The following is a 72,089-nucleotide window of genomic DNA, read 5'->3' as shown; positions in this document are numbered from 1 at the left end:
TCTAAATTTGAAAAGCATGCTTTAATAAAGTCTGGGTGCTCTTCACCCAGATTTCTGAAGTATACAGAATATCATTCACAGATGTATTTCAGGGGTAAATCTAATGGGCTAGGAAATGGTTTTACTGTGTAGAGAATTTATTAGAGGTCCTCTCTAAACTATGACTCAATAGAGGCTATTTTTCAAAAACCGATTAAACTCTCTGCACTTAAACTAGAAGATGGATTTGAAAACCCATGAATGAAAAAGCTCTACATGGTTGTAACTGAGGTGTGGCTTTTTGGAGGGGTTTTTTGGGGGTTTCTTTGCTGTTTATAAGAGATCCACACATCATCCACTAGAGGTCAGCATGTGATGACATTTACCTCCCTTCAGTCACGTTCTGGATCTGCAGAGTTGGAACAACAACTCAGTACCTGACCAGGATTTATTTAAATTAATTTATAAATTAAGAAAAAAAAGTTGTATACTACTTTGTGTCGTGTGTGTTTTGTAACCATGTTCGCTCTCTGTATTGTAAACCTCATGAACAGCAAGGCTGTTTTCAGCTTTGTGATTGTGAATCGTAACGGACCCATTTTCTGTCTCATACAACAGTCTGAACAAAGGGGTGAGGCAGGGGCGACGTCTCTGAAGGAGGTGGGCTCAACATGGCCACACGGGCTATAAGAGGGATCAAACCTGTGACCCTGTGACAGTGGGACAATCTGTAACTGCCAGCCCACCCTGCCACTTCAAAAAAACACTGCAAACAGTGGAGGAGCCCGGCATTGAACTTCACAGGGGTTATTTCCAAATCTGTGACCTTAACAACTGTATTTATAGGACACTTGGAAAAGAGTGCCTCTTTGGGGGGAAAAAAGATAAGATAAAAAAAAAAGGGTAGAACTTTTTTTTCTTTTTTTTTTAAAGAGGGAAAAAAGGGATTTCAAACAGACTATTATCGAAACTGTGGATTAAAGCAGAGTAACTCAAGCTGCACTTTTCAGTCTGCGTGTGTGGCCACAGAACAGATGCGCATTTTCATAGAGGAGTGTACAAAGGGGAAAAGGAGAAAAGGGAAAAAAAAACTGTTCCCAACAGCCGGTTAAAGCAACAGGACCCAAAAGTCTCAAAAAACTACACCTCCAAATGTAGAAGTTTGGGTTTGTTTTTTTCTCTAAATAGTTTTTAAAGTTTTGGGATGCTTTTGTAGGGCAGAACATGCATTTTTAATATCTGCAGGAGGGCTGCAGATGGCACTTTACGTTACAACAATGGTGATTAAAAAAAAAACTTTAACAACAGTGCTGCGGCTGATCAAACCTTCAATCAGTGCTCATCACTGGTGTGTTGTTTTGGTATTGTTTTATCTAAATAGAAAAGTTAGAGACTAGAATAACGATGGCACTGAATAAATGCTAAATCAGAATTATGTGATTTATTTTTACATCCATCCTGTTTAGTCAGAACAGCTCATGGATCAACTGTTTTAGATTTTTTTCTGCAGGAAAAAAAGTGCTGACAGATACAGCTGCTATCGTTCCTGTAGCAAACCCTCGTATTAATCACTTCAGTGAATCAACTTTCTCCTCAAAGTGTCCTGCTGTCTTTTCAACACACAGCAGACACTCGCAATAGAAATGCATACCTAAAGATTCTCGCTGAACTCATCTCGGTCTTTTACAGCACAAACATTAAGCAGACAGCAAGTAACATGAACGACTGTGCTCATATGCGCTACCCACTGTTTGATTTGCTGCTACAAAGCAGCGGCTTCTGTGGAAGCAGAATAATATCTATTGAAGCAGCCGGTAGAGTCTCGGGTCACGAATTGTGATTTTCCTGGCAGGAAAGCAGTTTGTGATCACTCGTGGCATAAAAAGCACAACATTTATTTTTAGCTTGTTTTTTTGATGGTGATATGAATAACTCTAAAAAGCTGCTGCCTTTTGTATAAAATCACAAATGTGTGAATGTCTTCTCAGGAGAGTTACTATGTTATAGAGAAGCTGGATTTTAGTCTGGATATTGTTATATTATGTACAGCAGACTACAGACTGACTACAGAGTGTAATAATGTAAATATAGTTTAACTGCATGTATTACCATTTTGTTTTTTGGGCTTTTTTTTTTTAATTACTTTGACTAGAAGATGAGCCCTTAATGTGCATTATTGCAATACATTGGTTGTGGTAAATTTAGCCGGTTATGCAGGCAACATCAGTTTAGATTTTAAGCTCCACCTGATCAACAAAGTCCAATATTCTTTTTTTAAAATCTTTGGTCTACTCTTTACGTCTTTGTGTTTCTACCATTTAGTCTTCAGTAAGTACTCGTGCTTTGTGGTGAGTTTTTGTCCATCAATGGCTAAGAGCAGCATCTGGAATCAATGCAGAAAGCAGTGAGGTTGAACTGAAAGAGCAAAGTTGCCATTTGGGAAACCAAAACAATGCGCTGAAAGAGACTAAAAATCCCAGAGTTCAGGAGAACTGACAGACATCATACCAACCTCATCGATCTTTAAGCTGTTAAATATATAGAAAGTCACTATGCAGGATCATTGTAGCTGTTTGCTTTGTACCAACCACAAACTCACTCACAAAATAAATATATGAAAATATGCTGTGATTTACCATAAATATTTCACTCATAAAAATGAAACCGGCAACATCATAGAGAAAAAGAGCATCTCCCAGTGTGTTTTGATATTTTTCCCTACACGTGAAAATTCAAATTTGGCACTTTCGCCCAACCACACGATTGTTTTCATGTGTTTTGATGGAGCTCAGCTCAGTCGGACATTGGGTAAAGATGGATGCTACATTAGCTCAACAAACACGCCCAGCAAACATTTTGATAGTGAATGTCACTGTTCTCTTAGTCAAAATATAGAAATGAAAGTGGTAAATTGGCTGTTTTGTTATAAAATGCTTTTCTACTCTATGGGAGCCCTCGGAGAGCTTTATACAACATGCCTCATTCATACAAAAAATAAATACAAATATTTCCCTACACATAATTGCTTTCAATCTCCCATTTACACACATTCATACTCTGATGAATGCATCAGAGAGCAACTTGGGGTTCAGTATCTTGCCCAAGGATACTCTGGCATGAAGACTGGAGCAGGAAAGGATTGAACCACCAAGCTTCGATTTAGGGGATGACCTGCTCTACCCCCCCGAGCTTAAGCCATCCTTGAGCTTCACGGACTTTCAATCAAGTTTACAAGAATTGTTTAAAAATCCTCCTTTCATCAAATGTGAAAAGATAAAATTCTCACTTGAGCGAAGAGCAAATGTGTGCAAAGCAAATACCATCGCAATGGAGATTTAAACTGATGACCTCTCACTTCTTAGCCAACTTAGCGAGCCAACACACACCACACCACAGATTTATAATGTTGACGTGGAGCAGAGAGATGGCTCAAGCAGCCAATGAGACAGAATGTCCATGTAAATATATGTAAATGCAAAAAAACACGAGAGTCTGACTGGGATGTTACTGTACATGAAAACAACATCAGCGTCTGTCAGTCTGTTTACGAAGTCATGCTGTGACCACGTTTGAATCTCTGCTCGGCGATTTACTAAATAAAACATACAACAAAATCAGATGTAAAAATACAATAAAATCTGCAAATCCTTGACCTTTTTTTGAGTGAAGGCGGAGACCGCTTCCAGGCGCAATAAATAAAACTAAGGAGGGATGTCAGTGAAGCAGTGGGGACACGCCCACACAGCTCTGAGCAGGGGTCTAATCAGTGAAAGTGAAAACACCTGTGTAACTGTACCGTGTTCGCGCTTTTAAATCTACATAAACCTGCAATGATCTAAAGGGGACTAATTTCTGGTGTGCAAAAGGAGGCTGCAGGAGGCTATTTAACAGTAGGAGTAGGAACTACATGTGATGCTTAAAAAAAAAGACTACAATTACTGCTTTGTGGTTGTGCACCTTTGTAAACCCATCAAGCTGCAGACTCATAATATCGTAGGAGTCTGAAAGGTGGGCACAAGGATTACTGTAACCAATTTAATATCTAAAATATGCTCCCAATCTGCCTTTTTATGTCGATATCACATCGTATCAATCGCATCGTTTGTGTGACTTTTTTCTTTTCTTTTCTTTTTTTTTGACTTATGAGACCACAGTGACCTCGGAACACAATTCTAATAAGTTCATTTTCAAGTCAAAGGAAAAGTTTGTGCCAAATTTGAAAAAAATTCCCTCAAGCTGTTAAAGACAAGCTATGTTCAGGAGACTGGGGCAGACGTAAGGACAGAAAATGCACAAAACATATAAATATGGTGTTACTTGTGCGTTGTTTAGCTTACACAAAAAAATAAAAGGTAATTTGATAAAAAATGATGCCATTATGTTTATGTATGTCTGCCTGTGCAGGTGTAGCTCATGAGAATCTTCAGCTCCAGGATGCCTGAGTAAGAATGTAGTAGTCAAGGGTCATTTTCATTGGGTTATTATGACAGAGTTTCATACAAATGTCTAACAGAATAACATATTGAAATGATAACTGAAGGTCAACTTTGCTGTTACATCATATTTTTCTGCGAATAATACACTTTCCTGGCCATCGTTCAGCTCCATAACTCAGCAGCAGAAGGATACGTAACGAACATATTTCACATTTTGCAGGTTACGGAGTTAACTTGGAGGCTGAATGAGATTAAAAGGTACAGTATCTCTAATATCTCTTTATGAAGGATAAATATGGTGTGAATAATAAAAGTAATAGTATCTGAGTTTCTATGAAGCTCCTTTGATTTCAGGATGCCGGTATAGTGCGTGCACCGTCATGGTTCAGGTGTATTATAGCAGCTAAGGTCAAGGGTGGACTACTGCAACAAGAAACATGCAGAAGAAGAAAGAATTACTGATTTCTAATTCAAATTTATGAAAAGTTATTTATTATTTATTTTGCATTTCAGTTACTACAAAATGTAAGTAAGTATTTATTTCACTCTGAAAAAGCTGTTGTTGTGTTAAGGTTAAGCACGTCTTGGAGTTAAATGTGCCTACCGTGAATAAAAAAACTGTAGGTTATTCATCCAACAAAAACAGCATCAAGATTTTTTTTAAAGTACAGAGAATTTAAACTTACTGACCCTGTCATTGAAAAGAAAAAAGTATTTTGTTCCACCTGTCAGGTAAAAAAAACCACACACACACACACAAGCTATTTCCCGACAGATTTGTTTTGAGATGCACGTCATATTAACAACTGTACAGTGTGTTCCCAATTCGTAACACCCGTCTTTTGAGGAGCATCTGACTGCCGAAACAGAGTTAAGTTTTTCACTTCTGCTCCTCCTTTGTGCTGCATTCTCATGATAATCACGCACAGGTGAGGAACCCTATTTCCAGTCTAGTCTGTTTTCAGTTAATTCATTAGTACAGTGAGTGTGCTGTGTATGTGTGCGTGTGAACACTATTCAGAATCAAGAGCATCCTTTGACCTCAGAGCACTGCGTATGATTTGTCAGCCTGGCAGTTCCCTGGCATGCGTGTTCTGTAGACTTGCACACAAAAAGCAAATACCCGTACACTAAACCCCTGCTGCAGTGTTTTCAATACATCCAGCCTGATTCACGTTAACCCATAAAACATGTCTGACATATTAATCAGGTCTGCATGTGGGGGTAGCTCTACTATTGCGCTGCTGCTCAGGGCAGGGCTCTCATTGGGCCATCTTACGCATCCTAGCGGCCAATAAGAGAAGGCTGATTCTCTCCTCTCCTAGCAACAAGACTCCTTCTCTGCGAGCGAAGCAATCAGCAAACTGACACCTATAATTTTACAATATGAATAATTGCAACTTTACAGTGTTGCAGAAGAAGCAGAGAAGCACGAGTCTGTCCCTTTCCACATCGAGGGAACATCTTTGTTTTCTTCCTTCCTGCCTTTTCCTCCCTCTCCCTCCTCTTCTCCATCTTGGCTGCAGCCATGCCTCTGAGTGAATTCAGGCAGCTCCCATCTTACCATCTTAAAGGAACAGCCCTGAATATTTAGTTTTTTTGTTTTTTTCTTTCTGTTCAAGGGCATTGTGGGTAATGGTCTGTACTTGTTGACCTCACAGCGCTGAATGGCGGGGCCTCTCTCAGGAGGGAAGGAATACCTTGGCACAGAGCTATCATTTCCCCGAGACACTACCAACCTCTCAGCTATGAGCTTCTCTTTCTGTGCAGATGTTCCGGCTACAGCTTGGCTTGTTTAAAGAGTCTCAACAGAAAACAGAATAATAAAGGCAGCTGAATATGTTCATATGCAGTATTACTACAGAACAGATAAAAGACAGGAGCAAATTCTGTCATGTCAGATGAAACCGAAGAAAATGTTTGGCCTAATTGAAGGATTGCTGTACTCTTTAATGACTTGGCTGCGGTTCTCGCACAGCACCTGTTGCCAGGCTACAGCAGTGCACGTGTCCGACCCCTGACCCCAAATGCATTCCTGTCCTTGCCCCTCTGGGAGTTAGGGAGAGCAGAGCACATGTTACATGTCTGCACAGCAGCCTGAAACAACCAGAAACGACTTGAATTTTTCGGCTATCGTATGACTTGTTATGGGCCGCAGTTTGCTGTGCTAGAGATAAAAAGCTGTCTTTTTTTCCCCCATGCCTGCTAACTCAGTCTGTGTATTCAAATTAGGCTTGAAAGCTGCAGGGCTGAATACCTGAAGAGAAATGCCCGCACTCAAAAGTGTCATGGCTGTGTGAAATTTGACATGTGGCAATTATAGCAACAGTCCGACCTTACACTTGCTAGACTTCTCAAATTTAGCAGAACAATATCTCATGGTCATTATAGGTCAATTGGGGTGGGATGCGGAAAGTGTCTGGCGCGTCGAGATGAAGATAATTAAGTACCCATTTGACCTCGTGTCCTTTTCAGCATCTTCGGTCGAGTATCTAAATTGTCCAACAGCAGGGAAAAAATCCCCCACGAAGCTCGTTTTGCCCAGTTTCAATGAAGACGGACAAGAAGACAGCACTCGCTCTTTGAAGTGCGTTCCCTCCATCTTGCTTCGGCCCCACCTTCTGTCCAGTGGAGCAAACCATTGGAGTAGGAGTTGCTCTAACAGACAACCGGAGTTTAACCTTAGGTGACCCTTGCTCTCGTCAGACCCGCCCTCTTCTGGAGGAATGCTGCTGATGGGAGTTTTTAATATTCCCCGGCCCTGTGTGTCCTCAAATGTGGCGGTGCGGCATTAACACAAGCTGACACCACAGATTAGCCACAGACATCAGGAATGCTGCGGCCTTTTTGTGCCACGTGGATTTTGGCCAAAAGAGCCTTTGGTTGCAATGGCCACAAAGACCTGCGAAAAACAAGTCCATGACAGAAACACGGAGACTCCTCGGCGGGGCTGTCTCATGGTTCGCTAGCCATCAAGGTACAAACCTGTGGTCGGTTTCTGTGCAAAGGTAAGACTGCACAAGCGCCAAATCGAACATGCACTTCTGACAGTCAGGGTCACAGTGGGTTTTTAAGACTTTATTTAACATGCAGAGCAGATGACCACTGGTAAACACACACAGCTAAAATAGCATTAAGATAAAATGACATTAAATCTTCGTTTCATAAGACAACTTTATTTAAATAAATGAAACAACAATTCAGTTCTAACTATCAGTAGTTTTTATTATTGGCCTGTTCATCATCAGTCTCCTCAGCAACGTTAACATCTGTTTATGGCTGAGGAAAAAACAGAAGGGCTATTGTTCCTACGACTTCAACCTGTTATTTAATCTCTTCATTTCAATGTATTTCATGTGCGTCGCATTCAGTTTACATGTAGTTCGGCTAATTTTGGTTCACTTGAAATGATTTGCTTCTGTTTCTATTTAAACGTAAACATCGGAAGCTTCTGAACATCTGGATACAATGTGGAATCCATTCATCACCTGTAATTTCTGTATGCATAAACTGCTATTACTTTAATTCATATTGCTCATGCTGGTATCCCACCTTTCCTCTCAGCAGTCTTACCCTCTGCACGGATAATTCCTTTATCCTCATCCTCAGCAGGGGATTGGATTATTTGATGCTCAGAGATAGTATTTCATAACGGAGGTATTTTACTGAACGCGGGTCGTGCTTCAAAAGTTCTCGAAGGATCACATTTATACTTTTTCATCTTCACATACCATTTGAGCTAAGTTCTGCGTGACATGGGGCCATAAAACCTTTCTCCCTGTTATTGTAGGATCCTTACTTTACAATATAAATCATCTTCAGACAACTGTTGGTGTGATTTGACACTATATAAATAAAACTGTATTGAACTGAAAAATAACAGAGTTTAGGTCAAACTGTTTGCTTGTTGAGCTGTTGGAAAAGCATGTGTGAAAAAATGTCTTACAAGCTGGTTTTAGCAATTTGGAAAAGTTTCCTCAGGTGGTAGCGTGCATCCTACTTGCCATCCAGAGACTGTTTGTCACAGCTGTGAAGCATGTGGCCTTTAACACCAACACAACAGTTAAGCAGGCCACAGAGAAAGCTCCTAAAGTCTGACTAGCTACTCCGACACAGAGTCAGAGCAATGGGTAATCTGTTTGTATTGCTATAAATCTGACCTGGGTGTATGAATAATATTACAACCAATAGCCTGAAAAATCATAAAAATGATTTGAGAAATATACACCAAACCCCTGAGATCTGAGCCATTTCTTTGAGCCTTCAGTAAATAAAACAACATTTCAAAGGTTACACTGCTTCTGTGTTAAACTCTAGTCCCCTCGCTCTGTGCTTGCATCTTCTCTATTGTAAATGCTAGATGAATGAAAGATGCCTCTTGGAGTGAGAGTTTGTTCTGTGCGACATTCACCAACGCACTTCTTTTAATTTCAGATTGCACACAACTAAATTCCTTGATTTTATTCAGTGGCCTGCAAATAAAAGCAGACCGAGTTTAAAAAATGGGTTACATTATCAAAATGATGAACCAGGTTTTTATCCTGGCAGATATTTCAACCTTGGTTACGTTTGAATTGGATGCTTATATCAGGCTCTCATTCTGCTCAGCGAGACCTACAGTTACCTTTTTAAAGGGAGAAACAGATATATTGTGTGAGGGAGAGGCAAGTTGTTTTCAGACATCTTACTTTATCATAGCTTTTATTTTACACATTTATATGGCAATGTTGAGGTTGTAGTCATGCACACAGCTTTCTCTTTACTGCTGTTTTTAACTAGGACTTTATATATAAGATAGATGTAGCCACAGTGGCATCACTGCTAACTAGCAGCTTCGTTAATTAGCTTAAGTTTTAGTGCAAAACACAGATGCAGATATCTAATGATTTGTATCAAATACAAATTAAAAAAGGAGAAATACACTCACCAAACCTCATGTACAAATTTCTTCAATTGCTGCACTGCACAGCAAACTGCATTAACTGTCATAATTCTGTTAAAAAAATTCCAGAGCAACACAAATTTGTGTTTATTTATCTTATAAGCGAGGGACTATATCTCTACTCTCATATTCTCAGTGCAAACAGCCATCCCTCTAATTTTAAGCTAACAAATCCTGAAGTGTGAGTTGTAAAAATAAATAAATGAATAAATAAAAATAAAATAACCCACTGTACAGTGATTATGAAGGGGAAAATTAGCTATAGTGAAAGCATTTTTGTATCATCTTTTCTATTAGTTTTCGGTACTTTTAGCTTGCTTTGTATATCTTGGCAGCAGATGTACTATAATTTAACAAGAAGTTTTTGCAGTTGTTTTATAAAAATTGATTTCAAGCTGTTCAGTAAGGTTAAAAATTAAATTAAAAAACCCTGTTTAGAGGCGTTTTGAAAGAAAAATGAGACAACTAAATGTTCATTAAACAATTTTGAGACCACTTGTCTGTGGGTTTTGTTTGGCTATTTTAAGTTTTCTGTTGAGATTTTTTTGTTTATAGTTTTAAAGTTTATTTCTGTAATTATAGGAAGGATTTTTTTTAACGGTTGTGCTTATTGTCTCTAGTTTCTGCTTAATCTCTTGACTCCATTTAATTTTACTTCTTGTTTCTTTTGTAATCAGTTTTTTAGTGTTAGTTTGGTCTAGCCTCCATGGTGTCATCCTGAGCCTTGTTGTCAAGTCTTTCTCTGTATTACATGCTTCACCTTTTAGTTAGCTGCTGATTTATTCTGTTAGTCCTCTGTCTCTTGTGCCTCGCCATTAATGTTTCATCGCTTGTTGTTGTCTTAATTAGTTTCAGCTGTGTCTCATTACTCTGGTGTTTCCAATCTCGTGATTACCTACTGTAAGTTCTTTGATGAGTCATACTATGTTCTTCTCTGCCGTCTCGTGTTTGTGTGCTGAGGAATTTGTTATTTATTTTATTTGTTGCTGCTTTTTGGATTACCTGCATCACCTCAATAAAGCTTTCTTTTTGTTTATGAAGTCTGCTTCAGAAGCTTGAATTGGTCTACAACCTACAACCCTTGATGCCAGTGGTCACCAGTAAAACTGACGTTTATTCAGTGAGTAAACAGAATTCGTGGCTGCAGAGAGGGACATTTCACCATGGAATGAGACAACTGCAGTAGTTAAATGGTTTACTTTTTCCCATTTTGTTTGTATTTGAATAAAATAAATGTTTGCATAGCTCACTAAATGGCTTTTAGAACAGCTAGACTAGTACTGAACAACCAAACAGAGAAATGAAAAATCAAAAATGAAAAAGGCGCTGGCAGCACACCAAACGTTAAACATACCGTTGGAAACACTGCAGGGCAGAGGGGAGTAAAGGGGAATGTGAACCAGGAAGAACCAATATCCACTTGAGATTGTTTTTCCCCTGTCAACATTAAATATGAAGATGCGAAAGGAGAATAATTCACTAGTTGAAACAAACAGAATAGTAAACTGGCAACAGATTTGACTGTCATGATTGCATTGTTTAAACTCTTGGTTTGAGGCTGACGAAAGTGAAAGAAGAAACATTTACAATTCAGTGTTGACCAGTGTTTATTAATATTATAAATTATTATGAATTAATCTTTATTTATAATCTACTTTTGGTTTTACAAAGTATTGGAGATATATTTTTTATATACTGATATTAAATGATGCTTATAAATGCGCCTGAAGTGAATGTTTTCTGAACTTAGAAATAAATCATCTGGTTTTTGCCAGGTCCTAAAATTCAGTAAATACATCTCAGACCCAAAAAAATAAATGAATAAAAATGCAAAAGCAGTGTAAAAAACTAAGCAGACCTAATGAGTCAACAGCTTGTATAACCACCTTTAGCAGCAATAATTTGAAGTAATCATTTTCTATGAGTTTATCCCTCTCACCTTGTGGTAGAGACATTTTGTCCCACTCTCCTTTACAGCATTACTTCAGTTCATTGCGGCCAGTTCATTTATGCACAGCACTCTCAAGGGCTCGCCACACCATTTCAATTTGGTTGACATCTGGACTTTGGGCTGCAACACCTGATTCTTTTCTGTTTCAGCCATTCTTTTGTAGATTTGCTGGTGTTGGGATCTGTATGCATCCGTATGGGACTGGGATCATTGTCTTGTTGCATGACCCAGTTTTGGCCAAGCTGTAGCTGTCGGACAGATGGCCTCACATTGCTTTGATATACAGAGGAGTTCATGGGCGACTTAATGTGTGCAAGGTGCTCAGGTTCTGTGGCTCGTAAGGAAGACCAAATCACCATCCCTCTACTATGGTTGAGTCGATATGAGGTCTTTGTGCATTATGCCCAAACATCTCAACTTCGGAGAAATACACTGTTGCAAATTAAAGCTGTACTGCAATGTTCTTTTCAAAGAGAAGAATCTTTCTTCTGACAACATTTCCAAACAAGCCATACTTTTCAGTCTTTTTCTGATTGTAATGTCATGAACTTTAACATTTAATATGCTAACTAATGCCTGGAGAGTCTGAGATGGAGCTCTGAAGGTTTTTTGCAATTTCTCAGAGCATTGCACAATCTGACCTTTGGCTAAATTTGCATGCACATCCACTTCCCCTTCATTTTGTTCAAAATGTGCTTTTTACATTTTCTTGTATTCACATTATATGTATCCATAATCATATTAGGCCTAGCGAATAGTGTGTATAGAAATGTTACCCTGTCCAAGAAATAAATGTACAAGCAAAATTATCACTGGATTTACAAAATGTGTTCACTGGTAAAGTTTGTTCTTACCACCACGCATATGTTGGTCAGTCAGAATCAATCTAAATCAACGGGTAATCTAAGGAGCTTGGAAAGAAAAGCCACTGGACTTCTCTAAGTTTCTTGAAGACGTTTTACCAATCCAAGAAGCTTCTTCAATTCTAGGACCAAATGGTGGACAGTCCCAGGTATTTAAGCCCTAGTTGTTCCTTAAGAGAGTAGTTGACCCGCTATTGATCATGTTCCTCATCACATGAGCCAAGATGTGAAAAAGGGTGTGGGTCATTATCAGCAGAGGTTTCATGTGAAACCATTGTGAGGCCTTGTCTCATCCTATCACGTGACCTATAGAGATCAACTGACGCAAGATGTGAGTGGGCGTTACAGCGTCAGAGAAGGGATCTCAAAACTGGATTGTAGGTGGCAGACAGTCGGTGTCGTAACCGACCGTCTCTGTTCAAAGATGGCCGTTCACAGCGGACATAGATGGCTTCTTTCCATTTGTCTTCTCTGTCCAAAATGTAGACACTGGCATCCTCAAAAGAGTGATCTTTGACCTTTAGATGGAAATGTACAGCTGAGTGTTGTCCTGTCGAGGTGGCTCTTCTATGTTGTGCCATGCGTTTATCAAGTGGCTGTTTGGTTTCTCCAGTGTCTGAGCACTCCTCTCTGCATAAACTTGCTAAATAAGGGATGACAATGTTGTTCCGTTTGTCGTTCTGTTTCTCCCCAGCTGGTGTCTGAGCTTCTTTTTTGTGCATCTTTGCTGATTTGATGAAAGCCCAATTAGGATAACCACATGTTTTAAGAGCTTTCTTTGCATGTGTGTGTTCCCTCTTTTTCTTTTCTGGCTTAGAGGGAACGTTTTCTGCCCGGTGTTGTAGGGTCCTGATTACTCCAGGTTTTTGTTCCAGAAGGTGGTGGGAGTCAAAGAGTAGGTACTGGTCCGTGTGTGGGGGGGGCTTCCGGTAAACCTTACACCGCACAGTCCAGAAATGGCAAACTCTTATCCTTTGTATCTTCCCTGACAAACTTTGTTTCTATCCACAAAGTTGATGTGAACAGTGAAGGATTCTACTTCTTGGGTTTTCTATTTTGACCCAGGTGTCATCCACATATCTGTACCAGTGACTTTGAAGAAGCATAAATGAGTCCAGTGGCTTTTCTTTCCAAGCTCCTTTGATTACCATGACCTGTATGACTGAGAACCTACACAGACTAAATCAACAGGGTTGTGACAATCTGGATAATTTCCATTCGTCTATATAATGAAACATGTTTACTTAAGTTAAGTGGAAAAAACCATAAAGTTGTTGTATGAGCAGGAAGTAGGAGAAAGTCTGGCTAAAGAAAATAAAATAGTGTCTGAGAACAAAGCCAGAAAAATCACATTGCAGCTAATGACAGTGAGATCAGGCTAATTTTGAAGTTGCATTGCCACAGATCAGCTTCATTTATGTGGGATAAAACTATCCAGACTGTTTAAGGTGCAAGCAATGAGTGAAAAACACTGTTGGATCTTGAAGGAATGTGTTCTATTGCTTGCATGACTTACATTAACTTAACAAATCAGATCAGATTGGCCCAGCAGCAGAAAGGAGGTAAAATGTCAAGCTGACTGTAAAGATGGGCTTAGGAAGAGTTTGCCTCAGAGTCCTCAGTCCTCACTCCAAAATAAGGAAAAAAAAGAAGGGGGGGGGAATCACATGCAGGCCCCAGTCTCATTTCTATGGCAACCTGAATGCTATTATAGCACCTTGCCATTCATTATGAAAGGACTAGAGTTGGGGAGCAAGATGGGGTGGGGAGCGGGACAGATAGTGCAATGCTGCATTTTCCTTGCTCACAGCCAGAAAACAGGAGGAAAAGTAATGAACTTGTAAAAGCAAAAACTGCAACACACAGCATAGAGCTGAAAAGTTTACCAATAACGACAAAACATGATTATTAATGCAAAACGGCCTGTAAATGAATGGGTGCTAAAAATTCCACCATGACTTGAATTGATATTTGGGTTGCAAACTGGGTTTAAAACCAGTAACTAAATAGTCTGAAAAGAAGCATCTCAAACCTAAAATAGGTCATAACAGCACAGACAGTAATTGTCATGGAGGATGCTGTTAGCGGCTTCAGGTGTGCGAAAAATATCTGAGTTTTAGAAAAGAAAGTGGAGAGTTTGGCAATGTTCTCCAATTTGCCAGCCTCGTTATCTTTTCATCTTTTTTCTTCCGCTTCCAGAAGGGTCTGCAGCATGTTGAAATTTGAAAAATGTTTTAACATATTAAAATTATTTTATTTATGTATATTTTAACTAAAATTACAATGTCAGCTTTTTGATAAAGCTTACAGTTAAGGCTGGTTTAGGTGACCCTGAATCCTCTCGTAACAAATAAGTGAACATGAAAGCAAACCACAAGTGAAAGTTGTCTCAGATAAGAGTCAAACTCTGCTTTCCTGGTCAAAGGTGAGGTGGATTTGTTTTTTTAGCACTACTCCTATATGTTGCTTCAGGAATGCCTACATGGGTTGTGTCAGATTTTAAAAAGACACAATATAATCGGTTTGTCAGAGGACTTGTTCAGTAGTCAAGACCCTAGGAAGCAAACCGTGCTTTTCTAAAGCGCTGACGCATGTTGATGCACGTCGACACCTGAAATCAAGGCAGCAATGTCAATGATCCACAGTCTGCTCACTGCGTGAGACAGCTTGAAAAGTAGTGAGTAACAGGATCCTGATCATAGTTTAGATTTTTAAAGTACTAAACCAGCATTATCAAAGGAAAACACTGCTCACGAAATAAAAAGTCTTATCTAGTAACTATAAAATATATTTAATCCATGATAATATAATACATAGTTTATATAGTAAAACCTTAAATATCCTTTGACTGTAACTGCATGACTGATTCTAGACAAAGTTGAATCTCTGTGATCCACAGGACACAAGCACATGGACACAATAACCACAGCCAATATACAACATGAAGTAAATGTTATCATTTTAGTTTTCATTTTTAATGCTCTTAAAGCAAAAATAGTATTATTTTGTTAATTATCTAAATGAAAAAAATAGTTACTCCTCACACCAGTTTGGCTTGGTAAGCGGGGAACATTTCCTTCCACTCAGCTGACCACAGTTCAAGTAGCAGGATTTCACTGAACCACAAGCAAAAATACGTCCTTTAGCCAAAGTTAGCAAAAACTGATACCGAGCCCAAACTCTTCAAAGATAATTTGACTTGTTTAAACTCTGCATGTAACTGAATACCGTATGCTTGTGTAGGTCGTTAGTATAATCCATTAAGCCTACCTCAGTGTGGGGGAGCAAACTGCCCCTGATGAGTCCACATAAATAAAGTGCTAATGAAAGTGAAATAAGTCTAACTGCACTCAACAAATAGCCCACCTGCCATATCTCTGTTTGCAGACACAGAAAGGTGGGCAAATGAGGCAGTTATTTGTGAAAGGACAATCTAAAGTAAGTCTTTACGATTCAGTAGGTTGCGAGTCTAGTTAAATACGTTTCAGTTCTGGGAGAAGCGCTGCTGTTGCTAACTGTGAGAATACTTAGTGGGGTTAGTGTGACAGTGCATTAGCAGCCCGAGTCCATTCTCTGCGTCCCCAGAGAGACCAGAGCGGGCATATTAACATTCTCCTCAGAAGGGCCACAGGATCTGCCTTCAATGCCGTCTGACTCCAAACAAAAGACGGTGTGTGTGTGTGTGTGTGTGTGTGTGTGCGTGTTTGAGTGTGAGACGCAGACAGGCTGGGAGTGTGCATGTGTAACTGTGTGCAAGACAAGGAGACAAAAAGGAGGGAGAAAGAACAAGAGAAAACCGACTATAGGAGGAGGAGATAAGTTTCAGTATATATTTACTGTTGCTGGGTGTCTATAGATGAATAATGTAACCACACTGCGTGCTGCAAATCAATGTGTATGGAATATTTTCTGGTAAACGAGTCCTCTTTTAAACTTGTTTCTTTTCTCCGAGTTTAAAAAGATCAATTTCCGTAACATCTACAAATGAAGGACAAAATTGAAGATATCGATATAATGACCTGACTTATATTTATGTTTTATTTATTTTTGACCAATCATTAAATCCACAGCATTCACAACAATCTTTCAGACTCTCTTAAGGTTTTTTTTATTTTTTACTTTTGAGCAAAACTTTATATATACATAAAAAAAAACTGAATTAGTTGCTATGCAAACTGTAACCAGGTGAATCATAAGCAACACCTCTTACTCATATACCGTTTCTATTTTTATTTAGGCACTTGTGTTTATGTAATGTTTTTTGATGTCTGTTTTTTTCAAACCTGGAACATGTATTGCTTTTCTATACAAGCTGTAATATGTGAGTGGGCTTCCTTAAATTTAATTACATGGTATATACCGGCGATGGTTTCTGGCATCATCGTTTCATACAGTACCCGGTAGCAACTGTAGACCACTGACTTCCTATGCATAACTCAAACATCTGGCCTTCATCACTCAGTGCCTGAAATCTTTCTGCATTCCATGTGCAAACTGCACCATGTCATGCAATCTATGTCTACTCTGCTGCTGTGAAGATAATTCACTGCAGTCTACCAGGAAAGGCTAGTCTCTTCTCTTATTCATGACTGCAATATGTAAGTAATGCAGCAAATCACTAGCTTTGCAGTTGTTTAATCGCAAGCCAAAATACTGGAACACTGGACACTTCAAAAAAAAAAATGCAGACAGGTACACTGAAGGATATGAATATCGGCACAAACTTTAATGGAAATCCATCCAGTATTTGGTGACTTATGAATTTTAAAACCACATACACCCCTACATCACTGTGCTGGTAGCACTAGAGGAGAAAGTTAGGGATTGCCTGCAGATGCATCTTCTGGGAGAACAATGAATGTCAAAACCTTTTGGTTTTTGGTTGGTTCCTCACTGAAAATGAGGAAAAATTTTATTCTGGGAGAAACAAAATCTCAAGTATGGATCCTCTGGGTGAGGAATTGGCACTTGTTAGCAGATTATCCTGTTTTCCAAAGATTTTGCATTTATTTCTGAAAGAGCAATTAAATATGAACACCTGACAAAGGAAGTTTGTGATTTTTACTTTATTTACTTTTGACAGCTGTGCATTACATATGTAACAAGAAGGCGAGCCCAGATACACCTGTAACTCTTTATAAGAAGCCATGCTTTGACTGCATCGGCAGTCAGAAAAAGAGGAAGAATGAATAGTTCACATGCACAAACCTTGGGATTCTACACCCATTCACAGCAGCTGGGATTTACATACTTTGAGGACTGTAATTCTGGGAAATGGTGGAATGGATTCCAGGACAGTTGATATGGAATAATAAAGAATGCAACATCTTTGCATTCGACAGTCAGTAAGTATGCTCCACAAACTCTCCACTGAAGGCTGAACTGCTTCTATTTATACCACAAATGGGAAAAAAAAGAACAAACGAGGCGCTCATTGTTGACCCTGAATGATCAACGTCCTCCGCTCTTGTCCAAAAGAAATTCTTCCAATCGTTAACTGCTTACGTCATTTCTCAAGCCGGAGAGTTGAGGGCTTTATTTCTGTTAACTGGATCATAAAAACATAGCAGGACAACTCCCAGGCTGACTGAAGGCTCACTTTGGATTATAATGAATTATTTCATTGGACAAGCTCTACGAACTTGTATTGTGATGTTCCAGTATGGAGCTTACCTTCCAGTAAGAAATTCATAATTGCTCTTATATGCTTTCTGCATAAATTGGACTTTTTGACAGTGAATAATTCCTCTAAATGGGATCTAATTGTGCAGCCATTCTTAGCTGATGGACTGCAAGTGTTCTGTATTAGCCGTGTGATAGACTGGTAATGAGTCCACGGTATATCCTGCATTTTGCCCAAAGATGACTTGGATGGACGGATTTAAAAATGGATTTAAAATGCAGCAATATTGCTTCGGTATTGTTTCTGAAGTCTCTGAAATTCCAACTGAATTTGAAATTTTAAACTAGATTAATAACATTCATAAAAACTATCAGTTGACTATTGTTTGCTTTTAATCATTAATTCAAAGTTAACTCTGCGTGAGACCTGGTAGCTCGATAAACTACGAATTCTTTGCTCTGTACGTAATACACTGTTACTTGGTGTTTCTAATGATTCCATCCTTACACAATGAGGACAAGCAATGTCTGCATTGATTATAGTCAACCACAATGCAGACAATTTAACTTTCTCGGCCAATCTCAGTCTGACTGAGTATGAATTTCACTCCCTGATGACAAGACGGGTAAACAAACAACTGCAGAAACGCAGAAGCATTAATATCAGAAGGTTTCAGAAATCAGACTGCCTGCAAATGATTCCTGACAAAGTATTAAAAGTACAGATTTTAGACGATCGGCATTTATAGGCCACACGTGTTCAGACAGCTCATCTGCCATCGAGAGCAACTAGGGGTTCAGTGTCTTGCCCAAACCTGCTCCACCACCTGCTCCACCACCTGAGCTCTCTGAATAGGCCAGAACTGCTGGTTCTGTAACTGAAACCACCCCCAACTTATAATGAGCGTTCGTTCGACTGCATTTAAGCACCTAAAGATGGCGGACTGTGTATAAAAGTGGCCAAAATTATTCAACGTCATATTTCTGTCCAATATTTAAAGTATGAACGTTAATTGCATCTTGATCTTTTCTATCTAATTCTAATTGTACCCTGTATTTCATAGTGATTTAAATTCTTTTTCTTTTTAAAATTTTCTTCCTTGTTACACATAATAAATATTACTGTGACATGCATACCTCTTGTAACCCGCTGTCCCACTCAGCTGGTGGGGCAAAGGGTCATCTTCACTGACCTGATGAAGGTATCATAAGATAAAGGCTGAGAGCATTTTAACCCTGAAGCAAAGCAGCCTTTGACCTTATAAATACAGTATCACTGCGAAGCTACAGCACATGTATACCCAGACACAAGTAAAGTAAAACTGGCAACCTCCGATGCATGGATGTATTCTCCAGGGACAGCTTGTTTTCTTCACCGTCTTTATGATTTCATTAGCATGGTGTCTTCTTGGCATATAGTCTTAGAGGATTGAAGACCTTCTGAACTCACTGCTGTATCACTCTGGCCTCCACCTACACACTTCCACTTGTTTTTCACCAAAGCACAGTTAAATACAGCAATAAGATTTCCATAAGCTGGAATATACTTGCTGTGTTTGTATCCCGCTCTCCTTCTAATGCCCATGTTTTAACCTCATACTGTTGGTCCAACAAAAATAATTAAAGGTAGAGTGCACACTTTTTAAATTATTTATGACTTCATTGTAACTTATTTATATTTGCTGGAAAATTATCTATTAGTTAATCTAATTGCGTTGAGACATGTGAAAGTCGTGTCCTCTGAGTCATTCTGAGCATGTGCAAAGCCTGCTCTCTGCACATATGGTTAAACAGCACAGTTTCTGCCAAACAGAATTAGGAAGACTTTCTTACCGACGCTTGATTCCTCCCTCTTTCTCTTTCTCTCTCACTCCCCTCCTTTCTCTTTCCCACTCTCTCTTTACAGCACACACGCTCACAAAGATAGCATATACATTATATGTGCTCAGGCATATGGGCTCTGGAGAAAAATATATACACAGAATAAGGGACAGATTGTGGTTATTGATTTTCTTCGACAGGAGCAATTTTCTTAAATCCTGCAAAGAAGACATGCCACTTTGAATCATTTGTAAATTTGTAAAATAACATTTCACTTATTTTTACTTGTTTTAATGGTGTACGGCATGTCAAGTCCTTAGCTAAATCTACATCGGGCATAGTGTGTATTACAATGGTACAGATCTTACTGATGGTTTGAGAGATGCTGACAACACCGTCTGCAGCATCCAATCTGTGGCAGCTATTAAAGAAACACCCAGATAAAAGTTCCAGGTGTGTCTGCTTCTGTGCAGCAACGACATGTGTCCGGTAGCTGGGGCGCAGCACTGTGTTGTGACAAAGCTGCGCACAAACAGGAGTGGCATGGAAACAACCGCAGGCTGAGTTTGATGATTTGGTTTGAGTGCAGCAAAGGCAGGCAGACCAGTAGCACAGGCAGTAACAAGATGGCGGCGGTGTGCAGCAGCGAGTGTAGCAAGCTCTGTCCAGGGAGAGAAGAGACAGAAAGACATAAGCGTAACCTACTCAGGGCACGTAAGTGAAAAGTATAACAGTGATTTGGAGCCAGCCTGTTCCACAGGGTGGGGTGGGGCGGGCAGAGCGGCACCAGCACCTACAGGAGCACTCATAGGTAGAGGGGGGTGCGAGAACAATGGAATGGCTGCCTCCCAGACAGAGCTGCCGTACTGCAGTGATGAAGGAACAGGAAGAGGTGGGGGGGAGGAATGGCACAGGAGGTAGACACACCTGCTCCTGCTGCTGTTGGAGCAGCTAGTGTAACAACCAGCAGACAAAGAGTAAGCTGAATTCAAGTCCTGCCTCTCATCTAGCGATCAGAGGGCATCTCAGGACTCAGAGTGCAGCAGTGAGGTCACAGCGCAAGGGGGGAGAGCAGGAAATGGCTGGTGAAGAAAGATATAGAGCTGATACGTCTGCAGTTCCCAACATATACTAATAACTCACATTAGACACGTTTATTCACATATTTAGAGATAATAAAAAGTTTTAAAAAACCCCTCTAAATTGATCAGATTTAAAGGGTTTTACAGTACAGTAAGTGTACAGTGTATGGTTTTGTAACTTACAGTATCAGCTCTTCATTCAGCACCTTTAAATTATACATAAACCTCAGGGAACTGTTACCTGCTGCTTCACTAAATCACTTAACGTCACTAAACCTGTTTTGTAAAGGTGGACGGATCAATCCAAATATCAATAGTATTGATACCAGCGCTGGTATCGGTATCAGATTGATACCGATACCAGCGATATAGCATCGATACTTGTTTCTATCCTCTAAGTTCAGTACGTAGCCCGCTAATTGTGTTAAATAAATAATTTTTTTAGAAATAAAAATATATACCTCAAACATGCACTATGAAAAATGTTGGAACCTTTTTTTGTTGACTGTCATATCTATTTTATTTAGAGCCTAAAGCACATTTAAACAACAGAGGTTGACGCTTTAGAGACAGTCAAATTTGCATTCAGGGTCTTCAAAAATTTCAAAATGCATGAAAAGCTGAAAATGTGTGTTTTACTGCGTTAGATAATTATTGTGGAAAGTAAGAATCTGAGTTATTTAGTTATTTAAAATGCATTCAGAATTATCAAATTGAGGATTCTTCTCATAAATGATGACACACTGCTCTCCCCTCTACAATCTGCCTTCACAGATTAAAAGTACTGGTACTGGTATCGGCAGTATGTGGCCTGGATTTATTTGGCATTGGATAAGTACCAACATTTTCAGCATCACACAGCACTACTGCTTTGATTAAATTATAATTATGCATAGAGGACTGGTTAAAAAACATGGTGTGCCTACAACTGTGAGTGAATGACACCAATCAGATACAGTACATACAGTGTTCAGCTTTAAGTTTAATGTAAAAAAAAATTTCTTTTTTTGTTAATTACTGTCAGTCAGCCTCTCATATATATATATATATATATATATATAAATGCATATATGGCAGAAAACACTCAAACATGAGTCGTGTCTGCGATCACTCTACAACTAGTCATCTTTCTTCCTTCCTTCTCGCCGCCTGTCTAAAGTAATCTTCCTTTCCATGTTTGTGCTGAACAAGGTAAACACTGACACCATACCCTACTGCTGCAAATGCACCGATCCATGCAGGAATCCCCACAAAACTGAGAAAAAATCACATTACTACATTTACATTTAAAAAACAAAACCAGAAGAATAAACAGACTCCTTACCCACCCAGGAAAAAAACTTAAAAAGTTCATGTTTGCAGGGTTCGAAGAAACATCGAGATGTGATTGAAAAGTGAAAGGTGAAAGGTAACCAACCCTAAGACACATCCCTTTGAAAATTTGATCCTATTTCCAACTAGGAATTGATCTCCAAAGACTCAGACTGATAGACAAATAAACTCAACCGCACCTTTCAAATTCAAATTCAAGACTTGAGCTCACCAGCAGAGTTGAGCAGGAATAGAAACAAGTGTCAATATGTAACACGCACACCTGAAATCTACTGAATGTGCTAAAATAGTTTGCTGATTGCAGAGCTACAGTCAAGGATAGATGTAGCACCAAACATTATTATATAACATATTTTCACCAAAGCACTGTTAAATGTGTATTTACAGTGGAAAAAAAGGGAGTCATTTAATAACTGGTTTAAAGGTGAACCACATTTAGCTTCTACATGCTATACAGGCATATACATAACATTTCCAAGTTGCTATAGCCCAAAGTAGGGGTCACAGCACACCTAGGACATGTATATATGTGTGTCTTATTGCAACTATACAATCTAGTCATCTACAGCACTTTCACTATTCAACTAGATTTTAAATGATGAAATCCTAGCTGTGTACTATTTAAATGTCTTTTAGACTTGTAAAGAACAGAAAATTACTCGGTAGGTCTATATGCATAGAAATATCTTTTCAATGGCCTGAAAAGACATCTTTTCATCATTCTCTTTTCAACTAAGTTTGCATGTAAAGGAACGTTTTTCTAAGTGTCTTTTCTTTCCCTCTGACCTAAAGAAGCTACTCTTACCTTTCATGTTTTAAAGTTGTTGAGACGTCTGGCAAAGTTGTTCTTTCTGACCCTTTCCAATCAGTTTGTGCGGGGTGAGGTGTGATCATATTTGTACAGTTATATTTAGTCCAATGGACGCCCATCTAGGAATTAATTTGGATCAAATAGATGGACTAGATGCTCAATTATTATCTATTCATTGATTGTTTTGGGGCTAAATGAAGGCCATGACTGACTGACCAGATCAGCTCAGAAAACAACGTCCATGTGCATCCAGTGTGTGGCGGGCATATTCTGTAGACACATGGGAAATCACAGTGTTGGGATAATACTGAGAATAAAAGTGTTTTCTCATCCTAAACAAACAATTACAGCGAAAACTCCTCAATATGATTACATGGAGCTGTCTGCAGCAGTGGCAAGCTCACATGGATTCAAGTTAACAAAAGATAAAACATCTTCAAGAAATCAGCAAGTCAGATTTGACTCTACAGGGTAGTTAATTATTTATCAGCATGCTCTGCTTCTTTACCCTCATAGAAACTTGGCAAACTTGCATCACATGCTGCTTGCATCCTTACTTCCAGCTTCATCCTCACACAGTAAACTGAAACCAGGCAGAGGACAAAAGCTCTCAATAAGATATGAAGTGCGTGACAATGCAAATGAGTTGCACATTTACAGAAGTCATTGCTCATTAAGAGTGTTTGACCGCATAGTAAAAATGCCCGATTTAATGAATCTCGAAATTCCTCAAGGATGCTGTATGGACCAAAAAGGGAAAAAAAGCTGCTAGAGTCAGAAATGGTGAAACATAGCTTCAAATTAACGTTCAGAAAAAGAATCGGAGCTCAAAGCTACCTGTCCTTCAAGCACATAATCACATCCCATCCACGCTAATGAAAGAATGAGGACAAAACATCAAACGGTATCCCGGTTCAAATGCTGCTGAAGCTCCCTGGAAAACTTGCAGCAACTTCACAGCGGGTGAGGAGGAGGAGGAAGGAGATATGCAAAAGGGGGACATCCAAGTATGGATAAAAGGAGAGGAAGAACGAAGCCGTTACTGCGTTCGCCGATCGACAACGCAAACAGACGCACGGTTGTGCATATTTTGCCACAAAGGATGTTAGTTATAGAAAACATATAACATAAGAGGACTATATGTTAGCAGTTTAACACCTGAAGTTGTCATGCATGCGTCAAACAGGGAGCAGTTCTGCCACACTCATCCTACTCTCCAATGACGCCCATTAAAACACAGAACAAACTATATAAAAGCCTTTTAATGCACCTGAGAGCTGCTACAATTGTACTTTCATCCATAGCTGATGAGGGGGTCACCTTATGACATGCACGCCAAGGTGTCTTACAATTCCCACTCGACTGTGTAATACTGTTTTGCACCATTATCTTCACACTCGCTTGTAAGAAGAAGAGAAAAAAACAGCGGGCCGAATGCACGTAAGGGTAGGTATAGATGATATAATAGAAAAAGGAAGACGATTATTTTCATGAGGTCAAACACAAGTGTACTGAGCTTTCAGAGTCACGCTCTCACTAGTACTTTGTGCTGCTCTCAAGATAAGGCACGAAAAGCCTGTGGATTGAGTAGTGGAAATAAAATACCCTAAAGCACTGACTTTCATTCTATTGAAAGGGCATTTTGCACTGTGTGTTCAAGTTATGCTGTTTATATTATAATTTTCCTCCCCGCTGCGTATAAATTACATTTATTTTGTCAGCATCATGTTTCTTTAAATGTATGACTATACGGTTTATGACGCAGGGTTTAACAGCAAGGTGCGGTTCTTGTGCGGTTTGTCTGTGCTAGCATGTGCAACATTAGTCACTGAGGGTGTAACCTAACTCACAAATTCCTCATTCATTCATTGTACCAAGGATTTTGTAAATGTGGGTGTTTTCACCATGTCACCCCACCTCATCTGGACGTCCCTCCATCTCAGTCACATGTCCCTTATACCCACATTCCTCTATCTATCCCACTCCCCCGCCCTCTCCCCCACCCAGTGCCCTGCACACTGTGCCTGCCTCTGGCTCTCAGACTCTCAATATCCTGAAAGAAACCCAATGTTCGTACTTTTCATTCCCTTCGCGCTTTATTTTTGCACTATTCGTGGATCGAATGAACCTTATGTCAGCGTGTGTACCTTTAAAAAAAACAAGCAAATAAAAAGGCGAAACTGTTCCTTCTTCATCGTGCTTTGTGTCTTTCCGCCATGTTAAGCCTTTTCCTTTTTTTGTTCTGAGTTAGAGATGTGTGAGTGCCCCTCGCAGCTCCCAAGAACCCAACCCGTGCACATCACAGCAAAACGTCACAAGTTAGGGTCTCAGGGAATGAGAGAGGTACAGATTGCTCTTTTTTTTTGGTCTGGCCTTTTCTGTGCAGCGTACAGTAGATCATCTGCTGCACGAGCACTGTGGCTGAGACTGAAACAGCTCCCTCTATCCCTCGATTTGTGCGACGCTCTACCTTAAGTCTCAGTTTTGCCCCTTAAGTCGAGTCTGGTCTCGGTAAAATGCACAACCCCACCATGCTTTAGCATTTAGCTCATCCATGATCACATTTACAAACAAAATCTTTATACGAGTCAAAAGATCGATATGCATCAGTAAGAACACACTGAAAATGTAACATAAAACCTAACCATATATAATCTTATGATAACTGAACAGACTCATGCTGTGCACACTGTACTCTAGCCATACACACCCAATCAGAAAGCACTTTACCATCACTAATCATAAGGATAGCTCTGCCTCCCTGTCACAACCTGACCAAACCTAGAATAATAATCTGTGTAAAACATCTTTGATTTTTCCCCAAACCCCGCACTGTGAACGCATACAGCAGCAGCAGCAGCAGCAGCAGCAGCCAGACGACTACAGCAGCAGAGACTAAAAATTGACGCCAGTGTCTCACGCTGATAAAAATACACCCTTAACACTAAAAAAGTCCAAGCTCCTTACCACTTACTCCCTCTATGCCAGTGAGATCTCGTGACATGCCAGGCTTGTCAGTCCTCTGAGACCGCACCTGTCAATCATGCCGCTTTGACTTTATGGAGGGAAAGCTCATTTGTCAGGTCGCAGAATAAAATCTGACTACCCACAAGATGAAGAGGAGGAGGAGGAGGAGGAATAAGAGGCTGGGAGGAGCGGTAAGATGAGATGCAAGGAAGGAGAAAAGAAAAAAGAAGAAAAAACTCACCCAGCTGACCGAGGTGGCGGAGGCTGCCGCAGTCTTCTCTGTACGCCTGTGCCGGTCAGCCTAGCAAAGGGAGAGAGGATGTAGCCGGGCACAAATCGGAGAGAGAGAGGGGAGAAAAAAATGAATGCTGGAGAGAAGAATAGAGGAAGATTTTAGTGCTGCTAGCTCAGGCTTTGTTGAATGGATCATTTGGACTAGCACATGAGCCTGCTCTAGCAGATTGCTGCCGTCTAGCCGTCTGCTGCTCAGACATGCAAGACTGTACCATGTGCAGCCGGAGAGAGAGAAAGAGAAGGAGACAGAGACATGAAGGGAGAGATGGAAGGGAGGGCAGGTGTTGGGTTAAAGGTTTAATGTAGGTGAACATGAGGAAAAAAAGAGAATAGAACAGAAAAGCAGCGAGGGTGACTGAGACAACAATACATTTAGTATTACAGGGGAGGGAAAAATGCACAATAATAAATCAAAAACAATCCATGAAAAAGAAACCAGCATAAGAATTGAAAAAATATTCTGTTTAGCTTGGGTCCAACAGTAAAAATCACAAAAATAAACAGCAAAACCACGGCCCAGTAATGTTACACACATATGCTGACTAATACAAGAGAATAAGAGCAAATGACAGGAAGCCATACAGAAAGAGAAAAACAGGATTTTAGAGAGTGATAAAGTAATATTTTAACCCCCCAGATGTCTGATTTTTAACTAAAAAGAGCTCCACTGTACTAAAGCACGCATTCATCGCCCCACACATTCAATAATGTACAATCTCAGCTTTCCCCAAAGCTTCCCCCACATGAGTCACAGCTTTACATGAGAAATCAAAAACAAGAAGGATGTTCAGGTTACCGTCAGAATTTGGCAGATCTGGTTAGTAGCTGTGAAAAAAAAAAAAAGACTGAGACACAGTGTGCCAAAACAGCGACAGCAGTGAATAATAGGAAAAAATGTGTAACGCCTGTTGCTGTAGTTCCTCTGCCTACTGCTGCTCAGCCCTTTCTCCATGTGACACTACTACCCATCTTTTTCTTCCTCTGTCTGTCTGTCTGTCCGTCTCTTGGCTCCATCTGTCTCACATTTTCTTTCTGCTCTTGATTGGTGCTTTAGTCTCGCTGTATCACACCTCTCGGTCTGTGCCTGTGCCTCTGTATTTTCTTTCCCTCCTTTGCCTTCCATGCTTCATAGATTGCAGGCTCAAGTCCCCAGGGCTGAAAAACTGAAGAGCCTCTGCTTGCCCCTTTTTTTTTCCTGTTTGTTACATATAGCATCAAAACGGCAGTAGCAGGGTGGGAAAGGAAATAAATATCACCCATTCATTTCCCTCCCCACAGCTGAAATTACACAGACAAAAGGCCTAGTATATGGAGAAAGAGAGATAAGGGAAGGTAGAGAAATGAGGGAGAGAGACGTGAAGAGAACAAAAGCATACAGTAGCACAACGAGAAGGCAAAGACAGTCAAATAGGAAGTTACAGTTTTATCTTACAATGTCTCTTTCAAGCTCCTTTTTCATTTAAGGCAAACAAAAAAAAAATCCTGCTCCAGTAGCATGTCCAGTATTCTGTTCCTGTGTCTCTCGCCCTCTGTGTCTGTGAGTGACTGGGTATTACAGCGTGCGTTTCATGGAGAAAAGGAGGGTGGGAACAAGAGAAAAGGAGGGAGCAAGAGAGAGTGAACGCACCAGTTCAGGGAGCTTCAAAGGAAATGTAACTGGAAGCCTGGTGGTGCGGTGGTCTTATATTTTATCAGTATTAGTCACTGTAAAGCAGTGGAAAAGGCTTGTAAAAAAAAAGAGGGGGGGGGAAAGACACGAGACAAGATGGTAGGAAAGCGAGACAAATGGGGAGCAGAGGGAATTACCAGGGTTCTTCTGACGGACAGCGCACAATAGGCTGAGATCAGTGACAGCAGAAAAATGGCCTGTGTGGTCCCAACGTTATCGCCCCCCACCCCTTTCCCCCTGCTGGTTTAAATAGGTCTCTCTTTTATTCTGAAGTCAATTTAAAAATAATAAATCAGGCAGACAGTTCTCACTTCTTCAGCTCTCATTTACATTTTGCTGTTTTTCTCCCTGTATCACCAGAGCCTCGTTCTTTTCTTTCTTCTTCTTCGTTGTTTTTTTTAAAATCGAAAATTCACTTTTAAGGCATCTCTCCTTGCTCGCGGACATCACATGTCACGATGTCTGAAAGGCATCACGTGCACTTCAGTGCGGCAAAGGGTCCCTTCATTTATGCTCAGTTTTACTTCCACCTTGTCTCCGCACACTAACACGACAAGAGTCAACCGGGACTATTTATAGAAATTTCCAAAGAAGACAAAAAACCTGCACAGATTCCACAGCGAGGGTGGGCCGTGTGTGCTGGGTGGGGGGTCAGTCAGGGAGAGCTCCTTTATGCCTCCTGCTGTATAATGTAATGCACTACCACATGGCAACAACAAACCACCAAGCACAGAAAGAAGTGTGAATACGCTTTTCTAGAACAAGGGCGAGGGGGGAAAAAAAGTAAGCAAGGATAATTAGGCACAGTGAAAAACCCAACAGTCGATTCACGTTGTATCTACTGTAACTGAATGCTTGCGCTCTTGCAAAAGCTGCCCCGTACCAAGGGCCCCTTCTTCATTCTGGCCCAAAGAGCTCCTTACCCCACCTCTATCGAACCCGGTGGCCTTGGGACAGAGAGCATAGAGTTTAAGTGGAAACAGTCTTTCATCACCATGACACTCCCTGCACTACACATCTGCACACAGCAGCATACCGCACTACAGGAGTAGGATACCATCTCTAACCTAGCAGCGCTATATCCAGTGTCTAATGTATATTTACAGTTCAGGCTTAAAAGAAAACGTGCAAGTTAAATACTTTTATGGCAGGACAACTAAAAAATTTTTGTACTCATAAAGATCCATATTTCTTAGACACCCACCAAACAGTTGAAACAAATTAAATAACAACACTTTCTTTACATTAATTTCTTGTGTATGCATATTTGGCAGTGTCTATTTCAACACCTTAAAGTGGGAGTTTAAAAAAATGTAGTATCCAACAGAGTTCAAAAGTATGCAACGAAAATATGCCTGAAGAGCAGATAAAGGTCACACGGTCTGAGACGAAGCCCGAGAAATTGAACACAGCCAAAATTAAGAAGTAATTCAGCGCATTTCTAAATTGCAGTCAGGAACCTAGATAATTTCAGGGGCCTGTGGTTTTCTTGGTTTGAAGCAGTGAAAGTTGTTACTGGCTGTTTTGATCACAGCAGTGTCTTTACCACATAGCTGCGCAGAGGAAGTATATCGTTTTGGTTAAGTGAAAGTGAACTTTGTGCATAATTGGCCACCAAGACCTTGTTCTTCCCCTGCGGCTGTATGGTGTGTTTCCCTTCAGTGGCATCTCCTTCATTAGAGCGTCCCGCAAACATCACTGCAGCAGCATGCTAGTGCTTTTCCTCATATTTTGAAATGATTTCTCTTTGCCCCCCCTCCCTAATCTGTGCTGTCATTGTTTCAACTTTGTTTTCCAAGTGTCAAACGAGATGCAGTGTTTGCCATGTTCATGCAGGTCTTTAGCAAAATATCTTTATCTCTTCCCATATCTGCTTAAAAGAGAAAACAAAAACCCCCAAAACAACACTTTGAATTAAACAGAAGAAATTTCAGAGTATTAAGAAACAGACACAAAACCACCTGACAGAGAAGCTGTGTTTACAACCAGGCGATAAAACTCTCATACACAAATATTGCACAGATCTTGGCGTTTATGAAATAATCCATCAGTGTACAGAGCGTGTGGTGTTTCCTCAGGGAAAGCTAGGAGGCTGTACAGTTATCTCCTGTGGTGTCACTCTGAACTATACAACCTACTACCTCAACCTGCGGAACACTGGAGGAAGCTGCAGCATGGCTGCCTTGCAGGGCCGGGCAGCCAGTTCAAAACTACCACAGGCAATGTCATTTTATTTTACCAGAAACTGAAGAAAAATTTCACCAATAAGTTGTCCTCCTTACTTAACTGCAACACTGACCTAGAGGCCAAAGATAGTCTGTCATGTACAATGTTCTGACACATCGTCATTTAGCCCAACCCACAAATTTGGGTGGGGTCACTGCATCGAGGCGGCACACGTGGGATAAGTTTGGTAGAGAATATCCTGCATCCTAGGATACAGGGTCACACAGGGTCAGTGCTGTTTAATTGTGGGAATCAAGGAATAAGAAATGCCACTCTTTATGGTTATCCAGTCAAAACCTGCTTCCAAAATAATTCCAGTGATCTAGTCGCCTTTCTTAAAAGCACTGGGAAGATGCTGTTTTTACCAGGAAGACACATACCTATAGATACGAGCTTGTGCAGCCAGTCACCACAAGTTCGGATCTACGGGTTCGTGGCAGCTGGCATTAACACTTTAAGAGCGGATAAGAAGCAGAGAAATCAACAAACATTTAAGCAGACAAGTCATTCTACTGTCTGAAGCTTTCAGCTCCACTGATTCATCATAGCACTCCTCTCACTGGGTGTTCAAACCACAATGGACAACACTGTAACGCTGATAAGGCTCAACATGGCACAGCTTTCATTGCATGTAGGTCTTTCTGCAACTAAAACAAGCATCAACATTAAAAAGTTTAGTCTATTTCAGCGTTCACTTTTACAATATTTAAAGAAAAATCCACGCGTTGAGTATCAATCCTTTCATGTATTTTTCACTTCTTGTACTTATTAAGATTGCTTCAGTGTGGGAATATACAATGTGTCCTTTTTAAGCATCTAATAGAGATGAGCGTGGAAATTAGGCCATGGTACACAGAATAGGCCAGGGCACATGACTGTAATAGATGCGGTGTTTGTGTGTTTACCCCACTGATCACATTCTTTTGAGGTATAATTTTGAAATGTCAGAATAGTATACTGTAAATAGTTTTACATCTGAACACAAGAACGCACATCGCTAGGAAATATTTTACTAAAGAAAATGAATTTGCACTGAATAAAAAGGCATTTTTGCGCTGCACGACTTTTTATGAAATATCACACTATAATTAAAATAAAAACAAATACCACGTCTCCAACAGAGCAGCAAAAGCAAATACTACAACACCTCCAGCACATGCAGTTATATATTCTTAAATAAGACAAAATAAAGACTACAAATCACATTTAATCGCTCCGCTGCCAAATACAAAGTCTTTTTTTTTAATTATAAAAATAAAAGTGATACTAATTTGCAGTGACCTAATAAATTAAATTCAATAATTCAATTCTCTGGACCTTAAAAATTTTTCTGGAGAGAAAACATAAAGCGAACACCATCGAAAAATAAGCAAAGTTTAAAAAAATAAAATAAAAATCACGTACGCATCGCATTGTGTGGGTTAGACCCTATTTTGAACCGCTTCCACAAAAAGAAAACTGTAAGTTTCGTAAATCGCCAACATACCAGTAAGGCATAAGCTGGACCTGGTGGTCAAACGTCCTCTACACTCAGATGAAGTCAGGCTCGAAGAGAAGTGTAGGCCAACGCTTTAGGAGAAATCAAGAAACCTAAAAAAAAAATGTAAAAAAACCCCAAAACAAAACAACAACAAAAAAAGCAGAATGTAAATCATCACAAACTGATTGGGAACAGAGCAGCAAGTCTAACATTCACAGAGAGTATACACCCGTTCACACACATTCCCAAAACCACACAAACACGTGGTGATCCAAGCACACCCTTAAAAACACAAACGACTAAAAACTATAAGAAGCACAACAATAATAACACTAATAGCAGAAAAAAAAGCTAAATCACAACCGAAAGTAAGAAGAAAACATCCCCTTGTTCTCTCCTAGTTACGCACTCATAACCCGTTGTCCAGTCCCCATTTTCCGGGGTACAAAAACCTCAAATCGGCTTTAAAAAAAAAGGTACGGCAAGAGAGAAATGGCAAAAGGTTGAATGCGGTAAGATGTGGATGAGGAGGAGTCGCAGCGCAGGGCTGGCTACAGAGAAAGTGGAATTTCTGACCAAGCAAAGGAAAGGGTGGTGTTTTCTTTTTTTTTTTTTGGTGCTTCATTCTGCTTGGCTTTTTTGGATCCCAGCAGGATCCTTGGCTGCTGCTCTGTCTCTTCTTAGTGCTGCCAAAATATGGACATATCCCTTTGTCTTGAACTCTGTTACATAAAAAAAAATCAAATTGAGAGATGAGAAAACATGACTTTAAAAAAGAAAAGAGGGAATGGACCGGCCACCAAAACTACAGCGCAAGTTATTAAAGAAAAGGAAACAGCATGAGTGAAAAGTGCACAGCAAGGAGGAGAGAGGCTTAGCAGCTGAATTCAAGGGAAACAAAAAAAAAAGGAAAAATTCATTAAAAAATAAAAAGTCGAGATGGAAGGGTTTTGTTTTCGCGTCAGAATTTTTTCTCTGCAAACATAATATCTCCCAAAGTGCAAGCTGCAAAGTGTGTCTTCTCTGCTGCTACAAACACAGCAGCCGAAACCTTTCTAAAGCTATGCCACGTAGTGAGAGAGGGAGAGAGAAAGCAGCCACTTTTTGCTCTCTCCAAAATGGCTGAGGGCCGGGAGAAAGCAGCTATGAGCAGAGAGGAAGAGAGGTGCTCCCCGTCCTGCACAGGGGTGGGCTGGGCGATTCAGCGAGCATCTCTCCCTCGTTTCCCTCTCCTCGCTCGTGCCCTTTGTCCCGTTAGCCGTCTTTCAGACCGGACGAATGGCGTACAGCTGTGTTGTCCGTCCATAGGAAACTCTTTTCGGGCCACCGTGGGGAGGGGAAAGCTACAACTGTAAATGAGTGAGGTTCATGTGGTTTACTGTTCGTCGTGCACATGCTCGAATCCTGATGCTCTGCAAGTTGTTGTTGTTTTTTTTTTTGCTGTTTTAAAAAAATGCTCTCGGATGCCTCACAGGACAGGTGACTTTTGCTCAACCACTATATAATTTCTATTTTAAAAATATGTACATATCAATAATGGATATTTTACTATATTATATAAATTCAGTGTTTTTAAAAACAAAATCTAATCTTATGCTATATTCTCACTTTTATTGTCTTGAATCCCAAATTTCAAATAAAAACATCACTGATTATCTTGAACAGTCTCCTCTCGTGACTATTTGAACTCAGGCTCAGCGCCACTCTTGACGTCACAACGGTACAGTAGTTAAACAGCATGGCTGCTGCAGTCAGTAGTACTACATTTACATTTGTGTATTTCTAGTGGAGTATCCGAAGGCTGTTTGCAGTCACGATGCATAAAAAGCACTACCTATCTGATACAAAGCCAAAATTCTACTAGAAACATTCAAAAGGGCAAGGAATTTTATTTTCCAGACATCATATTTAATAACCAAATTATTAAAGATGCTGCAGTTATTTTAGTGAAGCCATCTGAAAATTTTCCAGGTTAAATCTATACACTTGTTTTTGATCACTCTCAGTCTCAGCAGATGTGCGTCTACATTGGTTTTACACAAATCACTAATCATATCCATAATATACCCAACATAAATCCGAGGAACTGACCTCCCAGTGAGGTCATCTTCACCAGCACTGGAAGAACCATTTCAGATTTTAAAATGGCTGCCTCACATTCTTGCTCACTGGAAGCGTGTTCAGTGAAGCTCATACCAATAAGCAACCACCCAACCAAAGTTTCCTAAAGCAAGAGATTAGAAAAACAACAAGATGCTGCTGTATCTGACCCTGACCTCTGCAGAATAAGCTAATTTAAAAGCAAAATTTAATCTGGTAAAAACTGCACAGAAAGCCTGAGTATGCGGCATACTTAAAAATAAAACTAACACACACACACACACACATACGGATCCCCTCCATGCATATCAGCTTGTTAGTGTTATGAAAAAGGACAAATGTTGGGTTCAGGATATTAACTGCCCTGGATACTAGTTTTGCCACAGCATGCCAATGGGCTGCTGTCTGCTTCATGGTCACCACTTGAATCTAAATGAACAGATTTGACTTTCAGGATATTGCCAAGAACCCTGTCACAGTGCCGACACAGAGAAGGGCCTCTCCAAAAACAGAAGGTTGGAGAAAACAGAGCGAGCGACATGGGCATAACCCCAAACCTCTAACAAGGTAACCCCTTAAAGCCACTCTCAGAGCCTGGGAAAGTGGGGAAGAGAAAGAGGGCTGCCAACAATAGGCAAAAAATCATTACCAACATTTTTCATATGGTAACATTATGTCAGTGAATGCAGTGACAAGTGCGCTGCATAATCCAGGTCTTAGACACATAGATTAAAACTGGATTTCATTGTTTTAATTAGATTTTGTGACCTTTTAACTGACTCCTTATAATACGCCCCCTTATTATTGTCCTGCTGCACCGGTCTGTCGGTAGCCTCTTTGGATGCTGTACATCCAACCAACTTGTATTTTCCACCTCAGGAATGAGGTTTTTATTAAAACATAATGACCTTTTTAAATACTTTACTATAATGGCATGCTAGCTATAGTTCTTGATATCCACTGGGCTTAAAACACCATTCAGCATTATAATTGGGGTGTTAAAACTGAACCTGTAGGATTATTGAATCAAAACTTCACACTGGTTTTCTTTTCTGCACTTTTACTCCATTGTGCATTTTTTAATACAGGCCCTTAACACGCTGCTGGAGTTTAATCTCATTACAAGCTTAAAGTATGTAAAACACCTTAAAATGCATTAATATTTACACATCACAGGGGGTATTTATTACTCAGATCTCTTACAACACTCAGGATCATGATGCACTGTTTAAACTGTTATTGCATCCATGTTGTAAAGCCACAGCATTTTTAAGATAAGCTGAAATATTTTTATTTGGAAAGAATGTGCTGATAAGAACACTGAAACCTGAACAATACCACTGCTACCTTTGAATTCATTACATCAGTGGACTAAAATGTAAACATGAAACTAATCAGGCCTTAATATATTATTTATAATATGTTTAACCCATTCAAATGTTTAAAGGGACAGAATTATATACTGTGTATTATTCAAATATTGATATGTGGAAGATTACAGGAAAGGCAACATCAATAGTTCACTCTCACTTCTTTTATTACTTCATTGGTAAATGTCTAATCATGTTAAGGCTATGATTCACAGTTGAGTCATAGCTGCGTCTGTGACGCGGAAGTTTCTACAAGAACCTATATATCACCCTAAGTCACTCCTGTTACTGGCACTAAGTGACTTCTTGGCAGCTAGTGCTTCCCACAGTAAAAGGATGGTCCAGTGATGTCAGCCATGATTCTTGTCTTGTCTAATAGCATTATACATAATAACGATCCTTTCATGAGTACCTAAAAAATAAAAAATGGGTGATTTTAATTTTTGGATATAGCAGTCAAAATATAAAATAACCGCCCACTCCGAATGTATTTTCTCATGAACTTCCACAGACTTGCAGTAACACTTGTGAAATCCACCAGGGTTTAGGGTTCAGGCTGAGATTTTAGGTCAAATCTATATATAAAAGTGAAATAAAAACAATGTTGTGTAGGATTTGTAATTTGGTTTGGTATAATCTTGTTAAATAATGTTACAGAACATAATAAGCTTACTCAAGTACATACATTCATGCAAATATCATGTGTCTTTTTTTGGAAAATTATTGCTGGTTGAGTCAAATAAAAGCAGATAAGGGCATTGGATACACAAAAGCAAGTTAATAAAAGTTAATAAAATAGCTTAATGATTAAAGATGTGCAGACGATTAAAGAATTCGTCATAATTTTCATAAATAAAGTGTTTTATATGACAGTTTGTCGACATTTGCTTCACTTAGTACCCACAAAAATTAACTGTTCGTTCTCTGCTTTTCTGCGTGTATTCTTATTTTTTTTTTATTTTTTGACTTTAACATATTTAGCAATAACTCTCTACTTAACATCACTAGGATGCATATTTCAGGTGTCCGTGAGGACGGCCTTCATGGAGAATTCATCCCCATAATCAACCCAGTGCAGCAGGATGAATGTGGAAAAGACGCACTCATGCAGGAGAGAGCAGGATAAAGAACCAGTGGGATACATGAGACAGCAGCAACATATATTTTTTTTTACTATATTTTTTCATTCACACTTGTACATCTTTGCTTCTGAATGTTGCAGTCCAATTTTTATATCTTTTCCCCCTTTCATCTCACCCATTTCTTTCAATTGCTTGTCCCTCACTGTTCCCTCCTCTCGCTTCCCCCATCAAATATTCTGCTCACGCACAACTGCGGCACCCTTTCTCCAGTCCTCCCCATTAATCCACACCACAGACATCTTGGCCCACTGTCTCGTCTCTCTGTCAATGTGCACTCAAAAGTCTCAAAGTCTGGGCCATTTCAGCGGAGAGTGCCTGGCCGTTTTTCGCAGGCTATGAGGCCTACTGTTGAGCATGCTTTTCTACTGTACAGGGTGTACCGTGCAGATAGGACATCAAGCGCTCCCCCTCTCTAAATATGCTAGAAAATGAAGACGACATCCCAGTGAAAGCGCAGGTCATATCAGGACAGGCGGCAACACAAATATAGCATCTATTTACTTTCATCACCACATAAAAAGTAGTGGCTTGTTGCAGAAATGCTGGTGATATGTGGCTTGCTCTGCCCTGTTTCAGCCAGGTTTGGCCAGTTTCTAACACACTGAAGATGTAAGCTTTAGTGCAGAAAACTCAATTGTTGTCACTGGAAACAAGTTTATAAAGAGTTTCGGATTGGTGATGGACTCTGCAAATGTTCCTTCATTTGTTTGACATTATTGCCTTCATAGTGCGAATCATTCAAAAACAAAAACAAAAAGTTGTTTAATTTGCACTTTGTTTTTCACTTAACACATTTAAATCAATGCAGATTATAAACTAAGAGCCTTTGAAATGTGACATTTTCACATTCAGTGTTATAATTATTTTAATAAAAGGTTTTGGCAGATCTTCAGTTGGGGTAATCGTGGTTGTACACCAGTGTTTCACCATTGTATACGTCAGCCAAAGCAGAACTGAAAAACTACCCAATGTGGCACACTGCTTCTTGAAGATGATGTGCAGGAAGAGATACAAAAAAAGAGCAAGCACAATGACATAGCAGGGGTAAAGGCTGTAGGAAGAAGAAAAAGATGTAATTACTCTATTAATTACTTAATTTCTATTCATCTGAAGGATCCACTGACTTGAACTAATCACTTTAAGAAAGCAGCCAAATGCTCAATATTAACACATCTTCTGTGACAGGAAGAAGAGTGTGGGGGTCTGTGAGGGGGGGTGAAGAAATGCAAAGATTTACAGGGAAATTAAAGAAAGAAATGCTTTTAGACCCGCAAAAGGAAGGAAGCAGCTTAACGTGGACAACATCAAGGATAAAAACTCATGGAGTCTAATTTCTTTTTTGCTACGTGGAGTGCACTTGTTCTTCCCTTAAAAGTCTACTTTTCACTGGCAGCGCACTGAAGCAAAATGAAGACGGATAGAAACAGCATTTTGAGATATTCCAGAGTATAAAAACCCTGGCTGGATATTGAGTTTACCCCCTCCATCCTCCTTTTTTTCAAAAATAAGGGCTCAAGTTAGATTTTACAGCGGAGCTTAGAAATAGTACACAGCCCCTCATCAGCCACCCTCCTCTTTTGCCGTTTCTTTCTTTCTCTCACCCTCCACTCCTGCCGTTTCAGACCCTCATTTCCCTGCCCTCCTTCCCCCCCTCCTCTCTCTCTCTCATTCATTCAGTTTAATTTTGAACTCTGCACTGGGAGACAGGCAAAGAGGGTAGCTCCATGGTTACCTGGCACCAGGCCATCTCATTACACTGCCAATTGATTCTGGCCTGCCGCCATGTCCGCTGCCTACCTCCCCCACGCCCCGCACCATTTCTGCACCCCAGACTGTCTGCAGCAAAAGGAGATTTCTGAACACACAGGACAGAACGAGACAAACAGCTTCACTTACGCACATCAAACTTAACTCGCATGCATGCACCACTGCACGCACGGATACAAATAAATGCATACCTGCTCACACACACAGCAAACTAAAGATGGGAAAATACATGTGCGCATATTTAAATATTCATATATTGGCCTCCACACAGTGTACAATCAGAGTGGCTATCAGAAAAAAATAAAGTCATAATCTCATTACTTAGATTTTTAAATCCATGTGACTAAAAACTAAACATGAATCTTTATTTAATCATAGACAGAATCCTCTTTCTAAATTCTGGTGTTCGCAGATAGAAAGACTTGAACTGCGAGGAGTAAAATCTAAATTCACAAAACATTTAACTGTCAGGAGTGATACCGCAATTTATAACAATAAATAATTGCAACTTTGGGAAAAAAATTAGTGCAGCACAGATGTTAAAAACCAAAGAACTTATTTAGGAAAATAAAGTCTTCAAACCTGGTTAACTGGAGAAAGTGTTGTCTGACACACTGGGGTGGTTGAATTCGCCCTGGCTGCAATGACTTGGAAGTATTTCTGACATTTTTGTGTTCAGTGCAGTCAATGGAAAGCTAGAGTAAACCTCTTCTTAAAAAGCAAGCATTTGTATTTAGGTTTATACCGTAACCATAGCAAAATCCAATGAGTAACATTAACATTTTATACAGCTAATGAAGTGTGTCTGTTTAAATCTTGTCAGTCAGACATTTGATTTGTTTGTCTCTGCTACTTCTATTTTTTTACATGATCGTTAGTGTTGCTAGATCTCATATCTCACTGGATATCCATTTGCATCTTATAATTTGAAGAATTTTTTCAGGAACCATGTTTCCTGCTTAATGCGATACTAGTTTCCCCAATCCTGAATAATCCAACAAGTTAGACACATATATTTTAAAAACACAAGCATGGGAATCCAATAAAAAGTCCTGTATGGGTGTGTAAAAGCCTTCATTTATGTTTAGTAATCGCCTCAAATGTTTTGTATTTTTACGACTTTAAACAGCACCTTTTAAATGCTTGTTGCTAAATTTGAGTGTGATGCTTGTTTGCTTGGCTACTTCCATCTGAGACGTATACAGTATCAACTTGAACACTGCTGCAAAAAAGACAAAGTCTTCCACAAAGATTGCATCTGAAATCAGCTTTACCTCCGCAACACATACCAGCAGGAGTACAGAGTGACTGACCAGGCGTTCTCTCAGGCATCTCTAAGTGCTTTGTTCATCTGAAGGACAGAATTTCAACACGAGTTTAAGGTCTAACACAACTATTGCTGTCTTTTAAATAGTATCCCTTTTTAGGACATACTCAAAAAATACTGTAAAATATCACTGAGGAACGTCTCAGACGACCACATTTTACAGCAGTTTTAGACCAAACAGAAACCTTATAGGGTGATCCAAATATGTAAAGCAGCTGCTTCGCATAATTTAGTGTAGTTTGGAGCCAAAGAAGTCAGGATCGATGTTTAACGATTCATCTTGCCCTGTGAGAGTTTCAGTAGCAGTGAGCGTGCTGGCAGTTTCACTGCTGAGACTTTGTCATACGCAGCATCTGTCTAGGTGTGACTCAGTCATAGCTTCCTGCTTCTTCTGCTACGGCTGGCAGATGCCAGGGTCATGGCTTCTAGCTCATCAGGGATTTGAGGGGATGAGGAGTCACTGGGATCATAGAGCCATATGACAGTGTGTCTACTGTGCCTTCAGTATACTCATATTTAATAGCCATCCATTCATGCCCTAGTTTATAATGTAAAAGAGTGATTGTGCCTGTTTTGTATTGTAGAACAGTTCATCTGAAGTTGCCCATCATTGTTGGATAGGTGATTTGTAACTGTGGTTTCTGGCTTTCCTGGTTTTACAGCTACACCCAGTATAAATAGCTACATCTCTAAACACGGGGTGTAGCTATAGCAGTTTAAGACAGCTCAGGCAGACAGCATCCTACACCACTTACTGCATCACACCCTTTCTCAAATGTTCCACCCCCGCTTTAGCTGCCCAACTTAGGATTTTACAAGGCATACCTACACCCAACATCCACCTGTAGGTTCTGTATACACAGAAACTGAAGTCACATCATGTATGCTTCATCTACAGATTTTAGAAGTTATCAAAGCACCATCCATAACAGGAAGATTAAATATCATTAAATGCATTGAGTTAATTATACCTTCCAATATAACTAGGTATATTTTTAGTCATCTTTATGCATCTTTATAACTACTGTGAGTTTTACTGCCATATCCTGATTAATTTATCAACTATTATTACTATTTCTCACTAAAGTGTAATCAAATCAGTGCAAGTAGACCCTAAAACATCTGCACAAATCGAACGGTGTTCCATTCATTATAGTAGGTTTACGCATTTAGTTGTCAACAGAATCATTCAAAAACAGCTTATTGTTAATGCCAGCACATTCATTTAACCAGCCTGTAATCAAACTTTTAAGGTGTGCATATTGCAAGTCTTATTTTTGTGCCAGTGCTGTGACCTTGGTGATTTTTTTTTTATTCCAGTTTTCAGCAGTTTGGTGAATTCATGGCTCAGAGACAATTCTTGTCTCAGTAAGGAATTCTAATGGCGAGGAATTCTAACAAACCAGATGCTCTGTCCAACTCACGGGAAAATATTTTAACAAGGTCTAACGGGAAGTATCCTTGTTACTTTATGCTTTCACAGCCGTAACTGGCAAAATCTTATCTTCCACGTTACTACCACGCCCCCACAAATTCTTAACTGATGACAAACTGAGCAATATACTTTTGTAAACAATACATTTCAGGAAAGCCTCAAAAAATACAAATTTTTAATTCATAATCTGCTGCTTTTGTTGCATATCAATGCACTCATGATTAATTTAACTTCAAATATCTAATATCATCTGTCTTCTGGCCATTTCTTGGCTGCTGTCCACTCACAATTTGTGTGACTATGCACCTTCGGGACAGGGCCATCAATTTCATGGTAGCAGGTGCCACCCACCCATCCATTCTAACACTGATAAGGGCTCCACGTTTGCAAGCAGGAGGAGAGCTACAGCTCAATATGAGATAAATGTATTTAAGAAATACGTAATGTATCTCAAAGAAAATTGCACCTGATTTCTTTAAAAATGCAAATTCGATATAAAAGTCATGATGCACGAGAGCCCTTCAATTGAGATTTCCATGGGGAACGTAAAAGTTGTTATAAAGCATCACAAACGCCTTGTGAATACTGGACTGTAGGGGTTCTTTCTTAAACTGTCCAAAAAGGAAAACAAAAAATATTTGTATATTCCAGATATTAACATGAAAAGATCTATGGAAGAAAAACATCTCTCTTCAGGATGTATATTTTTATGTCTTTTCTAAATGATTCCTATCAGTTGCTAAGCAGTCTGTATTATATTGTTTTACCACATCTGTTCTACCAGATAATACTGTTATTGATGACTGTGGTAATTAGACTGTGTGATGACTGTAGCCAGAAATAAATAAAGAGAAGCCAGTATAAAGACTTTCCAGTGTGAGTCTGTCTCTTCGAAAAGTAAGGATTAGAGATGGGCCTCCCTACTTCGGGGCCCCTTTCCTGTACATGCACACGGGTTGTTTAAGGACACAGTGAACCAGGCTACCCGATCTAGGGAAGGGGCCAGGGCAGGGGGAGCAGTGACGGGACGGCCAAGTGGAATAAACTTTCATGGAATCCTAAGAGCTCAAGCTGCTGGCTTAATGCTAGTGGGAGTAGAGAGGACTGGGAGAGGGAGAGGATTGGCTGATGTAAAAAGAAAGGGAGGAGCCACTTCCTCAGAAGGGAGAGAGAGATTTATGGAGTCCGACGGCAGCAGGGAGAGAAAGAAAAGGACAAAGGTGCCGATGAATATGGGGTTAGCAAGTGGTTTCCAGTGTAACAGTTATTTAAAGTAAAGGTACAGTAAAGATGAGAGGCACTACAAAGCATCTCGGGTTTAACCCTTAGGAAATCTGAAACACAATATTCAAAAAAGACAGGCATCCATTTAGATTTTTCCCAAACAAAACTCCAGGCTGTAGCTCAGAGCAGAAAATATTTGGGTTGGTCCACTTATAGATGGTAACCGATCACACCTGCATTCCTGGGAGAAGGGAGCTGCCAACAGACATTCTCCTGTTGCCCCCCTCGCACCCCTTCTCCAATTTTCTCTCCCCTTGTTACCTTGTCTCCCTCTTCTGCGTTCCTCTCCTTCTGTTGCTCCCCTTTCTATATGAGTGTGTCTGGGTCCGGCTGGAGAGGCTTTGTCTGTGAACATTGGAGCCCTGACTGGCCCACGGGGGCCCGATCCATGAATACCCACACTGTGAGAGCCACTCTTTCACTTCACACCACTTTCTCTACTGGAATGCCTGAGCAGTGAGGTAAGAAACACACACACACACACACACACACACGCGGAAACAGTACAAGTACACATACACATTTTCTCACTTTCTCTCTCCCCCCACCCCCTACATGCGCACACATACGCACATGCACTATACTTTACACACAAACTGAGTGAGTCATGCAGTGATGAAAAGCCACTGTTTTGTGTGCGAACCCTCTCACCCTGGACTAACATCCTGAGAGCCTTTCTCCTTCATCGGTCCCTGCCAAGCTCTCCCTCTAATTAAACACTATTGGGTCCAATAGCATTGGCCCAGTTTCCCCAGGACCATGCCCCTTCCACAGCTCATAGATGTCCTCAGCCGTGTAGAGTCTATATGGAATCTGAATGACTGTGGCGATTAACAACTTCTCAGGATTTTTAATTCCCCACTTAATGATGGGATGGCCACAAGTCTCTTGCCAGCTTTACAGAAGGACCGGCCTAATAGATAGACTCCATCTGACATGTAATATTGTGCGAAAGCATTTCAGGAGACGATTAAGTTGTTTGATGCATTTTCTTTTAAATTAACAGCATTACTGCTTAGAACCGGCGACCTTCCGGTTACAGGTGCGCTTCCCAACCCCCTGAGCCACGGTCACCCCTTATAACACTGAAAGACACGACTATGCAATTGATATCTTGGTATGGTCCCACAGTGAATATTAAAACAAACAGTCGAATGTGAGCTTTAATTTAAGGGATTTAACAAAGATATCACCGGTGTTTAAGAAGTAAGCCATATTTCTACACCGTCCCCTATTTTCAGATAAAGTAACTGGAAAGTTGACAAGTTGTTTCATGTCCAGGTGAGGCCTGGTCCCTTGTTATCCCAAGACAGATTAAGGATATAAAAGCTATGGAGCTGATTCCAAGTGTTGATCTTGCATTTGGTAGTGGTTCACTGGAACTCTCAATATGAGATCCAGAGATATGCAGGTGTGACAGGAGGCTGGATTAGGCTAAAAAACCAACATAAACTTATCAGAGAGGTAGCAGAAAGTTCAGGAGTGGCCTTATCGTCAATCCACATATGCAGTGGCCACCTCAGCAAAATGCAAAAGCATGAAAGATCACAGAAAACAACTTTAGTACTTGATATAGAATTATATCAGGAAAAACAACTTCACGACCTCTAACTGAGTCGAGAACACTCTCAAGGAGGTAAGTGCATCACTGCCAAGAAGAAACAGGCATTGGGTACAATCAAGAAAAAGAAGGTCAGATTAGACTTTGTCAGAAAACATCTGAAAAGAGACTGCACAGCTCTGGAAAATATAATGTGGAGAGTTGAAACCGATATTAATTTGTACCAGAATGATGGAAAGAGAAAAATTTGGAGAAGGAGAGCAGCTCATGATCTGAAACACACCGCATCATCTGTCAAACATGTCAAACATGCTATGGCATGGGCATGCATGGCCGTGACTGGAACCACACCAATAGTGTTTATTGATGATGTGACTGCAGATAGAAGAAGCATCAGGGTGAATTATAAAGTGTACAGAGCAATATTCTTTGCTCAGATTTCACCAAATGCTGCAAAACTGATCAAACAGAGCTTCACAGTGCAAACAGATAATGATCTAAAGTTTAGAGCAAAAGCAACTCAAGAGTTTCTTAAAGTAAAGAAACATAATATTCTCCAACATTCAAGTCAGTCACCTGACAGAGCACGCTTTTCAAACTGAGGTCAGTGAGATGCACAGACAAACAGAAACTTAAGGGACTTTATGGCATCATTGTGATGTCACAGGGCATTACATTGAAAAAATAAAAAGTGTATCGTACCGCTCTCTTCATGCCCTCTCATATGATATATGACTCGATATGGTTTCTTGACATTTTTTTTCAAGGTCAACTTTGACCACGGGCGCTAACAATGAAGGTCAAGGTTAAATGCTTAGTCATCTGAAGGATTCACGTCCTGCAGGTTCTAGTATATTGTTGTGAAGTTTGCAGAGGATCCATAAATGACTGTCAGTTTTTACTGACCTTGACCCGATTTTTGCCAAAATGAAATCAGCCTAAGATGTTGTTATCTACCATCACACAAAATTTGAACACAATATAATGAAAACTGTGGATGCCATACAACTAACAAACAGACAGACAAACAAATGGAACCGACTGCACACACCCTCCCTTTTAGGGGGAGAAAGCGATTCTTGTATTTAAATTTAGGTGAGTTTGTCCAATTAATTTTGACCTTCTGAAATTGTGGAAGTGTAAACCTTTCATTTAAAACTTTGGTAAAACCTCTTGAATTAAACGTGAATTGACCTGCACTTGAATCTCATCTTGATTATTTGACTTAAAATCCACTGTGGTTGCAAACAGAGGCGAAATTACAGAGAAAGTGTCACTATCCAGAAACCTTGAGGACCCAACTACTTTATAGATATGAATAAGCACTAGAACTAATCATTAAATTATTCTTGGTAATTTAAAACACTGTGCACTTTACACCAAGTTTCACCAAGTAATTATTACCACAGGACCTCAGCAACCAATGAGCCAAGCACATGACGGAGAGATCAATCTATCTGTGTGTAAAGTATGCTTCAGCTGTGACTGGATCTAAATTGCTCTGTTCAAGTATTATTTTGGGAGTCATATTTGTGGCACAACTTAATTTGCACCAAATGTCTCAGTGAATCATCAAGAGAGTTTGTGCAACTGTGCACACAATTATGCTATTTGGGCAGCTGCTAAAGATCATATCAAAAAAGTGGAAAAAGTCAAAGATCAAACATTAAGCACAATAACAGTGCGTTTCTATTAAAATTCTACCCACTGTTACACGACAGAAACAAATCACACCACTGGTGTAAAAAGGATAAAAGGATCACATGGCACTAAATGAGGATTACAGGTGAAGGGCTTGAAGTACTGAAGTCAGACATGCATCAAACTGAGGAGCGACTAACCAGACAGTCTTGCACACTCAGTCTAAACCATGCAAGAACAACAGAACTACACTAACCCCATACAGTAAACTTCACATCTACTACTTCGTATTAGCAGAGACATTACAAAGAAGATATTTTACCATAATTTCTTCTTTGGTAATTGCGTCGCTAGTGCTCATTAGAATGGCATTTGTTCAGATATTGCAGGGGAAACATGATAGTGTCACACATTAGACTGAGCCATTCATAAAGCCATAACCTATAAATTTGCACACGCATAGCACAGTTGTAACTTGCTTTGTAAACTTTACTTTGGGTAAATTTTCCAGCCTTCAATTTAAAAAAACAAACAAAAAAACCCTGTTAATTCTAAACATGCAGTCTTTGAATCTCAGAAACCAAATGCTATTTAATTTATGGAATTTAAAATATCTGCCCATAAAAGGCTGCCTTTAGGTGTTACCATACCGGCTGCCTATTAGCAAAGATTTCATTTTGTGACTTTTATTACAGAAAACAATATATCTTACTATAATGATTGTAGCACATCTACATCTGTGCGTAACCTATCTCCTCCGTAATGGGTGTGCCAATCGGACATACAGCGCTTATTAACATCTATGGGGGTGTAAAAAAAACATTTATTAAAAGTCCCAGTCGTTTTGATTTTCCTGTTTATTATGTTCACTTCATCATCCCACCTATTTGCGTTTGTTTCGTGTGACACGTTCAACGCACGTCACCTGCACGTAACTTAACAGTCACCAAAATTCGAATCTAAATATGGCAGAATCTGAAAACACACAGCAGGTCTGGCAAATTCTTAAAGCAGAGAGGTTTTGTTTCTCTTAGATTCAGGACAGGTGACAGACTCTCAAAGACCAATAGACTCCTAAATCTAGAGCGTCTTTCTAGTGTCTTTGTTGACAGGCAGGCGTCTCAGCCTCTCACAGTCAGTCATTATTGCTTATCCTTCCATGCACCTCCTCTTTGCCTAAATTTGGGCTGGCTAACCCAGATCCTGGCGTGAAAACCTCCCTTCACAAACCTGTGGGTGATGTCACAGACACTGCATCTTTGTAGCGTCTACAGCGTGTGGTCACGCCTTTCACCTCAAACAAGTTGCTCTTTTTCATTTTGGACATCACTCTCTGGAAGCTGACCCACTGAGTCATTTTAATAAACAACAAGCGGATCACCCTAGTTTGGAAAATGCCAAATATTACACACACATTACCAGACTGTTACACATGTCTGCTGTGGAGGAGGGAAAGGAGAGCCAATAATCTGAACCTCTGAAATGACAGTAATTGGTCAGGAAGAATGAAAGCCAGATTAAGACAGCAAACAAGAAGCAATTAACATTTGCATGCAGGATTCCCCTGCCTGACCGCAAGCTAAATTCAAGGAGAATCACGATAATTATCAGTAGCAGACTCCAAGTCATCCTTCGCTATTTTTATTCAACAAATAGGAACAGCCCTTTAATTCTAATTTTAAATCATTCACACATCTAAGCTTTAAGGCATATAGGTATAGTTGATGCCACTCAGCCCTATAAAGACATAATATAGAGTAAAAATGGTCTGTAAATTGTCTGGAAAATCTCATTTCATTTTATATGTTGTATTATTTTGAAAAGGAAGTTCTTGAGATTAATTTATTTCCTATAGGGAACTAATCTTTAAAATCTTTAAAACCCATTCTTCCGCATGAGACATGTTCAGAGTAACATGTAAAGTTACATCTGTGTAGCTGACATATTCTCCCTCTCTCCTGTAGGACTTTTGCATGCAGTCTAATCATTTTGACACGCCGCATTTTGGAAATAACAGCAGTAGTTCTCGGCAATCTCACTAATTTTCCTCTCTGTTTCACCTGACTTTTACTTGACTGTCTAATCCTAAAATATAAATCACTATTCACCATGTGGGCCAGTACAGTACTATTTTTTTCTTCTTCTACTTCAATTCTCTTGGATACATATTCATCCACAGTTAACACTAAAAAAGCACAATTGCTGTCTTTTTCAAATGTAGGTGAGTAATTCGCCTGAAAGATTCAACACCGCACATCTCTCTTTAAAACAAATGCTTTTGTTTCCAAAGCAATAAATCAGACCACTTGTTGGGTGTGTCTTTCCAAACACGTGAGACATGACTCTGAACAGTGGAAAGCCATAATGAGCAAGCAAAATTCTTCAAATTTAGCAATCAAGTAACCCAACTGTGTGCTTACGGCACTAGGGTGTGTAGGCACCACTGTGGTTTCCTGTTCTATTGTGTCTCTATTTGATGACTCAGTCGCACTTTCACTTCTTGAGGCCACATGAAAAACACTGGTCATTCAACCACATTAACACCGCCCAAAGAACACTGAATCATATCCTCGATCACTAAAGCACATAGATTTCCTAATCTGGAATAATACGGTATGTCTTGTTTGAGAGTTGAGAGTCCATACAGGACTGTGTCCACTATTGCCTTTTCCAGTATATTCAGACGCTCAGGCACACAAATAAAACAGAAAACACACACACAGAGTGCCTTGTGAGTCATGAAGGATGGAGGGAGGAAAAAGATACACACAGTGAGTCGAGCTACTACAGTCTGCAGGCTCTCACAATGCAATTTTAAAAGAGCTGATCATCAATGTGAATACTGATGCGGTCACGGGATAAAATCAAAAACCATGTTAATTTCTGATCGGTACCTGAATACTGAAGTCGCACAGATATGCAGAAATCATTAAATATCAACACGTTCTGAATGAGAGACTGCACTGTATATACAGACTGTCCTGTGATTGTTTTACCTGTAAAATATAACAATGTTGCTATGAAGCAATTCAAGAAATTTATTTTCTAGATGAAAAAAAGAACTCAAATTGTAATTTTGTAGCCCTTCATTTTGAACGGATTATTTACAGTCTGTAAATGAGTCATGTAAACATGCAGAACTGTGCAGAGTAATGAATTCATGCTGGTCTGCAGAAACAGTAACGTAAGATATTACAGAGAGGTGAATCTCTGCTTAAATGACAATTTAAGTAAGAGACTAGGAGGTGTTTTCGATCTTTTAATCTAACATTTTAACTTTTTAAATACAAATGTTTTCAAAACACCCAGCACTAGATCCAATGGTGAATAAGCCTGTGAGTGCTTTGCCATTAAAATGTAACAGAAAGAAACTGGTTTGGCTGAAGCAAACTAAACATGGATCTAATAAGCAACTTTTTTAGAAGCTTTTTCTTTTTTAAAAAAAAATCAGTGCTTTACCTTTCATATAGACAGAGAAAACAACACGCAGACAAATAAACTTATATCCTGGGGCCCAGGTACCACATGACCTTTTTCGACGTAAGTCTTCAAGCACAAAAGGAAACAGGAATATAAATATGGTTGTTCGGAAGATGATAATATGTCACTTAAAAGTAGATTTTATAGGTTCTGAACCAAAGGATTATTGGACCGGCTGTTGTGACTTTCGTCCCGAGAACTGAAACTTTGGGGGTTTTTTATAGACAAAAAAAAAAAAAACACGGACATATCGTGACTTTAAAGTAAACCCTACAAGGCTCATGGAAGGAACATTTTTCCAAAAAGTCAGGATAACAAAACAAAGAATTCCGAAACACTGATAATCTGTGTCAAAATAACCCAATCATACATGGTCTAGACTATTTTCACTGAGTAACAGCTCGTGAAGCAAAAGCAAAATGCTTCTTTTTTTTTTATTTTTGTCATATCTCAGCGTTAAAAAATTCATTAAAAATAATCCTTGACCTGCATCCTGATCCAGACTCACAACACAAACTAATTACTTGTTTGTTTTTCTAACCACACAGCTGAACTTTCCACAAAAGTTTGTTGAAATTTTATTTAACATGTTACATTAATATTCAGCTAAAAACTAATAACAGAAAATATCCTTTTCAAAGGTTATAAAGTCGGTGACCACACGAGATCACCTCTCAATAAAGCGCGTATGCTCATACTGCTAATGTATTACATATTTCTGAGTAATAAAAAGCAGCGTTGATTATTTATTACTTTTTTAAAATATTGTACTTAAATATAAACCGACAGATGCCAACTAGACCACACCCTACTTACATATCACACATCACGTTGGTGAAAAATAAACGTGTATCCATCTGGTTAAAACACAAAAATCATTCAAACACAATCGGCAACCAGCACTGCAAGAGAAAAACTCAAGACAACCACCTCTCATCTAAGCTCCCAGGGAATATTGACCGATAAGGGGACTGTAACATGTGCAGTTAGGGGCACACTAATAGAGAGGTCCTCTGCCGGCTGGACACTGATATGTGGCATGTGTCTGCAGCCGTTAAGACGGCACTGCCACGCTGTGTCAGACAAGGTAATAGACCTTTTACTGCGGTAACTGACTTTACAGACTCTAAAGATAACAACCTGTATCCTGGGTTGATTCTTTAGGACGGCATTCCATATATCTGAGGTGGTGAATATACCTAAAGGCCCCACAGATGAAAGCTTTTCTTTCCTTTATATGCATCATCATTGCTGGGAGACAGTTCTCGTTTTAGATCCAGATAAGCCAAGAGTGAATCCAAGCTATGAATGAGTGAATGATAACCAACAAAAATCAAAACCAACCTTTTCAAATGTCTCAAAAGTGAAAAGCAAACCATGGTGCTTTAGCCACTGCAGTCAAGAGCAACAGTGTGACAGGGATGTGTTGCTCATATAAGCCTATTAATAGCTGCAGTGATTACTTTCGAACAATGTAGCATAAAACCAACATTTTGCTATCATCTACAGGCCTTATATTCAAAGACAGTATTGATTATGAATAATCCCATCTAGTAGTGCCATGGTGAAGTTTAACGTGCTAGTTAATAACCGCACAACTTGGTTTGATTTCAGTTTTGCAATTTAGCTGTGACTTGCAAAACCTGTGAAAGCACAGGACACCAAAGACACCCCCCTTTTTTTAACGGCTCCTTCTTCCTTTGCTGCAGTGTTCTCTGATTGGCTGAATACATGTGTCAAGTCACTTCAGTGCTGTCAGAATGAGGACTGTTATTGGCTGGTAGTCCAATCCCCACTCCATCCATCTCCTCGGGCCAAGGCGTAGATCAGTAGGCAAGCAGATAAGTGCGTCAGGTGGGGCTGCAGCCGCTGCACTCCTGAGGAGGAGAAGGAGGCACTCCGGGCCACGCCAGGTAACAGAACAATAGCATGGAGGCAGATGAACGGCCGAATGATTTTCAATAAACTTCATTCACAGGTGGACCGAGTGTAAAGGTGCAGTGGAGGACTGAGGCACCTCTGCTAAGATTTTTCAAGGGCTGTAAATTCATCCACAAAGAATTATTAAAATGGCAAAACTAGGTCATGTGAGGATGAAATATATCTTTAAGGAAAAAGTTGAATTTGTACTAAGGGGTTACCTCCCCTACGATGATCCCTGACTAGCAGTCTAACAAGAGACACATTTATTTTAATCTATAAAGCGCTTTTTCACACAAGTCAAAGTCACGGCCTCTCTCGAGTCTCATTCAGCCATCTCTCTGACTCTACAGTTTCACTGACATGTTCCACACTCACTTCAGGGCAGCACATCAAAGCCCAACAGTGTGAGCAAAGCTGGCTGGCTTCACACAAAGACAACACAATGACACTGCAGTAAAGAAAAAAAAAGATTTAGGTCATGTCAGTGCTGTGAGTCACTTCTTGTGGTCTTCTGCCATACACTGCTGACATAAATAGCATCAGCACCACACAGACACACAGACTATCACTCATGCTGAACTACTGATATGAAGTGGCCACAAACAATGATTATCACATCACACAGACTTGATAGATAGGAAAAGTAAATGGGAGTGGAGTCTTTTTCCAACAGGGATGTTGTTTGTGGCGTACATAGCCGTGGGTGTGACTTCCACCTGCAGGCCAGCCCAGGAAGTGAGGCTCGATAAGGGCTCAACTTACCGGGTGGGGGGTAACGCAGTTGGGTCTCTCCATCCATTCCAGAAGTTCTTAAAGCCACCTACAGAAGGGAAAAAAATAATTATTAACAATGATCATTAGCTCATATGCAGAGTAGGTAGTTCCAAACCAGCAAACTTTGGCTATTAACAGTCCTGTGACGTCTTGACTATTTTTTTGTTGCTGTGCTCCACATACGTCAGTGCTCATAAGGAGTCTAACCTTCTGATCAGTGCAAGAGTGACTGTTTTGCAGATTGAGGTCAGGATTTGGCTCGGAGTGTTATGTAACCTGGTATATGGGCCAGAATAATAGTATTACATATGAGCGCAGTTCAAACGGGAGCCACGGCGGTGAAAGGGAGGCTGATGCAGACTGCGGCAGTGTCTGTGTTTTTAGGCAATGGCTCAGTGCTCACAACAGACAGACGTGCCCCAGAGAGTAGTCTGAGCATTTTTCGTCTTGCCTTGTTTCATTTCTCTCCTTCCACATCAGTGTGCGTTCACCTCTTTTCTCACCCACGCGTGGCTATTCTGTTCCTTACATTTTGTTTCCTAAAATTTCTTGATGTTGCCGTAGCTGTGGCTTAACGTTTTCTACTTTTCCCATTCGGTCTGTGATAAACTGCCCGACCACAAGACAGACAGTAGCTAGATGAGACAAACAGACAGATAAATAGATAGATAATCTCTGTAGCAGGGATCTCATTAGGGCCTTGTCAATCTCTCATTGCCACTTTTGTTTTTTTGTTGTTTTTTTTTTTTCTGTCTTGCTCTAGAAGGGTGGGATATCCGCATTGGTTGCTATGGCACCAGACAGCTCCTCATTTCCTCAGACAACGGCTAACTGTGATTGTGTGTGTGTGAGTGTGTGTGCGTGTGCCTCTGTGTATGTGTGCATCCACATGTCTAACTGTGTGCACAAGTAACGCATACATGTGTTAGGCCTCTCGTGTTTAATGTGACGAGTTGCAGCAAAGCGATAATCATCACTCTGCTTCTGCAATCAATTACAAAATCCACTTAAGATTCATAAACCATGACATATAAGCAGCTGCAGCTCAGCTTCATGCTACGTTTTAACTAGGTCTTCCCTCTGACTGACTTGATTTATTCAAGGGATCTTAGCGGGGTTACAACTCGTGTGTGACTGAGAAACAGAGTGAATTTCTGTTAGATGTGGCTCTCAGTGTCTGTCTTGCTTTTCCTCTGCTGCTCAGTACTTTGTCAGATATAAGTCTGTTTGACTTTACAAACCAGCATCTTAGAGCCTTCATCCTTGCTGACCTGCTCTTTCACCTCAATTTGCACTCCAGCAGATGGCAGTGTCTGCTTGACACTGTAGTATACGCCTCCCAAACCACATTTCACTGAATGTTTATTTAAAGCGGGGAAAGAGTTTAATCAGAAAAACAAGCTTTCACAAAAGTAATTTTTTTTTAAAATTCATGTGGTTCTATTTTCTAACAAAAATTGAGGTCAGCGTTATCAGTTAGCAAATTTGAAATAGTGACTGGTAAGAGGAAAGAATGTCTTAGAGCTCCTTAGTGTCAGGGACAGGCTTATTTTACAATTAAATTTTGCAGTTACCAAAAAAAAGAAACAACTAAGCCTGAAAATATAGGACTGAACAGTATACCCATGATTTTTTTTAACTCTACAGGAACGAAGGAATAAAAGGAGGACCAAGTACATTTAACCAAAGAACAAGGCAGCCTGAAACCGGAGCTTGATGTCCTGACGGCTGGGATGGCAAAGAAAAGAGCCGCTTGTCTTTCTGTGTGTGTCCGTTCATGTACGTGTATATGTATATGTATATGTGAACAGGCTGCGGTGTTGGGTGAAAGAGGTGTGTTTTTTCCACCCTGAGGGGCCTCAGACTAGGGCTGGGCGAGGCGGAGCTCTGGGGAGGCGCAGCGTGGGGAGGGCTGCTTTAACTGAACTCAGTGCACTGTAACAGCAGTCGGGGCGGGAGGTCACAGAGTCCAGCATTCCTCTAGAGCGTTGTCTGTTTACATGACCGCCGCTGCCTGGGGGAGGTGGCAGCTCTGCATAACTATAACATCATATAACTCTCATCGCTTGCCTATATGTCCATCATCTAGCAGAGAGATAAGAATGCCTTATTCAGTGTTCCTAATGTTGAAATCTGTTCAGGCTTGAGACTTCAGTCAGCCACTTCATTCTGAGTGTACAAAAATGTCTCCAGTCACAATGGCTTCAAAGCACACTCAAACCTTTGTTTGTGCAGTCATGGAGGCACAGTAATATGCTTTCTTCTCTCTATTTTGCATTACAGACAGATATACTTCAACAAGCGACATTACTGCATGTAGTTAGAATGACCTGTGAGTTAGACACAATATGCAGTACCTGTACTGCATGCCAGCGACTTATAGAGCTGAACAATTGTTAACATGTTTAACAGATAATGCTGCAATGCCTTGTGGATACTTGAGAATCCAGAGCATGAAACACATTTGAGCTTAGCCATCTGCATTTTATTAAAATTTGACTGACTTGTGTTTCCTCAGGCAATTGCACAATCCCTACAGTCTTTGCTAACTGGGACTGATTTTAATTGTAGTTCATTGCTTAAAAAAGACTATAATTCACATTTTTGTCATGCTGAGAAAGCAAATTCTGCATATTTTCTGTATAGGAATATTACACTGTGGTTAGTGCACCACAGGGCATGGAAAAAAAATTTGTGTGAAAATGTGAAAAGCATTGCAGAGCAGGATTAAGGGGCCAAAGATGAGATTATGTCAGGTGGGTCAAAGGACCAGCTCAGCCTACTCTCAAGTGGCTGAACTTATCAGGTTATTTACGTGGAACAACTTCGACTTGGTTGGCTTGAGTTGCTGCTGGCCTCTCTGAAGAGCTAATGCGGGCTAAACTTTGACTGTAGCTCCTCTGTGCTGCTGCTTTTCACAACCCAGAGCCTAGAAGCCAGCTGGTCAGCTCCAGGGGAGCACAACAGAGATGGGGAGTGACATCCAAGCCCTAGAGAGACAGTGCTCTGACTGTACTGTGGACTAGGGAGGGGGAGCATGGCTGTCAAAGGCACCATTGTTTGACAGGCCTGCATGGTTTCACGTGCAGCACATGATTCTCACTGAGGGTCTGAACTATAGCCCAGTTCGATCTAAACTGTCCGGGAGGATGTAGTTGTGGCCTCCCGGGCAGGTTAAAGTGTAACTGTGTCCGTGTTTTCTCAGGAAAGTGTGTTTACCTAGAGGACCAACATGGAGGCCCTTTTGTTTAACTAAGTAGCGAGGCTCGCCCTAAAAGTAAAGCTCTCTGAAATACACAGGAACCAGGAGGCCCTTCGGTGTTCCACTAACTGGTTGGTAGGAAGTATTTTCTTGACTGTGTGTACTCAAATGTTTGTTTGCACGTATGGGGAAAAAAATGAAGTCACATGCACAGACAATTACATGTCAAACAAATCTATAAAGTATACAAAGGAGTACAAGCTGAGATTTTTTTTCATCCAGATGAATCCAAACAGCCCACAGTGAAAGGGTACACAATTCAGAGGTACCAGTCTCATTTAGAGACCAGAGCAGCTGCAGCCAATTAAATGCAAATAATCAGGCAGGCTTAGAAAGAGGATATTCGGGCATTTTTAAACACTTGGGCTCATTCTTAATAACTTGTAGCCACTCAAATATTGGGTCCAAACAACTTTGCACTTGGTACCAAACTAATCAAACCACTTGGGTAGGCTGTGTGATAATGCTGACTTAGCAGGAGATATGGAGAAAAAAATATAGGTAGATAAGACATGAAAGCGAAAAAAAAAATGTGATAAATACCTCTAAATAACCAGTCTTTTAATCTGAGAGCTTCAAACAACAAATTCAAGCAAAAAATAAATTAAATTAAAAAAAATTATGCAAACCCAACATCATCAATTGAGTACATTCCTCGCAAGACATAGTATACAGCTGACACAAATGAAGTTGTACTGCACTGCTCAACAGTTTTGCGTACATAAGACATTTTATCATATGAGACCATTTATGGCACTTAGAGCATAATTTAAGGGAAATAACTGGTGAAAATGCTACTTATGATTTCAAACCAAAACAGCACACCCTCCCACGGACCAGGTAAGCTGTGCAGTATGCGTTGCCATGTCTTTAGGCTCAACATAGCTCACTGACTCATTAACCTCACTTCATAGTACACCTCTCTGATTTAATGTTTACCATGTTCACACTGCAGCTGAAAGTGATGGAGAGATCATCGGTTAGCAGACGTTTTGATACAGACGTTTTGAGATAACATGTATTAAAACTGATCCTCAGAGAGTGTCGAATTATCCACGTATCAAAATTTATGACAAACCAAGTATTTCACGAGATATTTAGCTACATAGTCACCAAGCCATTAGTGATGAACCTCTGGGCCAACACACGTACACATTTTCATATCAATCCATCCAACAGATGTTGAGAGGGTGGACCAACTCTGTAAACTCATTTACAAATGTTTATTTTGTAACCTTTAAGTGGTCCGACTGTTTTTTAGTCATCGATCCAGCTGTTAACAATAAAACTGCTAACACAGCACATTAATGTCTCAACAGGTATGTCCGAGCACAAGTATGTTTACTTTGTTTCTCTCTGCCCCTACCAGGGATCAGCATGCCGACTGCTGTCAAACACAAACAACAAGCCACTCCAATGATGGAGGAGGGAAAAAAATCTCACATATCCTTGAAATACTTTTCTTCCTTTCAACAAATAAATAAAGTGCGAAAAGTGGATAAGTGGTGGTGTGAAAACATGCTTTTTGGTGAGTGGGACATTAAAAAAAAATGGTTTTAACTTATTCAGTACAAATTATTATCCTGTCCCTGAAACTGTAGAAAACATTTGTCGTGAATTTATTAAAGATTCTTTCTGGCCACCAGAACAAAAAGGACAAAGAGCTTTAATTTTAGAAGTAGACATGATTTATTTTGAATTAAAAAATAAATAAATTGATAACACTTAGAGGAAATACAAAAGGTAATAATACCTGTTTTGCCTTTTTAGTTTTCAATTTTAGTTTCTGAAATAATGTTAAGTTACTTCAAAGTACTATTATTATCTCTTTAATGAAACTAAAGGCAGTGTCTCCGGCTCCGTTTAAAATAATATTCCACCAATCAGTCGATGCATCTTAATCTAACTAAAAGCTTTTTAATGCTGCACAAACCACCCTTTGGTTGTCAAGCAAAAATATGGTTTTCACTTTGCTAGGCCATCGTAACACTGAGACCAGTACTGACTGCACAACTAAAACCTTTGTGGCTTTTTAAAAACCTTATGCACCAATATAAAAAACAAAAAAGGAATCCCAAAGCAAATTCTTCAGACTGTCACTTTCAAAGTGTGCAAACTGAAAATGTGTACGCCATAGGTCTCATAAGGTCAACAAAAATGACCATGATTTGTTACATTACAGCCATTATTTCATATACAGGGACATTAAATTGCTTGCATATAATGTTCTGATCACAGAGAGGATAAATCACTGTTTGTCTCTGTGCTATCAACTATCCAATAAAAGCAAAACTGACTAAAAAATAAGTATAAAGATCATGTTTTAAGCAGCTAAGTGGCAAAGCTGGTTTATGTGTTCTTTGAGCACACAGATACTGCATTTCAAAGGAATGGTTGAAAAGCGAATGCTTACAAATGACCAAAGAGTCTTTTACTGAACCAAGTGGTGCTCCTATTATATTTTGTCTGTTTTAAGTAAACTCCAGGAGAATATTGTGTTAAAAAATGTTCAGTTTGACTGAAAACAATATCAACTCTAAATTCCAACATGTGCCACTCCACATGTAGCGCTGCTTTTAATCTTATAAATCATCTAATTAAACTGTCTGCATATGGATTGAAATCATCAGCCAGTACATGAATGAAGAGTTAGTAATCCAAGAGACAGCACATGTATTTTGTTTAATGATTTACTATCAAACATTAAAATTATGACAATGTAAAGTTGATCAGGGCAGCTATTTAGGACATCTGCTATAACCTATGCATTGCCATGTATGCAGATGACAGTACCACTTTTGTATCTGCTGATAATTAGAAAGAATTTCAGAAAAATTAGACCAAGAGCCTGGAGCAAACTGTTATTTATAACACACTTTATATGCATGTGTAATGTTGAGACTGACCTTACGGATACTGGGTGAACAATCTTCAATATGTATGTTTATGTCATCTATCCATATATTTTCTTCCACTTATTTCATTTTCACATTTTGTTTTGTGCTTGATTTTAGCAAAAATGAAATTACACAGATGCAGTTTTCAAAGTATATATAGCATCCACAGGTTCTTCAAAGTAAGGATAATCTTTGGAAATGTACACTTTTGTGTTTTTTCTCCAGATAGCTTGCACACTCAGCAAGGGCATCCTGCAGGCAGATATAATGCCTCTTCTCTGGCCCAAGGGTCTATATTTCCACTCAAGATGCTGATTCAGCCCACGACACATAGGCTTACTTTGAGAAATAGACAGTAAAGGAAAAAGAAGAAAGTTTAATTTCATAACCTAGAGCAGTAAAATAAGAAGGTCGTGGCAAATTGATTAACTCCTCTACTGAACTTATTACTTACTGAGAATACACAGATGATTAATAGCTGCTTTATCTAACGATAAGCTTGTAAAATTAGCAGTAAACACCCTGATAGCTCACATATTTAAAAAACAGACTATTGTGTTAGTTCATTAGGTCATGTGACTACATTTTCTTTGGATTAAGATGAGGACTCTGATTTTTCCTATGGTTTCCTTTCAACCATCTTGCTCATTATCCTGCACTGCTTCCTCAACATTCTATAATTTAAAATGAATTGCTTCCTAACTGATGCAAGGTGTCCAGGCTCTGAGATATCAAGGCAGTCGAAAAACTGTGACGCTCCCAGCAACATGGCTTAGATGTGCGAGCAGGATTTTATGTGGTGCCTTTTGCATCCATATCATAGCTTTGTGCATTTTTGCCAAAAAAGTTCTTCAACTTATCATCCGTCCACAGAAAATTTGTGGAACATTCTGTCTGTCTTTTACAAACTTGAGATATGCCAAAATACCTTTTGGTTTAAGGTACCAGTGTTTTCTTTCTCTTAAAGTAGAATTTCATTCTTAACGTTTTTCTTGTAGTGGTTAAATGAGCAAATGATTTATGAAGTTGTACAGAATTCTGCAGGTGTTTTGATGTTTTTTAGTAAGAGCTGCACATTGTGTTCATGTGTTGACGTTGTCCTTGTAGCCATTTTGACCCCAGGCTTTGACAGCTTTTCAGACTTTTTCCATCTCCTTAATACTTTTTCTAAAGAACTGTGAAAGTTTTCGTAATTGAATTCCATCTTAGGAACAGAATTAGTTTGTAACTATTTGTTGTCACTGCGTATTTAATAGAGACATAAAAAATACAATTTGTTGCGAAGCAATCTAATCATACAGTGCTGTGTCTTGGGGATCAATGATGGTCCAGATAATCACCAATCGCTTGTCAATCATGGCAACTTTTAAGCTTGTTATTCGATTATTGTATTAACCCTTTCATGCATGAATTATGACAACCTCAATCAGGAGTTTTTTCTTAAGTATTTTTATTCATCTTTAGACACGAAAAGATTATTAAAAATACTTAAGAAAAAAATCCTGACAGAGTTAAATAACAATAATTACAATGACACACATCATACATCTATAGTAACATTAAATGACCAGTGGGTGGCAGGGTATGGAGTGACACATCAGTGTCCAATGTAGTGGTTTATGTGCAAGTATACCATCAAAACTGACGCAAATATAAGAAAACAGCCTTTGAATAGCTGCCCACTGTAGTGACCACTATGTGTGAAAGGGTTAATTTAACAGATTCATATTAAATGTGCCTCACGTATATTCAATGAGAAGAAAATAAGAGAAAACATAAGGTGTGTGTTTTTGTTAGTTTGGTGTGGTGTAGCCAGTTACCTCTTCTCAACTTTTTGTTTCACTGCATATTTACCAGTAGAAGACGGAGAGCAGAAGAACCATTTTAATTATAATAGACAGTTACTCCTAGTGCCCTATCCCACTTTAGGTAATATGAAAATTAAAAACTTTAAACTAGTAAAGTTAAGTCACTACAAGTTATGTACAAGTTACAAAACAGAACCAAAGAAAGACTCAAATTAAGTTGTTAAATGTTGTTTCAATATACAAAGTAGTTCACAATTAATATGTATAGAGATCTATATAAAATTCTTATGCAAAGATGAACAATAGCCCCTTTAAAACAAAGGGGTTTATGCACTGCAATCCTACTATAAAATCCTTCTGTACGTAAGTGTCAGTCAACTGACTTTTTTTTTTTTGCTGACTAGGCTAATAATGTCCTCGATTCAGTCAGCTGAGAAAGAGATGCTCTTCTGTTTTTCTTACATGTGGCACTAATGCATGAGCATCATGGACATCACTTTAGTCACCGTTCCTGTTTAAACACTAGACAGCTGAGCAATTACTGAAGCTCCTGCCATCCACGCTCCAATAGTAAACCCTATTTCAAAGTTACCTAGTACTTTTCCTATTGCCATCCTATATAAAAATCAATCATGCTGGGTTTGACCTCTGAATAATTGAAAGTTGCATAGTTCCTGTTATGAACAATCAAAAACCAATATTTTTTGTAAGACTGTAAGACTCTGTCTGTCTGTCTGTCCTCCTACATCATAGCTCCATATGGGGAAAAAATGCTAGACAAACTGAGAAGTGCTTCAGACGTTGCAGAGGAGTTACTAATGTTCCTGTAATTGCTCAGACAGTCTGAGGACATTGCATAATGTCAACCTATACACTGAAGACACAAACAAAGACCTTGCAGGTTTGGTCTCTGCTACAGAATATGAAGAGACATCTGATAAACATTAGGAGAACAATCTTTGGTCAGATGCAGATGAAACCAAGATAAATTTGTTCGGTTCAAATGGGATCCAGCATGTTTGAGGTGGGGAAAAAACAACCACGGTGGGCGCTCAGGGAGAGCACTATCCCACAACTCAAACACAGAGGTGGTAGTGTGACTTTATGTGGCTTCACGAATGCACCCAGAATGTCTGTGGATACACCAAAATGCTAGCTTACAAGATTTTTTCTTTCCGCCGGAAGCATATGTCCTGAATGACACAAGAGACTCTAAAGAATGGAGAACATTTTTCTTTTAAGTAAAAGCTGTCACCCTGATGACAATGTTGCCCAACTTGAAGAACAACTGGAAGAATGACAGAATCTCTGTAACACCAGTAGTTTCCATAGCGAGGAGGCTGATGTATTAAGAGCAATGTGCAATAACTTTTACATGGCTTCACTCTGTTATACATTTATCCCTGGTTCAAAGTTGTTCTCTATGTAAATGATTTCTCTAAGTTATAGTAAATGGGCTGGTTCTTATATAGTGCTTTTCTAGTCTGAGCACTCAAATCTCTTTGCACGCATTGCCTCATTCACCCATTCACACCCATTTATACAAGCACTTTTTCTTTGCTTTTTCTCACACATTCATACTCCAATGTATCAAATGCATCCAACTTGGGGTTAGTATCTTGCCCAAGGATATTTAGCAATCAGACTGGAAGCAGCCAGGGATCAAACCACCAACGTTCCGATTAATGGACCTTCCGATTAAAGTCTAACGCTATTGGCTACTAAATTGTACAATGACAAATCTGTCTGTCGTTTTCTTCCCACTCTGAAAGAGTGTTTTAGAATTATGAAGAAGACTCACTAATTCTTCACTAATACCTCATCTTCACCAATCAAAACACAGGTGCAGTCAGTTCATTTCAAGGTGAAGTGCAAACAATAAAATATTGGTACAATTAGCAGTAAAGTTTGTGTTGCAAACATTAGTAAATTATTTGTTGGTTTAAACATTGCTCTCCATATATTATGTGCATTGAGAAAAAAAGTCTCAGAAAAAAATGTGCTGCTCAGAAAATCAGTTGTAAAATTCTCCAAGTTCCCAACTCTTACACGGAATCTCGACACAGCACTCTCTTTGTAAAATCAACAGTATTTTCTTTTTATGTTCGTTTTTTTTTTTTACACCAAAACAAATTTTTGCTTTTTGCCGTATTAAGAATCTAACCTTAGAGTAACTTCAAAGATTAATATACTGAAAAATCTTGACCTCTCTCTATAGTAAGGCTCATCCACCGCTTTTTTTGATCAGCAGGACACACAGAGCCAACTCCATACTGCATGATAGTCACATCAGCTGGAGTCTAGGACAGCAAAAATCTTAAGCGTTCACACCTGAGGGGTGCTCTGCATGAACTGCTCTAGCTCCTCTAAACACCGCCCCACTGCCACTTGTGTTACCTGAGGAGGATCAGGCAACATCTGGATATGTTCTGGGGGCTGTAATTTTAGAAGCTCTTAAACAACCTTAATCCCCTCACAGTGTGCTATTTATTTTGGTCATGTTCTTTCGTCAATAGCCAGATTTTCTAAGAAGCAGGCAGCATTTCAAAGGGAATGACATACTGAGGCCTAATATACCCAACAGATTGGAAACAATAAAAGCAGTCATTTTTTCCAGCTAAAGATTACTAATCTATAGGTACATTTTGTCTGCTTCATCCAACATTGCAAACAGATTTGTCTTTTCCAAGAAAGTCAGCTGAGTTCAGTATATCACAGCGTACTTGTTTTTCCAGTAATCACCAAGAAATTCAATTAAAAAGGAAAAACTTCAATATTACAGAGAACTGTAATTAAATCCCACTCTACAAACTTTTCCTAGCTTAAATACACATTAACCCAAAACAAAAAGTTCTTTCTCAGAAGCAGAACACAAGTCATCAGAAAGATCCATAAAAATGATTTCATTGCAATTCATCCCGCAAGCTGCCATAATGACTAAATTTACCACTTAATTATGCTCTAATTGGGGGATTTTCAGCTTCATTACATAAAGGGGGGCTATAACTTGAAAGGAGCAGGAAGTAAAAAGTCTCATCTAGTCTGTGTGTTACCAGGTTTTTAGAATAAATTCAAAAAAAGCTAAAGCATTGGGCCACACTTCTTAATCTTTGAATTCAGGTGTTTTGAGTCTTGTTGCCACAGGTATTGTTAAATCAAGCACCTAGCCTTGCAGTCAGCCTTCACAAACATTTGTGGATGAATGGGTCGTTCTAAAGATCTCACTGAGTTTGAGCGTAACAGGATTTAACAGTTACAACAAGTCAGTTTGTGAAATTTCTTCCCTCCTAGATATTCTGAGATCAGCTGTAAGTGGTGTTACTGCAAATTAGAAGAGTTTTGGAACCACAGTAACTCAGCCCCAAAGTGGTAGACCACATAAAGTTACAGAGTGAGGTCACCGAGTGCTGAGGCACATAGTGCGTAAAAGTTGCCAACACTCTGCTGACTCAATAGCTGCAGAGCTCCAAACCTCCTCTGGCATTAACATCAGCACAAAAACTTTGCACATTCATCACTGCATGGGTTTCCATGGCTGAGCAGCTCCCGTAGGTGTAATGTGTAGGCAGCCCGGTACTTTTGTCCATATGGTGTATATTATTAGAGACATTGCAGCAAGGATATAGTGATGTATTACTTACTCCATATCAAGTCATCATTTAAAATTGCCAATGTTTTAAGAATTCAACTAAGATTTTCATTAAAATCTTCGTTTAAATAAATACACAGCTTTCCTATTTGGCCTTAAAAAGGGTGAAGTAGAGCAGGGGTCAGTTTACAGCAACGACCACGTGGTGAAATGAGACAAAAGGCGAGACAAAACAGCCAGACAACATATTTGTGAAGAAACCAGTTAGAAGTCAAACAGGAAGAGAGAGAAAAGGAAGAGAAAACAGAACATAAAGTAGACGGAGAAAGAGATGAGATCGTCAAAAGAGCGAGGTGAAGAGTGAAAAAGGAATGCAAAACGGTCATATTTTACAACTGATAGCAGGCATGTGGTGTGGCAGGCACACGAGGAGTTCGTTTATTAGCGTTATTCCTTTTAAGAGGGCTTGTCCTAAAGAAAAAAGAGCAGGTTCAGACCATTCATTTCAGCCCACTGTCTTTACAAAGCATGATACTTTTATTTTAATCAATCCATAGATCTGCATGTAAAAAAAAATCACTGCATAAATAACACCTAAAGAACACGCAATCAGCAATCAGACCTAATCTTACTCTTTGTAAGTGACTGCACACACTTCTATGCTAGGCTGTGATATGAAAATAACAATTAAAGCTTGACAAGTCTGACAGCAGCACAATTTGGATTAAATTAGTTTTGTTCATCTTAATGAGATGAAATGACAGTCATTGCAATCGCTTTGTTTAATGCAAAGAGAAGCAAAAAAAAAATGATATGACATGTTGCATCACTGCACAAATTTACGAAACATTACCTCAGCAGACACAAGGAGCAGGGAAAGTAAGAAAAGTAGATGAAAGGTTATGGAGGATTACAACTTGCACAATAGCAACAAATAATCATTCACACGAAAAGTGTTACCCTTCAACTATTTGCTCTCTGAGTGTCATTCTGATGTGGAGGAAACTCTGATGATGCTACAGATGTTTTGTGTTTAGTTTTCCAAATACATACATCAAATCAAAAACATTAAAAAAATACACAGGAAATCTTTTAGGGAAGATTTAGGTAGAACATCAAAGCTATTTGTCCAAAACCCCCAGGATTATATTTAAAGAGATATATGTCCCACATATGCAACCAGCCAAGCAGAGGTTTTCACAGACACTAATGCGTTGGTTGGCCTTTGGTTTGTTTAGGGATTACTCTAAACCGTTTAGTGAAATGGTGTGTGATCACTGCCTGATACTGTCTTTTCAGACCTAAGCCTCTTGCTGATTACCGCAGGAAAAACAGGTGCTCTGTCACATTCTTTCACCTTCACCTAAACTTTAGTCTGTGACGGTGTTTTCAGTTTTTACATTTCTAGGGAAAAAAATATATCCAGATATCCTTACAGCCCTAAAATGATTTGACCTGAGACAAACACTTGTAATGAGTACTTCATACATTCTATAGAATTGCTTCACTACTGTACATCTATAAGAAATAGTCCTGTCTCATAGCCCACACAGTGTACTGAGCAGACACCTTTAGTACTTGACAGTTTCACAACAACAAAATCATTCCAAATAGCTTAAGTAATCTCTAACTGTAATATCCCACTATAATTAGATAATTAGAGAAGACACGTGCACTTTATAACTTTATAAACATCCAATTTGTAGCCAGTAACGAGGCTGACTCCACCACTGGCTGTGGTGGTGTGACCTTCAAGTACGCCTGTTATTATTTTCCACAGAGGTCAGCAGCTAAGAATGTGAAGCATGCAGAGCCTGAAAGATCGCTTTCTCTTCCCAACAACCCCCAACACTGTTTTCTAAATTTTTTTTACTACTATACCTATACAGTACCTCCATTTCTGTTTGAAACAAGCACATTTTGAAGCATACCTTGAGGTAACTCCACCATCCTATATGTCCTCTCCTTTTTTCTTCCTGTCCTACACTTTCAGCTGCCTCAGGTTTGTAGCACACCCTATTGTGAGCACTAAATAGGATGTCATGGTGACGCTGGTCAGTATTTTGAAGAACAGTAGCAAATCACTGAAGAGACCTGAGAAAAAAAATAGGAGAGCTATTTTAATCTGTTTCCCTGCAGGATATCCTTGGACAGCATGTCAAACAGAATCACACACAACAGACATTAACTTGAGTCGAGCCATTCTGAGTGCATTCAAGCTCATGGCATTCACAATCTTTAATTATGCATCTCAGCACTGCATGTACACAGAACCTAGAATTCATCGCTTTTAATCATCCTTAACATGACTACTTCTTATCGTTTTTGTTCTGTAAAGCACTCTAATGTAGAGGTCACTGGTAAGTGTACAAATATAATGTAGAAAATTTCAATGAATCCCCACAAAATTTCAAAGAAGATAAACTGAGTGGATTCTTCACACACTGCTCCTCCCAGAAGCTGATTTCAGCACCACCAAGTTCTGGTTCTTCCCTCATAAACACAGAGACATTGAATATTTTAACATTATATGAACATTACCTTGCTCATTAGCTTAGCTACAAACATTAAGTCCTCTCTTTGGTCTCTCTGAACAATCCAAAAGACTCACCAGCTTTTAAATGCCACTATGTTGTTGATGGGTTGTTTTTTTATTTCCCATACCAAAGAAGCATCAATTTACATGACATTTAAATTTAAGATTAAGATTAATATGTGTGGGGTGTGCTTGAGAAAAGATGTGCATGTAAGTAAGAAAGTAAAGTAAGAAATGGGTTTGGCTGTTCAGCATCATAATAAAAAAATAAATAAAACTACCAACTGTCTTTCTCTGAATCTGAAAGTTATATGGAAGAACAATGTACAGAATTTTGGGAGAAAAGGCAAATTGAGTAGCGTTGCATAGTCCTCTATTACAATGCTGAGTCAGACTAGGCTCATACAGCAAAACTGCCATGACTTTTAAGCAAATGTTCATCACCATATATTCTCTGAAATGCATGGTTGTGTAAAATATCTGCATTGAAAATGAAAATAAAAATGATTAAATCTATTACAGTGGTACCTTACTATGTCTCAGCTCTTTCCCACGTAAACACAACATTTGACAACCTCCCCAGTACCCATAATGATGAGTTTTGACACCTCAGTATATATCATTATGACCATTAAAATAGTTTATGGATTTTTCTAAGGGTATATAGGCAGAGACTACCTTCACTATAACTTCTGATTCAAACCCAGTCATTTTGGTCAATAAGCAGCCCTCAAATATGACCGAAATCACTGGGTTCAGAAAAGAGCTTCAAGGATGACTTCAAGTAGGCTCCCAATGGATAAAAAATAATGTGTTTTTATATAAAATAAACGTTTAAGGTCAACACACCAGAAAAATGTCTATAGAAAGAAAATGTTGAAAACCATGATAATTCATTGTGTAGCCATAATTAACAAAAAGCTACGTTGGAAAAAAATAGCCCACCTTGTGATGGAACAATCTTCAGAGAAGATATCAAGTAAGAGCTAAATTAGTGTAGCTGTTAGCCACCTTTAGCATCCACAGTTCCTTTGGAAACTGGGGTAAGTTTCTGGACACATCACTCACAATGGTTTGCTTCATGGTGGGCAAGAGGAAACGGTGCAGCTGCTAGCAGGTGTCACACCAGGAAGGGGAAAAAAGACAGTTCTGGAGAAGAGACTTAATATGCTCGAGGCACCCAAAGCTTATCTACATTCACATGGCTAGCTAGCTATCTCATGCTAAGAGCACCAAATGAGTCTACATAGTCTCTACTTAATATCCTGGGTCCTGGTCCTTCAAGTCATGCCCTATAACTTTACAATAGAAACCTGATTTAGCATTTTCCAGGTACTGCACAAATTCAGTCTTGGCTTTTCAAAAGTTTTCCCAGTATATTTATTTGCCATTTTCCAATTCCATGACCAAAAGTTTTCTGTGACCATATGAACCCTGCCTAGGGGTGAAACACTATCAGCGAGGCAATATCAACTTCCTTTGCTTCGGCATTAGCTTCCTCCTGCAATAAGTTATCAATATACTGTCAACAAGCAGCATCAATATTTTAAACAGTCAGGCGGTCTAACCCATTACCCCAACAGTTTTACTTAGTCACTACTTTATGACTCCTCGTGATGGAGCTTATCAAATGAATGAATTCACGGGGGGAAATGATGTGTGACACCGAGGAAAGATCAAACTCACACGTTATCAAAACAAAATGCACAGACACACCGAACTGTAAAGAACGAATCCTTAATTCCTAACTTTTCCCACAGATATCAAAATCCATCATATGTGATTGTTTTGGTAAGTATCAAGTATTACATAATTAAGGGCAACATATTAAATAACTGTGCATAAAAGAAAATTCAAAAACATGACGCTAAACCATGAGTTAACTTTAATTTTTCGTGCCACCTTCTATAGTCATTGCTGCCAGGTTGATCAATTCTGCCCTTGTCTGCTGGCATCCATTTAAGCTACCAATAATGTTTTACACTATAGTCCTTAAACAAGCAGAAACATCATTGGAAAAGTTAGCAAAGCAGTTCTCTCTGATCCACTCCTGCTGTGATATCATGTCATTTGTGCTCATGGTCAGGCAAGGGCCATTTTTACAATGCAGACTGGCCCTATGTTGAAATCTCCAAATGCAGATAATCTAGCAACAACACTTTTTTTTTTTTTTTCGCTTTAAACATGTGAGCATCATTTCAGTAAGGGTTAATGGATTAATGGTTTTCTAGTGAACTGCCTTAATTTAAGCCAGCAGGGGTAAATGCTGTCTGCTCTGGAGTGAAGCCATCACATTGTCCTGTTGCGTGCGTGCAGTTCTTTTTTAAAACATGTTTTTTACCTCTGGACATGTGAGATGTCGCAACAAATGAAAAGCAAAAGAAGACATCCTGAAAGAAGCAGAGCAGCTAAGCTTAACCACAAACTAGACAACACAACATTCAACACACACCCACAAACGTGTTGGCACACACAGATACACAAAGAGCACAAACAGAAGCTCAAGTCAAAGAAAAGTGTATCGCTGCCACAATCCTGTACAGTTTACTGAGGTTTGTAACAGAATTTGGAACAAAACTAAACAAAAAAAACAAGGTGAAAACTTTCACAGTGATCCTGGCTCAAACCAAACAACCTGAAGTAACTTTAGCTGTTTGTGAAACTTACCCTTTTCCCCACAAGTCTGCTTGTTGTCAGTCTTTCATTCCAGCTAGGCAAGTTTGTTCCTCAGATTTCTTTCGTCTCAAGATGGAGGCAGAAACTCTCCAAACACCGTTCCTTTGCTCTGAGTTTTTGTTATTAGCAGGTCCGGTTCTGCTTCTCTCCTACTGACTGCTGCATGAGCTGCTAACATGACAACACTGATAAACAACCAACTGGAATGACAGACACCAGTGCTCAAACACACAGGTGCACGCAGACTCCCAGTGAACACAAACAGAGAAGGCATAGACAGCTTAGAGAAGCACAGTATAAAACAGCTCCTTTGCCAGCAGTTCGCCCCTTGTGTGGAACTCCAACCTTACTCCACCTACCTCCTCCTCCTCCCCCTCCACGCACCTCCCCTCCCTCTCTCCTAAACAGCTCCAAGACACAAAGAGAAAGGGGCTCAGAAGTTTCTTTTTCTTCAGCTTTTTCCTGTTAACGGTTCAACGCACAATACAGAACTGTCGTCTTTTCCTGGTAAAAAAAAAACCCCAAAACAACACCGAACTGCTTCTGTACGACAAAGCAGAGCAAAACAGTGTGAAATGTTTGTTTTATCCACACTTGTTTAAAAGTACGATCCTCTTTATTGACATAAAAATCAGAAACAGTCAAACTGAATGTTCACGAGTGTTTTAAATCATTAAAAAAAAAAGCTCAAACCTTGTGCTTGCGTCTGTCTTTTCAGTAGTGCAGAGAAAAAAAGATACACACTTTATATGCACAGAAATCCTTTAGCTGCTCTACTTTAAATAGCCCAGATTTCATGATCCTTTGACACAAATTTCAGGTGACTCATCACAGAATGAATGAAAAATGTCTGTGCAAAGCAAAGACCTATAAGCACGGCCATATGTCATATATTTCACATGCTGCATTAATCCTGGCAAACAGCTAGAAATGTCTTATATTAACTGACCTTTCTTATGACTTTTCAGTACGACTGACTATAGTTAGTAACGGCTTGCATTGTGTGCCCAGTAGAGCAGATGAGAATGCTCGCCGTGATGATGGTGACACCTGTTTTAATAAATCAGTCAAGGTGAAGGCTTCTGGAAGTGTTTTTCTTGGGAGGGATGCTGCTTTCAAATAGCTTCTGCTAGCTCTCAAAAATGCTTGTTCATATCAAAAAAAGTTATTTATTTAGTACCACTATGATTGATGATGTTTGCGCTTAAGTCCATCCACATATCTAAAGTCGATTAATAACTGTACCCCACATTGAGAAGCACTAACACTAAGACATCCGTCAATCTGTAAGAAATAAAATGTCAGCGAGGTCTGACATCTTATTTCTTACAGGAGATCCATGTTTTTCTCTTCTTGTACTCTGCATGCACTTCAGCCCATCGTGATAATGTGTTATGGCCTCACTTAACTCGTGACAGCTGTGTCCAACCTTATCGCTGGTCAGAATGACTAGCTCTGCAGGAACTGGTTGCCTAATCCTAAACTTGTGCTTCTGTGTAAAATTGACATTTTCCTGTTTATTTGCTAGAGCTGCTTTGCTCGAGTGACAAGCCAATGACTTCACATTTGATGTCATGCTGTCAAGCGTAGTACAGAAATAAAAATGTTTTTTATAATTCTTGGTTTTGTCATAAACTAGACAAGGCACTACACAGAGCAATGGTTTTGACTCTTTTCCAAACTGACTTAAAGGACAGCTATATGTCAGGACCCCCAGTATTCTGGTTCATGTTATTGCCAACATGAAGGCCAAAGTACTTATGACAGCCACTTTAGATTCCTCTTACATGCAAACTGCCAATGCTGTTCTGCAATGTGTCTGAAGACCTTCGATGAGTAGAACAAGGAGGCAGGAGCCATTGTCAGAAGTTGCCAAGAGACACCTCTCACAATGACTCTGCAATCTAAATTGTTTATAAAAAAGACCAGCAATGTAATTGTGGCACATCTAACCCAGAGTAAATCTACATTATAATCAAGCCCATAAATATTCATCAAAGACAATCTTTTTCTATTATTTACAGATCACCTTAATATTGGACTGTGAAAGTCTTCATAGCACTTATCTCTAATGGAAGAAGTCACAAACCTCTGTTTTAACTTCATTTTAGGATTTTTCAGCTTACCGTTTGGGTTTTAAAGCTGGCAGCTCCACAGTTTTGATTCACTGCTCCCCCCCCCAAAAAACCCTGTTTTTAGTCAAAAAGCTCTGGAAAACACTTTAAGTGGTCTGCTAAAACAGCACACAGTCAAAGCAGGAAAACAGCTTGTGAACACAGTGGAGCATTTAGCAACTGAAGAGCAGGATATCTCACACAAGAGTGAGTTGAGTTTAATTTAACACAACTGCAAAATGAAAGCCAGACAGATGTGCAAACAGGTAACTGTTTCACATTATAATCACCGTAACGACTATATTAATATTCCAGTTTCTACACTGCAATCCATGCCCAAAGTTCCCCCCAAAACCCAAACTTTAATTTGCCTTCACAAGAAAGAAGGACAGACTTAAAAATTAGATGTATAAAAACAGCTCATGTAGTTAAGAGATTATCTAAGTAGTAATAACACAATAAGTTTTAAAAAATCATACTGATGTTGCAAGACTCAGTTGATAGAAAATACATGCATAAAGGAAGGAAAGAAATCTTTTAAAAAAAATACCAATTCATTGTTCAGCATTAAAAATGACGGTCTTCCAAACCCTAACCCCAATTAGTTAGTTATTCAATCTTAAGTGTAGCACAGCGGCTGCATAACTCGACGAAGGAGAATGCTTACTGGGCCAAGGCCGATGCCTAATCGCGCACCTCTGAACAAAAATATCTGCTCAGTTTCTGCATGGTTTCTTTCTTTGCCTGTGCTTGACCTCTGCACCAACGGAGAGGACAGAACTGTGTTTACAGACTTTTGTTAAAGCATTTCTTTATGCTGAATTGAACATTAATTTGTCTAAATTAATAAACTAATAGACTGAGATTATTTACATGTGTGATCAAGTTATGAACACCTGCAGAATACTTGTTGGTCAAGATTGCGACTACCCTCAGGAATGCATACATGAAATGTAAACCATCATAACCGAACCAGTAAGCCCTAAAAATACCTACTGTGCTGTTTTTGTGTAGATGTTTTTTTTTTAATGATGTGTTGATCAGCTATCATTAAGCATTAGTCTTTTACACTACTTTCTAATGTATTATTAATAACAATCAAAAGCAATTAAGTAAGTAATCACTGCTAAGTAAAACAATCCATGTTTTTCCAATTCCCAATTAAAAAAATAAAATGTTTCACTGTCAAAAAACTAAATTTGACAATTTTAGATAAAGTCCTATTTTTCTTGTTAAATTTTAGTGTAGGGAACCCACAACTGAATTAGTTTAAATGCCACTCAGGCCCAACACACAGCTCTCTGAGGCAAAACAGATCAAACACCAGGATCAATGTTAATCTACATGTTACCCGGGGCAGAATTTAGAAATTGCTGGCTCATAGTGTTTGTGAGCCTGTGAGTAACTGACTATGCGGGACTCTGAGATTGGTTTAACAGCGCCATCTAGCGCGAGTCCTAGATGGCGCTGTGTTGCATGCCAAGAGTTTGTGTGTGAGTGATGTTGAGGAGAAACGCGGGCAACGCAGATTAAGATTTTAGAAGCACTCAATTTACTCCTAGTGATCATTTATATTTAAAATTCTGTAATAATAACGTTTTTTATACAGTTTAGAACAAGATGCATATCCTTAGATAATCCCTGTAGTTGTCAAAAAAGCCAGTAACAGCAAAAAAGGTTTGAGGCTACATATTTACAGCAAGAATTAAAATTAAAGGCACTTCATATGACAGTATCTAAAACACCGTTAGGCGAATTGAGCTATGTTGCTTCAATCTGACATACCTCCTTATATACATTTTATAATGTGCTAAATAACTCATGTAAAGTGCACTTTATCCTGCTCAGCTTCACACAATTACAACCCTCTTGAATATATTTTACATAGACATGCACACAGCCTGTAAATAGCTCATGTTCATTAAGTC

The 72,089-nt window shown here is 39.4% G+C and overlaps 1 protein-coding gene and 2 long non-coding RNA genes across 5 annotated transcripts; 2 read left to right on the top strand and 1 right to left on the bottom strand.

The window, feature by feature from the left end:
- The first annotated feature begins 10,263 nt into the window (after positions 1 to 10,263).
- LOC102081640 (uncharacterized) lies at positions 10,264 to 11,972 on the top strand. Its single transcript, XR_269522.4, has 2 exons — positions 10,264 to 10,477; positions 11,458 to 11,972. It is a non-coding gene; the product is annotated as an uncharacterized LOC102081640 (long non-coding RNA).
- A 5,249-nt stretch (positions 11,973 to 17,221) lies between these two features.
- LOC109203881 (uncharacterized) lies at positions 17,222 to 68,372 on the bottom strand. 3 transcript variants are annotated; one of them, XM_025910909.1, is made up of 6 exons: positions 68,039 to 68,372; positions 64,767 to 64,929; positions 51,268 to 51,325; positions 26,048 to 26,107; positions 19,983 to 20,275; positions 17,222 to 19,753 (listed from the first exon to the last, which is right to left on the bottom strand). In XM_025910909.1, exons 2-6 carry the CDS (start codon positions 64,783 to 64,785, stop codon positions 19,623 to 19,625), a joined length of 561 nt encoding a protein of 186 aa, XP_025766694.1. In that variant the 5' UTR covers positions 64,786 to 64,929; positions 68,039 to 68,372; the 3' UTR covers positions 17,222 to 19,622. The 3 variants fall into 3 exon arrangements, 1 of the variants encoding a protein (XP_025766694.1); XR_003221934.1 differs by lacking the exons at positions 51,268 to 51,325; positions 64,767 to 64,929; positions 68,039 to 68,372 and adding an exon at positions 26,897 to 30,348 and having other exon boundaries at positions 17,222 to 20,275; XR_002063547.2 differs by lacking the exons at positions 51,268 to 51,325; positions 64,767 to 64,929; positions 68,039 to 68,372 and adding an exon at positions 27,533 to 30,348 and having other exon boundaries at positions 17,222 to 20,275.
- LOC112848047 (uncharacterized) lies at positions 31,580 to 56,813 on the top strand. The gene is made up of 3 exons (XR_003221935.1): positions 31,580 to 42,361; positions 50,292 to 50,495; positions 52,927 to 56,813. It is a non-coding gene; the product is annotated as an uncharacterized LOC112848047 (long non-coding RNA).
- Positions 68,373 to 72,089: the final 3,717 nt, after the last annotated feature.

The sequence above is a fragment of the Oreochromis niloticus genome, linkage group LG10 (assembly GCF_001858045.2).
Source record: "Oreochromis niloticus isolate F11D_XX linkage group LG10, O_niloticus_UMD_NMBU, whole genome shotgun sequence".
Lineage (NCBI taxonomy): Eukaryota > Metazoa > Chordata > Actinopteri > Cichliformes > Cichlidae > Oreochromis > Oreochromis niloticus.
The sequence above is the reverse complement of the archived record's forward strand: the minus strand, read 5'-3'. Positions and strand labels throughout refer to the sequence as shown.

Excerpts from the sequence above, each read along its gene's own strand:
- LOC109203881 (XM_025910909.1), bottom strand. Across the intron at positions 26,108-51,267 it reads ACTGCGTTACCCCCCACCCG|GCTGACCGGCACAGGCGTAC; the intron begins GTAAGTTGAGCC and ends TCCCTTTGCTAG. Across the intron at positions 20,276-26,047 it reads CCGCCACCTCGGTCAGCTGG|AGCTTGCTACACTCGCTGCT; the intron begins GTGAGTTTTTTC and ends CTCCCTGGACAG.